We start from the raw sequence: 72,089 nt of genomic DNA, 5'->3' as shown, positions 1-72,089 counted from the left end.
TAGTAGTTATATTCCTGTACATAGGGGGCAGTAGTATAGTAGTTATATTCCTGTACATAGGGGGCAGTATTATAGTAGTTATATTCTTGTACATAGGGGGCAGTATTATAGCAGTTATATTCTTGTACATGGGGGGCAGTATTATAGTAGTTATATTCTTGTACATAGGGGGCAGTATTATAGTAGTTATATTCCTATACATGGGGGGCAGTATTATAGTAGTTATATTCTTGTACATAGGGGGCAGTATTATAGTAGTTATATTCTTGTACATAGGGGCAGTATTATAGTAGTTATATTCTTGTACATAGGGGGCAGTATTATAGTAGTTATATTTTTGTACATAGGGAGCAGTATTATAGTAGTTATATTCCTGTACATTGGGGGCAGTATTATAGTAGTTATATTCCTGTACATAGAGGGCAGTATTATAGTAGTTATATCTTGTACATAGGGGCAGTATTATAGTAGTTATATTCTTGTACATAGGGGGCAGTATTATAGTAGTTATATTCCTGTACATAGGGGGCAGTATTATAGTAGTTATATTCTTGTACACAGGGGGCAGTATTATAGTAGTTATATTCTTGTACATAGTGGGCAGTATTATAGTAGTTATATTCTTGTACAGAGGGGGCAGTATTATAGTAGTTATATTCCTGTACATAGGAGGCAGTATTATAGTAGTTATATTCCTGTACATAGGGGACAGTATTATAGTAGTTATATTCCTGTACATAGGGGGCAGTATTATAGTAGTTATATTCCTGTACATAGGGGGCAGTATTATAGTAGTTATATTCTTGTACATAGGGGGCAGTATTATAGCAGTTATATTCTTGTACATAGGGGGCAGTATTATAGTAGTTATATTCCTGTACATAGAGGGCAGTATTATAGTAGTTATATCTTGTACATAGGGGCAGTATTATAGTAGTTATATTCCTGTACATTGGGGGCAGTATTATAGTAGTTATATTTTTGTACATAGGGAGCAGTATTATAGTAGTTATATTCCTGTACATTGGGGGCAGTATTATAGTAGTTATATTCCTGTACATAGAGGGCAGTATTATAGTAGTTATATCTTGTACATAGGGGCAGTATTATAGTAGTTATATTCTTGTACATAGGGGGCAGTATTATAGTAGTTATATCTTGTACATAGGGGCAGTATTATAGTAGTTATATTGTGTACATAGGGGGCAGTATTATAGTAGTTATATTCCTGTACATAGGGGGCAGTATTATAGTAGTTATATTCCTGTACATAGGGGGCAGTATTATAGTAGTTATATTCCTGTACATAGGGGGCAGTATTATAGTAGTTATATTCCTGTACATAGGGGGCAGTATTATAGTAGTTATTTTGTGTACATAGGGGGCAGTATTATAGTAGTTATATTCCTGTACATAGGGGGCAGTATTATAGTAGTTATATTGTGTACGTAGGGGGCAGTATTATAGTAGTTATATTCCTGTACATAGGGGGCAGTATTATAGTAGTTATATTCCTGTACATAGGGGGCAGTATTATAGTAGTTATATTCTTGTACATAGGGGGCAGTATTATAGTAGTTATATTCCTGTACATAGGGGGCAGTATTATAGTAGTTATATTCTTGTACATAGGCGGCAGTATTATAGTAGTTATATTCTTGTACATAGGGGGCAGTATTATAGTAGTTATATTCCTGTACATAGGGGGCAGTATTATAGTAGTTATATTCTTGTACATAGGGGGCAGTATTATAGTAGTTATATTCCTGTACATAGGGGGCAGTATTATAGTAGTTATATTCCTGTACATAGGGGGCAGTATTATAGTAGTTATATTCCTGTACATAGGGGGCAGTATTATAGTAGTTATATTCTTGTACATAGGGGGCAGTATTACAGTAGTTATATTCCTGTACATAGGGGGCAGTATTATAGTAGTTATATTCCTGTACATAGGGGGCAGTATTATAGTAGTTATATTCCTGTACATAGGGGGCAATTTTTATTAGTAGAAAACAAACAAATACAGAAATACTTTTCCATCAAAATAAATCATAGATCATTCAGTATAAAACATACATGTTCATAAAAAATAAAATGTATATTAAATGTAACTTAAGAGTCCATTTTAGCTGAAAGGGAAACAAAAAAGACAGAAAAAAAACAAATGCATCCACATTATATAATCGGACATATTTCACTCCAGATGAATGTTCCTCCAAAGTCTTATATTCTCCCCCTTTTTCCTGACCTCTAATGACCGGATCCACCTGAGCTCGGACATGATGAGGCTTATGGCCTTATGATGGTGGAATGGCTCGCTATGGATGGACACTCTGGTTCTCATGTGCCAGTGGTAGTACTTGATGACCTGGATCACTATATACATGGTCTCCTGGTTGGTGTTACTTACAGTAAACACCTGAGACCATACTCCAGATAATGGGGGAGGAAGCCAGGAGTCCTTCGGCCCCTCTTGAGACTGCCGCCTCGCACCCAAGACTCTGCAAAAGGCAATATCCAGTCCCTGACACTACTTACCCACAGGAGACCATTATTTGAGTCCAGGCAACCGAAATTAACTTTCAGAAACATGGAGTCAAAGAAGACCCTTGGATTTAACATATCCAGCCCACCCTCTCTCCTCTGCAGGTAGGTGATCCCTCTTTTTACTGGGTTCAACCTGTTCCCCCATAAAAGTTGGAAGAACAGGCTAAAGAGCCTAGCGGAGAAAGATTCTGGCAAAGGAAAGACAACAGAGACGTAGAGGAAGACAGGGACCAGGTAAGTCTTCAGCAGAGTAACCCTTTCTCTATAGGTCAGCCTCCAGTTCTTCCATCGCTGAACCTTTACATTTCCGGCTTCCAACTTCTCCTCCCAATTTAGTGCAGAATTATCTTCCCTCCCGAATTTAACCCCAAGGATTTTAATATGGGTGGAGGCCTTTACAAACTGTGGCAGATCAAAGCCAGGAGCAGTATCCAATGTCCAGAAAGCTTGACTCTTCTCAAGATTGACCAGAGACCCGGAGGCCTCTGAGTAACTTTTGATGGCTGCAGACAACATCTCCACCTCACGAGGTTCAGATATCACCACAGTCACATCATCCGCGTAGGCAACAACATCCAGGGGCAAGCAATGGGGGACCGGCACCCCCTGAAAATCACACCGCTGCAGTGATCGCAGAAACAAGTCTATGGCAAACACATACAGCAGTGGACTCAGGGGGCAGCCCTGTCGCACCCCTGCCTCTACCCTGAAAGTGTCACCCTGCCAACCATTGATCAGAGGAAAGCTCTCAGCCTCTCTATACAAAGTCCTGAGCCAATCCACAAATTCTCCCGGAATACCGTACTTTGATAAAGTGGCCCATAGATAGTCGTGATCAACCCTGTCAAAGGCTTTAGCCTGGTCCAGACCTACAACATATCTCCCACACCTCAGAGCTTTACATCTCTCAAACATCTCCCTTATCGAGATGACTGCTCCAGAGATGTTCCGCCCTTTTACCGTGCCGTACTGTGAGCCTGACAACAGTGCCGGGGACAAACAGACTAATCTAGAAAAGAGGATTTTTGCCAGAATTTTCCTATCAACATTCAAGAGGGCGATCGGCCTCCAGTTCTTGATGTCACTTGGCTCTTTCCCTTTGGACAGCAGAATTAGCGATGAGACCCTCATGGATGGAGGCATCAGGTGATTTTCTAGACAATTTCTGTAAACATCCATGAGGATTGGAGCTAAGAGGTCTCTGAACTTCTTATAAAATTCTGCTGTAATACCATCTGGACCTGGTGCCTTCTTCAGATGTAACTTATCAATGGCCTCTTTTATCTCCTCCACTGTTATTTCTGCTGTCAAAGGAGAAAAGTCCAATTCCCTAGTATCAGGGCCTGGAGTTGCCTCCAAGAATTGGGCCACTTTTTCCTTATCCAAAGCTTTCTTCTGAAACAAGTCAGTATAGTACGATCTCACCACTCCCAGGATACCCTCCCGAGACTCTTGTAAAACACCCTGGGAGTCAGTGAGACCTGCGATCAGTTTTTTCTCTACACGCTCCCGGCAATTCTCAAATGGATCCGGTGCCCCTCGGGTTCCATAGTCCCTTTCCACTACCAGGGAGGTGTACCTACTGTACTGATACTGCCTTATCTCAGATTTCAGCCGGTCAATCCTTTGTTGGTCATCCCCACCCGCCGAATAGAGTGACTCCAATTCTTTACGCAGTCTCAGATACTGGCTGTACTTACTTCTCCCCTTCTTAATTGACAGTCTCTGCAAGAGGGACCGGATCTCCTCCTTGACGTCCTCCCACCAGTCAGCCATGTTGTTATAGAAATCCACTCTGTCCAGTTGATGCAGCAAAAAAGATGAAATGTATTCCTGGACAGAAATATCATCTAACAGACTAGAATTTAGTCTCCATAGTCCTCTTCCAACATCAGGATACTTAGAGGAACCCAAACAAAAATATAAGGCAAAGTGATCCGAATATGGGACATTCCTTTCCATTCTCTCACTGATGGCTTCAGTAGGACTCACCAGAGCAAGATCTATCCTGCTGCTGCGTCCTGCACAGGTGTAGGTGAACTTTGGACTCCTACCACCCTGTACAAAAACATCAGACAGGCCAGCCTGCTGAATAATACTGTTTAGGACCTTACAGTCCCTGGTAAGGGGCCTACTGTTCCTGTCCCTGGTGGTAGTGGTGGCATTAAAGTCCCCGGCCATGATGACAGGAATTGATGTGAACAGATAAGGCTTTACATCGTTAAAAAGCTGAGTCCTTTCGGTCACTGTCTGTGGGCCATAGATGTTAATGAGCCGGAGTCTTCTACCTCTGATGGTGACCTCTAGCAGCAGGCACCGTCCCATCGATATCTCAGTGAGTCTGTGGACGGTGACATTGTGGGTGTTAAACAAGATGGAGACTCCGGCATAAGGCTCCACAGCCAGTGACCAAAAGGAAGGACCAGACTGCCAATCTCTCTCCGCCTCTCGCATGAGACCCAAGGTGTTTAAACGGGTCTCCTGTAAGAAAAACACATCGGCATTGAGATATCTTAGATGATCATACACAACATGTCTGGTCCTTCTAGCCCTAATACTGTTTACATTACTGGTGATCACAGTAAGATGGAAGTCTGCCATTAGAAAAAGAAGAAGAAAGACCATCCCCATCATCATAAGTCAGAGTCAGAGTTGTCTTCCTGACTACCGGTTTCCATATCCCAAACTGACTGAGACTCGGCATGAAGGGGTTTCCTTTTTGTGGGAGGATCCCCCCCTGGATCATCATCATACTCCTCCATCATGCGCTTCAGTTCTCTCTCTATTTCCTCCTCTCCATCTGACTCAGACAGTACACTGTACCTATTTGTGGTCTCAGTAACATCAACCTGACTCTGCATTTTCATTTTAGAGGGTTTTTGGACGGTGGTCCACGCACTCTCGGGTTTTCTGGTGCTCTTATCCTTCTTCCTCTTTTTAACACTATGATTTCCCCCAGTGGTCGGTGTCAGTTCGGGGGAAGGGACAGGCACTGGCTGCTCTATAGGCTGCTCCACTACCTCCATGTCTCCCTCTGTGTTACCTGTCCCCGGATGGTCCGGGGCAGCACCACTAATATCCGGGGTCTCTGGCACAGTACACACTGACCCTGACAATAGGGCCTCCTCCTCCTGCTCCTCATCTGGTACATCTGCCCCTTCCATCAGGTCTTCATCGGGGAGGTCCCTACAGATGTTGTGCCAGGCTTCAGGACAGTCTCTGTGGGGGTGACCGATTTGACCACAAAGGTTGCATCTGATGGTCTGGCAGTTGGCGCTCACATGGCCCAGGTCCCCGCACAGGGTGCACTTCATTGTGGTGCAGTTACTTGCCACGTGACCTGATCTCCCACACCTAAAGCATAGCCTGGGCTGACCGACATAGAAACACACACCCTTCTCTCTGCCGATAAAGAAGGAGTTAGGGAGGTGATGGGTGATGTTCTGGTTCTGATGTAATTTAACCAGGACCCTCCACCCCCCGGTCCAGATCCCATCCTCATCCCTGGTCTTAGTCATGTCTGACATGAGGGTGCAATGCCTCTTGAGCCATATGATGATATCTTGAGGGGGGACAGACTCGTTCCAGAACATTATGGTGACAATCGCTGTATCTAGTTTGGAGATGGGAATGAAACTAAACTTGTTCCACCCCTCAGTATCTCTATAACGGGGTTGTTGAGCCCAGAACCGGTCCAGATTAGACATCAGCTTGAAGCTGATATCATACCCCTGTCTGTCAGGCAGATTTATCACTGCCAGGATGTCGACTGGCTGGAAACCCATCTGGGTGCATAACATGTCCCTCACCACATGCCTCCTGTCAGGCAGATCCTCCTTAGCCCCTCTATGCCTAAACCTGACAACGTTCCTCCTCTTGAAGGCCTGGCCGGTATAGCTGGTATTAGAGGAAAAGAATGGGGAACCCTGACTCCAAGCATTCCCTGATGACTGACCCCTGTCCTGCTGTGGGGGATGTGTGGGCCGGGGACCATCAGTAGTAGGGGGCTGCTGACCACCCGGACCATGGGGCTCTGCTGTCTGTGGTGTAACTAAGGGGGGGAACTCCTCAGCCGTAGATTGACCCGCTCCCTCCACAACAACATCAGGGCCCTCTGTGTCTCCAGTTTCCATAGACTACACCTGAGATGCCTGCTCAGCTAGGACATTATCCACAGAGACATCAGCAATTTCAGACACTTCAGTAACAGAAATATCAGCAATTTCAGACATTTCGGTAACAGAGATATCAGCAATTCCAGACATATCAGTAACACTATTAAGAGCATTAAGCTCCTGCAGATCACAGTCCTGAATGTCCTGCTCACATACACCCCTCACCACACAGTTCTGTGTAGATACACCCTGAGGTGCTACAGAGTTACCTTCTGGCGGGAGTCCAGAGTCCTCCTGAAGTGCACTGCCACCTGGGACTTGTGGTGCCTCCTCCACTTCACTGCTGTTATCAGGTAATAGTCCACAGACAGCTGGAACTTGCAGTGCCTCTCCAGAGGTTGCTGGGACTTGTGGTACCTCACCAGTGGTTGCTGGGACATGTGGTGCATCACCAGCGGTTGCTGGGACGTGTGGTGCATCACCAGCGGTTGCTGGGACGTGTGGTGCATCACCAGCGGTTGCTGGGACGTGTGGTGCCTCTCCAGCGGTTGCTGGGACGTGTGGTGCATCGCCAGCGGTTGCTGGGACGTGTGGTGCATCACCAGTGGTTGCTGGGACTTGTGGTGCATCACCAGCGGTTGCTGGGACGTGTGGTGCATCACTGGGAGCTGTTGCAGGACTTGGCTGTTGCTGTCTTTTCTTATACACGTCTCCCTCCTCAGAAGGCAGTGTTGCTGGTTGCAGTATGGGTCTCACATGGGGCTGTGGGGTCTCACACCTGGATGATGAGGCCTGGTCTCCCTCAAACCTCTGCTGGTTCCTGTAAGTCTCTCCCACTGGTCCCATCTGCTCTATGGTGGCCTCCATCTCCTGCACAACGTCAGCCAGTTGTTTGGCCAGTGAGTCCAGCTTCTTGTCTAGCAGGACCTGCTTCCCTGGGTTTGCTGCCCTCAGTTTGTAAGTGCAGTCTATCTGTTTCTGCAGGTGAAGTTTCTGAATTTTGAATGTCTCCATCTTCCTCACCAGTGTTGGTATCTGTCTGGCCAGCTGGAGCTCAGGTGATGGGGGCTGCAGTTTGCTGCTGAGATGTTTGCTTGCAGGCCTGGATCCTGTAGCCACACTACCACCGCTCTTTCCTGGCCCCTGAGATTTTGGCACAGAGTCCTGGGACTTCTGGTGTTTTGCGGTCGCTGTAACTGCACTGGGGTCACAAACTACTGATGGGCGATTGAGCCCCGGATGTTTTGCAGACACAACATTGGTGGTACCTCTAGATGTTCCTTCCTGGCCGCCTTTGGTCTCCTTTCCAGCTTGCAGGCCCCCAGACCTGGTGCGCTCCGCTGGTAACATAACTCGCTGCTGCAGGTTCTCCTGGATGGTCTGCCTCTCCAGTGATGTCCTCCTCTGCCTGCCCGGGGTGGAGGTGGATTGTCCACCTGAAGCCTGGGATGGAGGCTGCTGCTCACTCTGCATGTTTCTTGCTCTTGGACTTTCCAACAGCTTACTTTTACTTTCAGTCATACTGACAGGTTGCTTCACCAGGTTCTTACATGTTCTTACTTCCACACCGACTGTCCTTCCATTACTGGAACTTGCACTGCTGCCACTGCTGCTTCCTTCCATAAAGACTTTAGGATTTACATCCCTTTCTTTAGCTGGCTGGTTGCTGTTTGCCAGATTAGGCCTTGGAGCCTGGGCCTTGCTTGGGGAGCTTCCCCACCCAGGGTGGCCCCGCCCTGGGCTATCTCCAGACATGCAGAGGTCTCAGGAGCTCAAACCACTCACAACCTCACCTCTAGGAGGCAGTATTATAGTAGTTATATTCTTGTACATAGGGGGCAGTATTATAGTAGTTATATTCCTGTACATAGGGGGCAGTATTATAGTAGTTATATTCCTGTACATAGGCTGCAGTATTATAGTAGTTATATTCTTGTACATAGGGGCAGTGTTATAGTAGTTATATTCTTGTACATAGGGGGCAGTATTATAGTAGTTATATTCTTGTACATAGGGGCAGTATTATAGTAGTTATATTCCTGTACATAGGGGGCAGTATTATAGTAGTTATATTCCTGTACATAGGGGGCAGTATTATAGTAGTTATATTCCTGTACATAGAGGGCAGTATTATAGTAGTTATATTCCTGTACATAGAGGGCAGTATTATAGTAGTTATATTCCTGTACATAGGGGACAGTATTATAGTAGTTATATTCCTGTACATAGGGGCAGTATTATAGTAGTTATATTCTTGTACATAAGGCCCAGTATTATAGCAGTTAGATTCGATGATAGGGCAGAATTTTAGTATATTCAATATTAAATTTTGTTCTTGTAATAGTGGTACAGTAGCTAGGAGTACATAGTAGACATTATCCATCTCTGTTTTCTCTGTGTTATGCATATATGAAACTTATGAAAGATAATTAAAACTTTCTTGTTATGTGGCTCTGAGTAACATTCTGCGAACTCCACCCATATCACATGACCCTACCTACTACATTTGACTCCACCCACAAAAAAGGGCCACTTTTAGAATTTTTTCCAGGGCCCCTGTCCAGAGGATCCACTCATCCCGAATCCTGACACCTACATTAGTATTAGTAGATTATTAGATTCTACAAGAGGTTGTGACTCGGGTGATGAATTCATCGGATAAGATCACTGACTGCTGCGTTATGAGGAGCCGCCCGGACAAGAAGGGGTCAATGTAGCAAAGTGCTAAAGTTTAGAAATTGGAGCCAATAAGTCTATGAAATGAATAAGAAATAAAGTCACAAGAAATTCGACCTGAGATTCAGGGTTTGCAGCGTTATGAGGAGGTTCCAGAAGATGACGATAAAATACTGGGATCAGCAAATCTGCCATAAATTGTTGTACATGGACGTAGAGTCACAAGAAATTCTTGTACTTTGAAAAATAAGACATCGCCTGAAAATAAGATCTGGAGTTTCTGTAGGAGTAAACATTAAGGACATCTACCACCAGGATGAAGGACTGTAAACCCAGCACTGACAGACTGCTGACCTTCTCAAGCTCCTAATGTATAGATCGGCCAATCAATTACATGAGACCTATGGACATTTATGGACATTTTTGGACAACGAAAAGAAAGACCTTCCATATCCACCTGTTCCTCAGACGCCCTACTAATAATATCCAATATTTCCCCCCCCCCCCCTTTTTTCACCCATCACGTTTTTTCACTGAGCACGGTTTTTTCACAATGCATGTCACGACTCACTCCCCCCCTTGAAATTTCCCCTCAATTTTGCATTTACATGTACTTGGTTTACATATTTCCTATTTGCACTTTAATAATTATATTGACTGTGTATGGTGTTTTATGTTTCACTTTTTGCATCAATTTGATATTATTGAGTCTCATTTAATATGAGCTTGTTCTCTATTTGCGTTTGTACACTACAGCATATGCACTTTATTATCAGGTATCTATGGTAATCAGGAAATACTACCTGTGGTTTGATATCGCTAGTGTAAGCACGAGCGAGATCTCCCGTGTGTGACGTCACGCTCGATCTATAACCATATTGATTGTTTATATTGTCTTAATGTTTGACCTATTGCATCAATTCTATGTATTTATATATCTCATTTAAAATGAGTTTGGTTTTTCACATTTTAGCACATGCACTTTATTATTGGGTATCCATGGCAATCAGGAAACATTACCTATAGTTTGACTCTGCTGATGTGTTCACCAGCGAGATCTCGCGAGAGTGACGTCATGCACCTCCGGGATCTCGCGTGAGTAACCATCTAGGATACCAGCTGTTAGCAGTCTGGTCCCGCCTCAGTATTTTACCATACAGGTACACGCTGATAGCGCTCACAGGATAAGGTAATCTATGATTAATTACGTCCAGATAGACATTGGCTGGTCTATGTATAAATTAGTGGGATTCTTTGTATGTGGCACTCCCCCAGAAGAAGCCTTGGAGGCGAAACACGTGTCGGGGTCTTTGCACATTACTGCGGTCTGTATATACTTCACATTAGTGGTTCATCCCATGATCCCCATACCTTTCTGTTGCTTGTTGGTTCCCTAGACCAAGTATATTTATAAGATTGTATTTTTATCATAAGATTGTGTATTGTTGGACACTCTGTAGGACGGATAGGGTCCTTGTTCACAACAGCGTTGCATCATGAGGGATAACACTACTCCTTAACGAACTATTATCCGGGTTTGTGCATTGTAAATTAGTCTGTGTGTTGTTCTTGTGGTTCTATTTTATCCCTACGGGAAGCTTTCTTCGATATCTCAATAAAGTTTTGTTAATTTTGATAAACCATTTGTGGTACTTCTATTATTTACTCGCATTGGTTAGGTGTATTTGGTTTAGGAGTGGAGGTGGTGTCTTTTGCCCGGCTGCCACCCCCATACAGTGTTTGGTGTATTACTGATTTTGTAGTTGGTAAACGTTACATTTGAGTTTATGGGGATAACAAAATTCGGATCTATACATAAAAACATGGGATGTGAAATTCCGATCTATCCAGGAGGGCAGAACATTGGCTGCTGACGTCCATCAAAGCTCCAGAGCGAGGGATAATGTAACGTAAACTAAAAAAACTTCTAATGGGTCATGGTCCCCTCCCTCTACAGGCTTCTATGGGTGCATGTAATCTGATCCCTCTAGTACAGTGATGGCAAACCTTTTGGAGACAGAGTGCCCAAGCTACAACCAAAACCCACTTGTATGTCGCAAAGTGCCAACATGACAATGTAAGCAGTAACTGATAGATCCCGGCTCTATCACAGGTTTTAATCGTATTGGCGTCCTGAGTTCACCAATACAATAGAAAGATGGAGAAATTTGGATTCTAGCTTCCCTCCGGGGTCCCCTGAAGAGGAAGGATGAGGGGACCCAGAGCAGGAGCTCCAATGACAATTTATCTCTATCCACACCTTCTTGCTCCTCCTGTAGTCCTGGCAGCCAAATAGCGCTGAGCATGGCACATCCTGGGCTGTATTGTATCACAGGAGAAAGCCTTAAGGCCTAGGTGGCAAACTCTGTGTTGGGGTGAAGGCCTGGGTGCCCAGAGAAAGGGCTCCGAGTGCCACCTCTGGCACCAGTGCCATAGGTTCGCCACCACTGCTCTAGTAGCGGACACTTTGGGGCAGATTTACTTACCTGGTCCTGTCGCGATCCTGCGACGCGTTGTCCGACGAGGATTCGGGTCCGGCGCGATTCATGAAGCTCGTGCGCCCGAGTTCCTGCATGTGTTGCTTCTATGCTCAGGTCCGCCAGAGTTCACCTGCTTCTTCCTGGTGCATGTGAGTGATTGATCTTGCGACACAATTGCGTATTTAAATTCCCCCGTTTCTCCGAATCCGTTGGGTTGTCCGATGGCCCGCTCCTCATTTTCTGTCGATGCGCCAAAATCCAATCGCGCGCGCCAAAATCCCGGGGCAATTCAGCGCAAAATGGAAATAATTGCGAAACCCAACGAATGTGCGTCCGACAGACCCTTAGTAAATGAGCCCCTTTGTCTTGGGAGACCAAGATGGATTCAGTAGTAAAAGTGTGAGAATTGCAGCTGGAGGCTCTGACAAGAGGACGCGACACGTAGTTTCTTACATCCTATTGCACTACTGATTTCTGCCCAGTTAATAAATTAGTGAACATTGTTTAACCCTTTATATGATGCAATAACCAAATAAAATTCATACATTTTATTTCATGAATTTCGATTAATATCAATTGACAGATGTCACCACCAAACTACAGCAAATCTGTGAGATTATTTCAGGTGACTGACATGACAGACATTTTTGTGCAGTTTCCATTTAATAACGTAAATTAACCATTGACCTTCTGTACAAGCATAAAACGGTTTTATATAAAGTGCAACTAGTTTCCAAAAAAAGTGCTACATGTGACATGTGAAAATACATCTATGTGTTACTTTCAGGAAATTTCTCCCCCAAAATATTGTTGAATAGTTTCCACATTCTGTGCGGAAAAATTCCTGATTGATGGTTTTGCTTTTTTTACATCATCATTGACCCTTTTCTAAAATCCGGGCCAGTACGGGGCAGGTCTAATGAAATAAACATTTAACATGCAGTCTAGACCCACCACTAGAGGGAGCTGAGGAGCTTCCTGTATACTGCTATTCAGTTCAATTCTGTGAAAAGACTGTATACGGCCCACGCACAGGCTCCCTCTAGTGGTGACTGCAAAATTACTGAATAATTGATACAAAAATGTATCAAGTGGTTAATCAGCAAAGATAAAGGATTACAGACAAATAGCAAAATGAAGAAAAGGGGACATTATATCCCAGTACAGAGATAAACATGTAACGTCCGTGCCAAAACGTCCCACTAGCTGCAGTTGGCAGAATAGGTGGCATTAATTTGTTTGTGTTTCTTGTGTGTGAACTGTGGTTTAGGGTTCTGTGTTTGGATTCCTTACACCACACCCTGGACTCTACACTGCAGTCCTGTCCTGCAAGGGTTACTAGCCTGATGGACCGCTGCTGCTGGAGGTGTCCAGGATCTGCCTTATGTACCTGCCCCGTCCCGTCAGACCTTGCTGGTTATTCAGTCTCCTGTGTTCTCTTGTGCTCCTGCTCTTGTGTGTATTTATCTTCTGCTTTGCCTATTGGCCATTCTATTGCTATACAATTCGGTACCTGCCGCCATCTTAGTTTTGAACCTGGTTTGTCTGACTCCGCTTGTGTGTCTGCACCTGTTGCTTGTGTATTGTGTGTCGTGTATCTCCCAGTGTTCTCCCGCTTTCCCTGTCTCAGACTTGTGTTGGTTTTCTGTGCACCCATGTGAACACTGGTCTATATCCGAATTCTTGTTACCTGTCCGCTCCACCATTACAACAGCTGCCAGATAAACCAAGTCTTCTCTGGCACCTTGTAGGGTCACTCAGGAACTGTTAGGTTCTTGATAGGGGGTTTGCCCTTGTCAGAGCGACATATCTGCTGCAGGCGGGGCCATAGCCCGCAGGGACATCGTAGGGTGAGTTTGTCACCACTTACCTAGTCTGGCTGTGAGCGCCAACTCTGGTTGTGGTTGCGCTGTTGCTGGACGGGTTCATTACAATACAGAGTATAAAGGTACAGTATACAGAGCATAAACACTAAAAGAACACCCTGCACACCTTATGAAACCTACTGACTAATCTTGAGGAGTACTGTACCGGTCTCCTATGGGGCAATTGATGCTGGTACAACATTCCTGACCTAAGTTGTAAAATAGTTGTCAGTAAATGTGCCCCAATATGTACTTACCGGGACCTACCTATCAGTAATGCACTGAGCAGCATAATACATTTTAGTAATAAATAAAACAGAAACATGATTGATCTCTTCGCAGGTTAATTCTTAACCTTAGGTGAGACCACAGTGAGCGTGCGCTTAGTGATTCTTCATGTGATGTTGGAAGCAGTAGCCAGTCAGTGAGAATGGAGAGGTCCATGATCCTAGGACACTGATGATGAGGAGCTCGATCCCTCGGCCTCTTGCTGTTTGGTTTTCTCTGATGTGTCCACAGCTGGAAGAATATAGACAGAAATGAGGAAGTGATTGCCCCAAAACACATTGGGGGAGATTCACTATGTCTTCTACACCTCGACATGTACTGCCCTCTACCTGTACTACATGTCCTGTACTGCCCTCTACCTGTACTACATGTCCTGTACTGCCCTCTACCTTTACTACATGTCCTGTACTGCCCTCTACCTGTACTACATGTCCTGTACTGCCCCCTACCTGTACTACATGTCCTGTACTGCCCTCTACCTGTACTACATGTCCTGTACTGCCCTCTACCTGTACTACATGTCCTGTACTGCCCTCTACCTGTACTACATGTCCTGTACTGCTCTCTACCTGTACTACATGTACTGTACTGCCCTCTACCTGTACTACATGTACTGTACTGCCCCCTACCTGTACTACATGTCCTGTACTGCCCTCTACCTGTACTACATGTCCTGTACTGCCCTCTACCTGTACTACATGTCCTGTACTGCTCTCTACCTGTACTACATGTACTGTACTGCCCTCTACCTGTACTACATGTACTGTACTGCCCTCTACCTGTACTACATGTCCTGTACTGCCCTCTACCTGTACTACATGTCCTGTACTGCTCTCTACCTGTACTACATGTCCTGTACTGCCCGTTACCTGTACTACATGTACTGTACTGGCCTCTACCTGTACTACATGTACTGTACTGCCCTCTACCTGTACTACATGTCCTGTACTGCCCTCTATCTGTACTACATGTCCTGTACTGCCCGTTACCTGTACTACATGTCCTGTACTGCCCGTTACCTGTACTACATGTACTGTACTGCCCTCTACCTGTACTACATGTCCTGTACTGCCCTCTACCTGTACTATATGTCCTGTACTGCCCCCTACCTGTACTACATGTACTGTACTGCCCTCTACCTGTACTACATGTCCTGTACTGCCCCCTACCTGTACTACATGGCCTGTACTGCCCTCTACCTGTACTACATGTACTGTACTGCCCTCTACCTGTACTACATGTCCTGTATTGCCCTCTACCTGTACTACATGTACTGTGCTGCCCCCTACCTGTACTACATGTCCCGTACTGCCCTCTACCTGTACTACATGTCCTGTACTGCTCTCTACCTGTACTACATGTCCTGTACTGTCCCCTACCTGTACTACATGTACTGTACTGCCCTCTACCTGTACTACATGTCCTGTACTGCCCCCTACCTGTACTACATGTACTGTACTGCCCTCTACCTGTACTACATGTCCTGTACTGCCCCTACCTGTATTACATGTCCTGTACTGCCCTCTACCTGTATTACATGTCCTGTACTGCCCCTACCTGTATTACATGTCCTGTACTGCCCTCTACCTGTATTACATGTCCTGTACTGCCCTCTACCTGTACTATATGTACTGTACTGCATGTGCTGCACTGCCCACTACCTGTATTACATGTCCTGTACTGCCCCCTACCTGTACTACATGTCCTGTACTGCCCTCTACCCATACTACATGTACTGTCCTCTACCTGTACTACATGTCCTGTACTGCCCTCTACCCATACTACATGTACTGTCCTCTACCTGTACTACATGTCCTGTACTGCCCCATTCCTGTGCTACATGTACTGTACTGCCTTCTACCTGTACTACATGTACTGTACTGCCCTCTACCTGTACTACATGTACTGTACTGCCCTCTTCCTGTACTACGTGTACTGTACTGCCCTCTACCTGTACTACATGTACTGTACTACTCTCTACCTGTACTACATGTCCTGTACTGCCCCCTACCTGTACTACATGTACTGTACTGCCCCCTACCTGTACTACATGTCCTGTACTGCCCCTACCTGTATTACATGTCCTGTACTGCCCTCTACCTGTATTACATGTCCTGTACTGCCCTCTACCTGTACTACATGTACTGTACTGCATGTGCTGCACTGCCCCCTACCTGTATTACATGTCCTGTACTGCCCCCTACCTGTACTTACTGTATCTGCTACTCAGCACACTGCTGTATACTCACTGTTGGCTCTTGTGTACTTTTCCTTATTTTCTGGAAAAGGAGAGGAAATAGAATTAGTGACAAATAAACGGTGTACACATTGTAAAGGGATAAATGCAGATATATATGAAGCGAGTGACATCATGATACTGACATGGATTATATGGATCAGTATTGTGTACATCAGAAGAACCATGGAATCAGGGGGTGCGGGGGATTTGAGGTAGCGGAGATTTGTGATGCAGCTCAGGACAGCGACACCAAAGTTCAGTCTCATCTGCGTTTATTCCAGCAGCAGGAACAAAATAAAACGGCCTTCACATTCAGGCATCAAACAGAAACAAAATCCTCCCCGTCTGGGTCGAGGTTATGCAGAGAGTTCCCCTACCTCACCAAGACATAAAGGACATTGCTGCTCCAGGCTGGGAGGTCAGGGCGGTGCGCTCTCCAGCCTCCTCTCTCAGCCCTGCTCAGCAGCTTTATGAAGCCTGATTAGGCTGCTGCCACCACCTGTGTCCAAGGTGCTGGACAACACAACCTCAGTACTAAGGCCTTGCATAGTAGGAAAACCCAGGCGAAACATACCGCCCATCCACAGTTAACCCCTTCAGGGTCTCACAGGTGTTAGTGTAGATTAGTGCACAGGGACGGGTTATCAGACTTAGTCCCAAAATTCATGGCTATGGGGTACAATATGGGGACACAACTGGGAGGTGTCGTCTACAGGAGCTGTAAGAGCTGTGATAGTATAGAGATACATGGTACAGCGTCAGGAGGGGCCAGGATGTCTGCATAATAATATCAAATGTTATGGATGTGCAACATCCCCCCCCCCCCAGGGCCTTTTTTCTTGGGGCTTGGAGGCAGCCGGGGCCCAGAATACTGGAGTGTCTGGCGGTTACGGCCTAGGGCACGCTGTGGTCACGGTGCTTGGTATGGGGCCCGGAGGGCTGTCCTACAGCCTGGCAGCTCTCCAGCAGGTGGTGTGTGCAAGAAATATGGAGGGAGAGGCTGATGTACTGGATCTCCCTGGAGCAACCCCTGAGTGTCTGTAAGATATGTCCCTGAGTGATGGATGGGGAGCCCATGGTGGTAACAGCCGTATCCAGGGATCAGACGGAGGCAAACGTTGTGCAAAATAACTCAGGGTTCTTTATTCAACTTCAAAAGGCAACGGCCAAACATTAGCTGCAGATTCAGCAGAGCTGGAAAGCTGGAAGGAGGTAGCTCGTCTGCAGGAAGTGTTGCTCATAGCCTGGTAGTACTTCAGGCTGGCCAGGTAAAGATGGAGCCGAGTCCATATGGTGGACTTCTGCTCCAGTCTAGTCTCCTGCGGCCTGAGACAACTCTGCTTCCTGGTAGTGTGACACTAGTGTTTGCAGCACAGACCAGTGGTACACTCTCCTCTGCTTCTGCTTAAACTGAAGAACATAAATATGACAAACAAGTGCTCCCACCCACCAGGGGTTTTTATACTCCCCTAGTGAAGTGGCAGCACTCTCCAATCAGCTTCCAGTTTGCTTTACAATAATAACACGGCATGTGATTGGAGTAGAGCAATCAACAGGCTCTTGCCTGGCAGCAGTTTACAGCAGCAATTACAAGGGCAGCAGCTTCTGATTGAGTTGTGCAGGTTCACCTGACAAGGAGAGGGCGCTATTCACAGCAACTACCCAACCTATGCATGGGAAGGGTTTTGAAGATAATACATGGTACAGGGTCAGGAGGGGCCGGGATGTCTGCAGTGTAATAATATCACATGTTATGGATGATACATGGTACAGGGTCAGGAGGGGCCGGGATGTCTGCAGTGTAATAATATCACATGTTATGGATGATACATGGTACAGGGTCAGGAGGGGCCGGGATGTCTGCAGTGTAATAATATCACATGTTATGGATGATACATGGTACAGGGTCAGGAGGGACCGGGATGTCTGCAGTGTAATAATATCACATGCTATGGATGATACATGCTACAGGGTCAGGAGGGGCTGGGATGTCTGCAGTGTAATAATATCACATGTTATGGATGATACATGGTACAGGGTCAGGAGGGGCTGGGATGTCTGCAGTGTAATAATATCACATGCTATGGATGATACATGGTACAGGGTCAGGAGGGGCTGGGATGTCTGCAGTGTAATATTATCACACGTTATGGATGATACATGGTACAGGGTCAGGAGGGGCCGGGATGTGTGCAGTGTAATAACATCACACGTTATGGATGATACATGGTACAGGGTCAGGAGGGGCCGGGATGTCTGCAGTGTAATAATATCACATGTTATGGATGATACATGGTACAGGGTCAGGAGGGGCCGGGATGTCTGCAGTGTAATAATATCACATGTTATGGATGATACATGGCACAGGGTCAGGAGGGGCCGGGATGCCTGCAGTGTAATAATATCACATGTTATGGATGATACATGGTACAGGGTCAGTAGGGGCCGGGATGTCTGCAGTGTAATAATATCACATGTTATGGATGATACATGGTACAGGGTCAAGAGGGGCCGGGATGTCTGCAGTGTAATAATATCACATGTTATGTATGATACATGGTACAGGGTCAGGAGGGGTCAGGATGTCTGCAGTGTAATAATATCACATGTTATGGATGATACATGGTACAGGGTCAGGAGGGGCCGGGATGTCTGCAGTGTAATAATATCACATGTTATGGATGATACATGGTACAGGGTCAGGAGGGGCCGGGATGTCTGCAGTGTAATAATATCACATGTTATGGATGATACATGGTACAGGGTCAGGAGGGGCCGGGATGTCTGCAGTGTAATAATATCACATGTTATGGATGATACATGGTACAGGGTCAGGAGGGGCCGGGATGTCTGCAGTGTAATAATATCACATGTTATGGATGATACATGGTACAGGGTCAGGAGGGGCCAGGATGTCTGCAGTGTAATAATATCACATGTTATGGATGATACATGGTACAGGGTCAGGAGGGGCTGGGATGTATGCAGTGTAATAATATCACATGTTATGGATGATACATGGTACAGGGTCAGGAGGGGCCGGGATGTATGCAGTGTAATAATATCACATGTTATGGATGATACATGGTACAGGGTCAGGAGGGGCCAGGATGTATGCAGTGTAATAATATCACATGTTATGGATGATACATGGTACAGGGTCAGGAGGGGCCAGGATGTCTGCAGTGTAATAATATCACATGTTATGGATGATACATGGTACAGGGTCAGGAAGGGCCGGGATGTCTGCAGTGTAATATTACCACATGTTATGGATGATACATGGTACAGGGTCAGGAGGGACCGGGATGTCTGCAGTGTAATAATATCACATGCTATGGATGATACATGCTACAGGGTCAGGAGGGGCTGGGATGTCTGCAGTGTAATAATATCACATGTTATGGATGATACATGGTACAGGGTCAGGAGGGGCTGGGATGTCTGCAGTGTAATAATATCACATGCTATGGATGATACATGGTACAGGGTCAGGAGGGGCTGGGATGTCTGCAGTGTAATATTATCACACGTTATGGATGATACATGGTACAGGGTCAGGAGGGGCCGGGATGTGTGCAGTGTAATAACATCACACGTTATGGATGATACATGGTACAGGATCAGGAGGGGCAGGGATGTCTGCAGTGTTATAATATCACATGTTATGGATGATACATGGTACAGGGTCAGGAGGGGCCGGGATGTCTGCAGTGTAATAATATCACATGTTATGGATGATACATGGTACAGGGTCAGGAGGGACTGTGATGTCTGCAGTGTAATAATATCACATGTTATGGATGATACATGGTACAGGGTCAGGAGGGGCCGGGATGTCTGCAGTGTAATAATATCACATGTTGTGGATGATACATGCTACAGGGTCAGGAGGGGCTGGGATGTCTGCAGTGTAATAATATCACATGTTATGGATGATACATGGTACAGGGTCAGGAGGGGCTGGGATGTATGCAGTGTATAAATATCACATGTTATGGATGATACATGGTATAGGGTCAGGAGGGGCCGGGATGTCTGCAGTGTAATAATATCACATGTTATGGATGATACATGGTACAGGGTCAGGAGGGGCCGGGATGTCTGCAGTGTAATAATATCACATGTCATGGATGATACATGGTACAGGATCAGGAGGGGCAGGGAAGTCTGCAGTGTAATAATATCACATGTTATGGATGATACATGGTACAGGGTCAGGAGGGGCCGGGATGTCTGCAGTGTAATAATATCACATGTTATGGATAAGACATGGTACAGGGTCAGGAGGGGCCGGGATGTCTGCAGTGTAATAATATCACATGTTATGGATGATACATGGTACAGGGTCAGGAGGGGCCGGGATGTCTGCAGTGTAATAATATCACATGTTATGGATGATACATGGTACAGGGTCAGGAGGGGCCGGGATGTCTGCAGTGTAATAATATCACATGTTATGGATGATACATGGTACAGGGTCAGGAGGGGCCGGGATGTCTGCAGTGTAATAATATCACATGTTATGGATGATACATGGTACAGGGTCAGGAGGAGCCGGAATGTCTGCAGTGTAATAATATCACATGTTATGGATGATACATGGTACAGGGTCAGGAGGGGATGGGATGTCTGCAGTGTAATAATATCACATGTTATGGATGATACATGGTACAGGGTCAGGAGGGGCCGGGATGTCTGCAGTGTAATAATATCACATGTTATGGATGATACATGGTACAGGGTCAGGAGGGGCTGGGATGTCTGCAGTGTAATATTATCACACGTTATGGATGATACATGGTACAGGGTCAGGAGGGGCCGGGATGTGTGCAGTGTAATAACATCACACGTTATGGATGATACATGGTACAGGATCAGGAGGGGCAGGGATGTCTGCAGTGTTATAATATCACATGTTATGGATGATACATGGTACAGGGTCAGGAGGGGCCGGGATGTCTGCAGTGTAATAATATCACATGTTATGGATGATACATGGTACAGGGTCAGGAGGGACTGTGATGTCTGCAGTGTAATAATATCACATGTTATGGATGATACATGGTACAGGGTCAGGAGGGGCCGGGATGTCTGCAGTGTAATAATATCACATGTTGTGGATGATACATGGTACAGGGTCAGGAGGGGCTGGGATGTCTGCAGTGTAATAATATCACATGTTGTGGATGATACATGGTACAGGGTCAGGAGGGGCTGGGATGTATGCAGTGTAATAATATCACATGTTATGGATGATACATGGTATAGGGTCAGGAGGGGCCGGGATGTCTGCAGTGTAATAATATCACATGTTATGGATGATACATGGTACAGGGTCAGGAGGGGCCGGGATGTCTGCAGTGTAATAATATCACATGTCATGGATGATACATGGTACAGGATCAGGAGGGGCAGGGATGTCTGCAGTGTAATAATATCACATGTTATGGATGATACATGGTACAGGGTCAGGAGGGGCCGGGATGTCTGCAGTGTAATAATATCACATGTTATGGATAAGACATGGTACAGGGTCAGGAGGGGCCGGGATGTCTGCAGTGTAATAATATCACATGTTATGGATGATACATGGTACAGGGTCAGGAGGGGCCGGGATGTCTGCAGTGTAATAATATCACATGTTATGGATGATACATGGTACAGGGTCAGGAGGGGCCGGGATGTCTGCAGTGTAATAATATCACATGTTATGGATGATACATGGTACAGGGTGAGGAGGGGCCGGGATGTCTGCAGTGTAATAATATCACATGTTATGGATGATACATGGTACAGGGTCAGGAGGAGCCGGAATGTCTGCAGTGTAATAATATCACATGTTATGGATGATACATGGTACAGGGTCAGGAGGGGATGGGATGTCTGCAGTGTAATAATATCACATGTTATGGATGATACATGGTACAGGGTCAGGAGGGGCCGGGATGTCTGCAGTGTAATAATATCACATGTTATGGATGATACATGGTACAGGGTCAGGAGGGGCCGGGATGTCTGCAGTGTAATAATATCACATGTTATGGATGATACATGGTACAGGGTCAGGAGGGGCCGGGATGTCTGCAGTGTAATAATATCACATGTTATGGATGATACATGGTACAGGGTCAGGAGGGGCCGGGATGTCTGCAGTGTAATAATATCACATGTTATGGATGATACATGGTACAGGGTCAGGAGGGGCCGGGATGTCTGCAGTGTAATAATATCACATGTTGTGGATGATACATGGTACAGGGTCAGGAGGGGCTGGGATGTCTGCAGTGTAATAATATCACATGTTATGGATGATACATGGTACAGGGTCAGGAGGGGCTGGGATGTATGAAGTGTAATAATATCGCATGTTATGGATGATACATGGTACAGGGTCAGGAGGGGCCGGGATGTCTGCAGTGTAATGATATCACATGTTATGGATGATACATGGTACAGGGTCAGGAGGGGCCGGGATGTCTGCAGTGTAATAATATCACATGTTATGGATGATACATGGTACAGGGTCAGGAGGGGCCGGGATTTCTGCAGTGTAATAATATCACATGTTATGGATGATACATGGTACAGGGTCAGGAGGGGCTGGGATTTCTGCAGTGTAATAATATCACATGTTATGGATGATACATGGTACAGGGTCAGGAGGGGCTGGGATTTCTGCAGTGTAATAATATCACATTTTATGGATGATACATGGTACAGGGTCAGGAGGGGCCGGGATGTCTGCAGTGTAATAATATCACATGTTATGGATGATACATGGTACAGGATCAGGAGGGGCAGGATGTCTGCAGTGTAATAATATCATATGTTATGGATGATACATGGTACAGGGTCAGGAGGGGCCGGGATGTCTGCAGTGTAATATTACACATGTTATGGATGATACATGGTACAGGGTCAGGAGGGGCCGGGATGTCTGCAGTGTAATAATATCACATGTTATGGATGATACATGGTACAGGGTCAGGAGGGGCCAGGATTTCTGCAGTATAATAATATCACATGTTATGGATGATACATGGTACAGGGTCAGGAGGGGCCGGGATGTCTGCAGTGTAATAATATCACATGTTATGGATGATACATGGTACAGGGTCAGGAGGGGCCGGGATGTCTGCAGTGTAATAATACCACATGTTATGGATGATACATGGTACAGGGTCAGGAGGGGCCGGGATGTCTGCAGTGTAATAATGTCACATGTTATGGATGATACATGGTGCAGGGTCAGGAGGGGCCGGGATGTCTGCAGTGTAATAATATCACATGTTATGGATTATACATGGTACAGGGTCAGGAGGGGCCGGGATGTCTGCAGTGTAATAATATCACATGTTATGGATGATACATGGTACAGGGTCAGGAGGGGCCGGGATGTCTGCAGTGTAATAATATCACATGTTATGGATGATACATGGTACAGGGTCAGGAGGGGCCGGGATGTCTGCAGTGTAATAATATCACTTGTTATGGATGATACATGGTACAGGGTCAGGAGGGGCCGGGATGTCTGCAGTGTAATAATATCACTTGTTATGGATGATACATGGTGCAGGGTGAGGAGGGGAAGGGATGTCTGCAGTGTAATAATATCACTTGTTATGGATGATACATGGTACAGGGTCAGGAGGGGCCTGGATGTCTGCAGTGTGATAATATCATATGTTATGGATGATACATGGTACAGGGTCAGGAGGGGTGGAGATGTCTGCAGTGTAATAATATCACTTGTTATGGATGATACATGGTGCAGGGTCAGGAGGGGCGGGATGTCTGCAGTGTAATAATATCACTTGTTATAGATGATACATGGTACAGGGTAAGGAGGGGCCGGGATGTCTGCAGTGTAATAATATCACATGTTATGGATGATACATGGTACAGGGTCAGGAGGGGCCGCGATGTCTGCAGTGTAATAATATTACATGTTATGGATGATACATGGTACAGGGTCAGGAGGGGCCGGGATGTCTGCGGTGTAATAATATCACATGTTATGGATGATACATTGTACAGGTTCAGGAGGGGCCGGGATGTCTGCAGTGTAATAATATCACATGTTATGGATGATACATGGTACAGGGTCAGGAGGGGCCGGGATGTCTGCAGTGTAATAATATCACATGTTATGGATGATACATGGTACACGGTCAGGAGGTGCCGGGATGTCTGCAGTGTAATAATATCACATGTTATGGATGATACATGGTACAGGGTCAGGAGGGGCCGGGATGTCTGCAGTGTAATAATATCACATGTTATGGATGATACATGGTACAGGGTCAGGAGGGGCCGGAATGTCTCCCGTGTAATAATATCAAAAGCAAATACAATACTTGAATACCTGGGCTGATCCCGGTTCTGTATTCCCATTACTTACTTTTGTATACAAAGAATCCACCAGTGACAAGAAGAAGGATGATGATGATGATGATGATGGTGACTGCTGGACTGATGATCGCAGCCAAATCAGAGGCTTTTTTTGGTTCTTAAAGATAAAAATAGCAAATACTGAAATGATTGTTGATTCCTTCCATTGGTTCATGTAATTATCTCCACATTACGCTAGGTCTCTGCTCTTACACTTAGATTGTGTCACCTTTTGCTTTTCATAACAGATCATGATGGAGGATGAAGCTACCGGCTAGCAGGGACAGCGGAGAGCTCGGAGACAGAGCACAGCAGGGACAGCGGAGAGCTCAGGCGCTGGTCACAGCAGGGACAGCAGAGAGCTCGGAGACAGAGCACAGCAGGGACAGCAGAGAGCTCAGGCGCTGGTCACAGCAGGGACAGCAGAGAGCTCAGGAGCAGAGCACAGCAGGGACAGCAGAGAGCTCAGGCGCTGGTCACAGCAGGGACAGCAGAGAGCTCAGGCGCTGGTCACAGCAGGGACAGCAGAGAGCTCAGGAGCAGAGCACAGCAGGGACAGCAGAGAGCTCAGGCGCTGGTCACAGCAGGGACAGCAGAGAGCTCAGGTGCTGGTCACAGCAGGGACAGCAGAGAGCTCAGGCGCTGGTCACAGCAGGGACAGCAGAGAGCTCAGGCACTGGTCACAGCAGGGACAGCAGAGAGCTCAGGCGCTGGTCACAGCAGGGACAGCGGAAAGCTCGGAGACAGAGCACAGCAGGGACAGCAGAGAGCTCAGGCGCTGGTCACAGCAGGGACAGCGGAGAGCTCAGGCGCTGGTCACAGCAGGGACAGCAGAGAGCTTAGGCACTGGTCACAGCAGAGATAGCAGAGAGCTCAGGAGCAGAGCACAGCAGGGACAGCAGAGAGCTCAGGTGCAGAGCACAGCAGGGACAGCAAAGAGCTCAAGTGCAGGTCACAGCAGGGACAGCAGAGAGCTCAGGTGCAGGTCACAGCAGGGACAGCGGAGGGCTCAGGCGCTGGTCACAGCAGGGACAGCAGAGAGCTGAGACGCTGGTCACAGCAGGGACAGCAGAGAGCTCAGGCACTGGTCACAGCAGGGACAGCAGAGAGCTCAGGTGCTGGTCACAGCAGGGACAGCAGAGAGCTCAGGAGCAGAGCACAGCAGGGACAGCAGAAAGCTCAGGCGCTGGTCACAGCAGGGACAGCAGAGAGCTCAGGCGCTGGGGACAGCAGAGAGCACAGGAGCAGAGCAGAGCTGGGACAGCAGAGAGCTCAGGAGCAGAGCACAGCAGGGACAGCAGAGAGCTCAGGAGCAGAGCACAGCAGGGACAGCAGAGAGCACAGGCGCTGGTCACAGCAGGGACAGCAGAGCGCTCAGGAGCAGAGCACAGCAGGGACAGCAGAGAGCTTCAAGAAGGGTCTAGATGCCTTTTTACACCTAAATAACATTGATGGTTATGTTATGTAGAAATGTTTCCCCTAAATCCCTTCCTCATCCAATCCCTTCCCTTCCTTGGTTGAACTTGATGGACAAGTGTCTTTTTTCAACCGTATAAACTATGAAACTAGTAGTAGTGCGCACGGGGACGTAGCTCCAGTTTTACCTTCTGTCGGCCACAGACATTTTTGTATAGAAAAGCAAAGATTTCTCTACAATTACTTGGAGTCAATAAGACCTAATATATTTTAAGTCATATTTTACCTACAGTTGTTTGTCAAAGGGTTTTTCATACCCAAAGTGTAGCTCAGACTCACCCCATGGCACAAGGAGCGACTCCTCCAGGCTGCTGTGATCCACGTAACAGAGGTAAGTGTCCACCTCATTGGAGATCACGTCCACGCTGACCCTGATCTGATAGGTGCCGTCAGGATTGGGGAGGACGTGTGTGGTCTCATATGTGGGGACATCATCCACCCCGTTCTTCATCCACCTCACATCCACAGCGCGGGGGTGAAACCCGTACACCACACAGTGGAGCTTCGTGGTGTCACCAGATTCCCGACCCGAGACCTTCACTCTTGGGTGAACTAAAAGAGAAAAGGAACAGCAAAGATTTCCGTGTTTTCATATAGTGAAAATGTTTGGGATGTTTCCCTTCTGGTCATTTCCATATTTGGAAAAAAATTATTGGGTTACATGGAAGCCCACGCTGGATGTCCTGATACGGGACCCTTGGTTAAATAGAACTTGTAAGGGGATAGTTGTTATGTAGCTTACATTTACATTTGGCAAAGTCAGCAGGACTGTGGAACCATAACGGAGCAGTTAGAACTAGACAATGATCTTCATGTGTGTCACAGGGGTCACGGGTGCTCCCATGATCCATATTGCGGGTCGCAGGCGTGGTGCTTGCGCTGCTCACCTCTCCCCGCTCCTGATTCCCATCCGCGGTCTCTGCATGCTCGTCCACGTCTCCTAGGGCGTGCACCCGCTGGTTTCAAGAAATTTAAAGGGCCAGTGCACCATTAATTGGCACTGTCCATTTCCCAGAAACCTATTTAAATCTGCCTCTCCCTGCCGGATCTTTGTGCTCAATGCCTCACCGTTCCCTGTGAGTTATTTCCGCAAACCTGTTCCTGATTACTCTCCTCTGCTACAAGCCCTGACCTCTTCCTTCGTCTCTGACCTTGAACCTCTGCCGCCTGCATCGACTTACTGCATGTCCCCGACCACGAGATTGTCTGCCAGTTGGGTACCTCGCCCCTTGGCTGCCACCACGGATAAGTCGCATCTGTGGTATGACCTGGTGTTACCAGGGCGCAGCAAGACCAACCTGCTTTGCGTTGGGCCCTGGTGAAGACCGGGTGCCACTTAGATTCCGGTCCCAGGTGTCATTGTCCACGGTGGTCCAGGGGGTTCACTGACCCCGAGCATTGACAATGAGCTTAAACCTCCAAATTCCTTTAGTGTCCTCTGCAAGGGAAAGGCCTCTGAGGGTAACTAAGCCTTATGATTAGTTCCGGGCAACTCCTGAGTCGCACTGTTGGAAGGAAAACATTCCTGTTGTGAGGACCGAGATATTGAAACTCTAAGAGGAAGTTCCACAGGTTAAGGGGAGACATGGAAATGCTCCCGATATTTCAGGAAAATCGGTGGAGCACCGGGCTCTAGAGCAGGAGGCCACATAAAGGATTTTTCACTAGGCTCAGAACAAAGAAAGTCCCCAGATGCAGCAGATGGGGATCACAGTGTCCTAGAGGACTACAAGAATATAAATATGTGTTGACGGGAGGGACATGGGGGTGTTATAAGGAATTTCTGCCCTATCGGTACTTGGTGGAAGAGCTGCATGTAGTGTGTGGAGCCGGTTCATGTATCACCTCTGCGCTCCAGATCTTCTCTCCCGTACTCCACGTATCTCTTCAGTCGCTCGATACAATCTTTCCCCAGATAATTCCGGATTCGCTCTCCTGCTCTTACATCCGGACTGTTCCATCTGGTTGTGGTGATCTCAGCTTCATCCTTATGAGGTACAAATGTTCCCGTCCTCGTGTCCAGGTACATGTACTCCTCTCCGTCATACCTGACCTGCTCCAGGTGCACGGCACTGCCATCGTCCCGCAGCTCACAGCTGTGCATCACCTGCCCGTAATGGAAGCCTGAAAACAAGACCGCAAATTACAATGTGTACAATTGCCCCTTAGATTTCTTAATGTGTAAACAATGAAAGCTGTTACATTTATAACAATCCATAATAGTTTAAATTTTCCACAAACGGTCATCTAAGGGCTTGTCATTTGCAGGGAAACTTGTAGTTTATTAGTAGCATTTAGTAGCTTTTATTCCTTTGTCTGGAGGCCAAATGCTTGTGGTCATGCGGTCCAGGTTATAATTAATGTTATTCATTAATTTGTTCATTAAATTTTTTTTCCATTTGTTAAAATTTTGTTTCTGTTTCAGATTTTATTTTGGGGCTTAAATTTCTTTTAATTTTTTAAACTATTTGTAACACATTTTATCTGTTCTGCGGGTAACATCAGCATGATTGATGGCTGGTATGATACACATAGGATTATACCTGTCAGTAGTAACTGTCCACCACCTGCCCGGGTCCTATAAACATGTTTCTGCAGACTAGACCCCTGTCTATCCCACTGTGCAGTCACAAATCATAGCGATTGCCAAAGTCAGGAAAGCATCTGCCACCACACACTATTATACACGTGATGATCTAAGGCAGTGATGGCGAACATTTTAGCGGCCGAGTGCCCAAAAATCAACCCAAACCCCCCTTATTTATCATGAGGTGCCAACCAAAAGTTAAAGCAGTAACTTATTGCTCCCTGTTCTTCAACAACTTTCAATCAGATTGGCCTCCTGAGGACAGCAACACAGTAGAAATATAGAAAATTTGCATCATTTTAGCGTCTTTCCAGTGTCCCTCTGTACACAGAGAATCACGGGGCCAGCAGGAGGTCCGCCAAAGATAATTTGTCCCTGTCTACTCATTCTCCCTCTTCCTACAGTCCCGAGTAATAAAGTAAGTATCAAATATGACTGAAAGCAGCATCTTTTAAGTTGAGTTGAACTGCAGGAAGATTCTTTGAGTCCTGTCTGATGTGCTGGGGCAATGGCCTGGGTGCCCACAGAAAGGGCTCTGAGTGCCACCTCTGGCACCCGTGCCATAGGTTCGCCACCACTGATCTAAGGGGTTATCTGGTATATAAGGGGTTATCTGGTATATAAAGGATTATCTGGTTCCCTTCTGTCTGCTATACTAGCACTAGAATGAGGTCAGGTGCAAGTTAGTAAAGGATTCAATATGGAGTCACAATCCTGGAATAAATCCACCACTAATCTTTGATGTTGTTTGGGAATATTACAGACTTGTTACACAATAAGGGTCGTAGCGTTGAGTCTGTAGGGAGCCCGGACCACAGGTTTTTATGTCACTGTCCAGGAATACGTTGTGTCTCACCTTCCATGTGGTGGAATCGGGTCATCACCACTTTCAGTTCATGCCTGAATATCGCCTCGTTGGCTTTGCTGGTCATTGTCCTCCTCAGCCATTCCTCAGGTCTCTCCTTCTTCACCCACGGAGCCACAGGAACCACTTTCCCAATATCACTAGTGTATAACTCAGTCTGCTGATCGTCCAAATATCCCACTGCAGAGAACTCCGGCAGCCCATATCCCGGGCCGGAGACCCCCGTGTAATAATAGCGCAGAGAGTGACCTGTGAGAGACATGAAGATATGAACATCAGGAAGGATGACAATGAGACAACCTTGGACTGTAGGTTCTCTAGGTTTGCGACCCTATAACATTAGAAGGTGCATGAAGCCATCAGAGTAGGAGAAGTTTGTCATTGGACCCACCATTTCTGGCTACAAAATACAAGTTTGTCATCAGAAGTAGAATTCTTAGTAAGTATTTTCACCGCAAGTCATCAGCCACGGCATATAGGTAAGTTCTCCTGTTCTGCCGGCCACCAGACCACATCCGCAGTCACCGGGTCTGACCTAGGATGGTCCAAGACCCAGGAGAAGTCAGCCGCTACTATGACACGGAGTGTTCCATTTATGTGGCGATTAACGGTTTATTGGGGGGAGTGGGGGGTCCTGGGTCTTGGTTTCTGGAAGATTTTTTTTAATAAAAGTAAGGCGGAGTAATAGTTGTGAGATCAGAGTCAGACAACAGAATCACCAGCCTGAAACTACAGAAAAATGTTTTGTGCAGGGGCGTAACTACAGGGCTAGTAGCCAAAGCAGCTGATATGGGGCCCGCAGTGTCAGGGGGCCCCGGCATCTGACCTGCCCATGAATAACCACATGACCTGCCACATACCACGTGAATAATATGTATATAACATTGCACATCATCCACAGTACACAGCAGTAGCTAAGATATGTAGGGGGAGAGGGAGTGGACAGCAGAACGGCAGGACCAGGAGTCTCTACATCTGCTCTCTACTTTCCTACTGTATGAATGCATAAATTTATATACCAGTGCAGGGTCGGCTCCAGTTTTCAGTAGGGCCCTGGGCGACAGAGCCTCAGTGGGCCCCTCTGCAGTGAACTTACATGGCGGCATTAAAAAGTCAAAAACTAATACAGTCTCCTGTTCTCTAAAATATTCCTAGTTTATCATCCCTAACAGCCCCCTCATTGTTATATTATATTCAGCCCCCTCACCACTATGGTGCAAAATAACCCCCTAAACTAAATATATTTTCATAAACTGCCATTAGAGAGCATTGCCTCTATCCCTTCATTGTCCCTCTACATGCCTGTAATCCTAAGCAATGAGGTCCTAAAGCTGTATGCAAATGACCTGTGAAATGTCCAATGAAGCATTAGCATATTCAAGCTGTCCACTCTATTCATGAGTGGGAGGCACAGCCACACCCCCAGTGCTTGACTGACAGCCTGTATAATGGTGTGAGGCTGTATAATGATGTGCTTAATGGTGCTGGCGCCCCCTGCAGCATGTGTGTGTGTATAGGAGAGATACAGCAGCTCCAGGCAGCCATGTTACAGCAGAACATGTCAGGTACTTGTGTAGCTGATGTCTGTGTCTCTGTGTATTAGGAGGATGCAGCATGTCAGCAGATGCAGCACACACACTAGCAATGCTTTACTATACATTACACACAGACATGAGCAGGGGGAGGAGAGGGGAGGGGTAACAGGAGTGACATCACTGCCTCTGACCATGTGACCAGCCTCATTTACATAATAAAGAATAGATGATTTTACAATGAATAATGTATGAAATAACTAGATAAAGGCTGGGATCGGATCCTTGTGAGCTGCTCCAACAGGTAGAGGTGACAGGACTAGTGGCAGAGACCTGATGACAGGTGTCCTTTAAGTACAGCTTTATGTGGGCCCCCCCAGCAGCTCTGGGCCCAGGCACTTGGCCAGTGCTGGTGCCGGGCCTGTACCAGTGCAAAAATATGTGCATAAACAAATATATATATTTGTGTGGGGGAAGGGAGGCGCCATTCAGAAGTCTGCGATGGGGCCCTTCCTCCCCTAGTTACACCCCTGATTTCATGACAGTCTTTACCTGAAAAAATGGAAGCACTTTAAATGATGGAGCCTCCAGTGCAGATGTGAGCGCAGCCTCAGTTTGTCTTTATAAGGAATCATATGTATTTAGGGGGGCGGCTATAGGGGGTTCAGATGTAACAATCACCCAAATGTACTGAAACATGAAATATCCATATTATATTTGTTATACTGTTGGGTCTTTGTTACAGACTTTACATGGGGGCCCCCGGAGCCTGACGTTACGTGTCTGCTCCGAGGACAATGCCCAGAATTCTGCACGGAAATTGAGGGCGAGAAAAGTAACAATAATATAAAACGAAGCAACATAAAGTAATGAGACCCCAGAATACTCACCAGAATACACCCCGGCCAGGCTCACCAGGACCAGGGAGAAGCCGCACACCAGCTCCATTGTGACTGATGAAGGAAGAAGCAGAAAAAGAAACACTTGTATCACATACAAGAGATTGCTTGGGCTCTGATTGGACGGTTTTTAAATTTACTCCAATTGTAAACTTGATCTGCAGGAGATCAGCTGTTACCGGGCAGATTGGGGACGGGAAGGTCAGAAAGTGAAAGTAGACGGAGATGATTCAGAAACAAGGAAAGTGCAGGACTCCGTTACACAGAGTTTCCCATCGCGGGGGCTGAGTGTTAGAGGCAACAACACAGAATGGGAATAAAAAAACATGTCCCCCAGAGTTTATAGAAACCATTGTTACAAATTTACGATGTTTCACCAGGAAGTAGATTTTCAGCCAATGACAGGTTCCAGTAGCCTCTGCTGATTATAAAAATGCCTTTGTCAGCATTCTGAATCATTTCAGTACTTTATATAAGTTTATATCACATTACCTGGTTTGCAGCCAGCAGCGTGTGGTGAGTCCTGGGGAGGGGAAGCTGCAGCCTGTGTCATTCTACTCTCCTCCACACTCATCCAGCTCCCTCCCCACTTCCCGTCCTGTGCATTGAGCACTCAGGGAATGGGGATGTTGAGGAATAGAGGATGAATGTATGATGAGACACCGGGTGCAGCTTCCCCTCCCCAGGACTCACCACATGCTGCTGGCAGGGAACCAGTAATGTGATATAAACTTATATAAAGTGCTGAAATTATTCAGAATGCTGACAAAGGCACTTTTAGAATCAGCACAGCAGAGGCTGGGATGAATGGGGTTTCCATTATTCTTAACTTCTGAAATATGATAGGGCATTAATATCTGATGGTAGATGCTACAGCTGTAGGTGACTCTATCACCTGAACAACCAGGAGGCACGGGCTCAATCACATTGGTGCCGACCCTGATCCGGAAACACTGGGAATGTGTTACAATGGCGCAGGGTGCCATTAGGATTTTTGAAGGACGGGTCTATGGAAGGTTCTTGTCTGTCATGGACACCACTCCCTGCACCGAGTGATGACCAAGGGGTCAGCAACCTGCCCTTAGGTCCTGCAGTCACGTCCAGAATTTACTGGAATGACCGTCACAATTGGAGTCAACCAGACCCAGGGACAGTGACTGTGGTATCTTCTTATAACTGTTATCCATGGCCTCCTCCCTTCTAATATCAACTTTTATAATAATGCTAATGAGCCAGAAAGACTCCTTGGGGTGTTTACCAGAGCCCATCAGTACTGTAGATTCACAGGCTGTTACACTGCACAGTAACATTTCTCCAACCCCTCACGGTTTGCAAAAATTGAATGGGCTGTGAGAAAACAGTAGACAAAAGGAGGAGGAAGTGTCACCTCCAGACATTTAACGGACTACGTCCCTAGAGACGCCTGTGGACAATCTCTGGATATGTGGACACGGAAACTCAGCGTAGCACTAGAGGCTGTGATTGTTGGCGACGGTGACAGCGGCCGGGTGCAAAAGTCTTCTCCAAACCTTTCTCAGCCCCACCGCGCCCCCCCCCCCTGCAAAATGTTTAGGGACCAACTTACTATCATAATGCGAATGGCCGGGATAGAGGCCTCCCTGAGCCGAGAAAGTTTCATCACTGTCACCAGAGACAAGGAGAGACATTAGAAAGTGATTGGTCAGCACATTCTGGTACCAGGAGCGGCAGGAGATCCACCATAGAACCCGATAGAACCTGGGTCAGACGAGAGAACACACAGCAAAGCTCTGGATTGTAGATATAGGGGCAGGTTTACATACCCGGTCCATTCGCGATCCAGCGGCGCGTTCTCTGCGGTGGATTCGGGTCCGGCCGGGATTCATTAAGGCAGTTCCTCCGCCGTCCACCAGGTGTCGCTGCTGCGCTGAAGAGCATCGGAATGCACTGGAGTTCATCGAGCCGGGCTGAGTGAAGGTAAGTGCAAGCTCCGCGACACATTTTTTTTTTTAAATGCGGCGTTTTTTCCAAATCCGTCGGGTTTTCGTTCGGCCACGCCCCCCGATTTCAGTCGCGTGCATGCCGACGCCGATGCGCCACAATCCGATCTTGTGCGCCAAAATCCTGGGGCAATTCAGGGAGAATCAGCGCAAATCGGAAATATTCGGGTAACACATCAGGAAAACGTGAATCGGGCCCTTAGTAAATGACCCCCATAGTGTGACTATACACCGGGCACCGGCTGGGATGGGGAGGGTGGACCCCCGGGGATGAGAGTGTCACGTTTCATTTTTGGGTTTTGTTTTTTACTTTTTCAATTTTTTCTGTGTTCTTTACTAGAACCAGGGCAGGAAGCCCCATCAGGATACAAGAGTCACACAAACTCTGGTAAATGATCCATCCTCCCCTATACCCCCCCCCCATCCTTTTTTTAGGGTCTGTGCCCTATCTTACATGTTGTGGGCCCCACGTTGGGGTCGGTTTACTTAATGCTGAAAAATCAATAAAGCACAGTTTAAAAAATTATTTTTACACAAAAAATTGTGACAGCTGCGTTGTCAACCCATAAAAACTTTATTAAACAACCGTATTAACAACCAATGTCCGTTATATCAAATCACGTTCCATGAGCTGTAAGAAAAACTTCTGTAATAAATACGCATCACACTGGAGCGTCTGGAGGACATAAGAGCGCAGCAGCATTGTACAATGTCCGCAGCAGACATCCAGCAGCCATTTTGTACCAGGTTCTGGTGCAGCTTTCAAGCGACAATTTGCGTGTGACAAGGGGGTGGAGTTTCACTTCTGAATTGCACCTACTATTCGATGCTGGGGACATTGTTTTACGCTACAAATTCTTCACCGTATTTATAATTTCCACCAACTTTTTCACTCCTGCAGGGCCGGCGTCAGCACTGGGCATACCTGGGCAAGTGCTGGGGCCCAGAGCTGCTGGGGGGGCCCACATACGTAAGGAATCCATGAGGATGTGAAATTACCATGAGGGGGCTGTTTGGGATGATAAATTAGGGAATATTTTAGGGAACAGGAGGCTGTTTCAGTTTCCGAATTTTTAATGCCGCCATGTGAGCTCATCGCAATGGGGCCCCCTGAGGCTCTGTCACTCGGGGGGCCTACTGAATCCTGGTGCCGACCCTGCACTCCTGCTACTTCGCAACGATACCCTCTAACATTAAACACTGAGTACACGTACAGGTCGCCTTCAGATTCCCAGTTCTCGGGGCATTGATCCTGTAGATCTTATTCTCACGTTTGTGTCATGAGATAATGATTTTCATTGGACGTCCATCTTCATATTATATCCAGTATTTATAATGTTATACAATAACATTTACATTACATTTTATTTATTTATTTTTTTATTTATTACATTTGTTTTATATCTGAAATTCTTACAAAACGTAAAATGACTTAATGGAAGAACCAGCGGCTCAGAGAGAATAATCTGCCGAGACATAAGAAACAAAAGGACGTAAAATAATAGAATAACAGAAAGAAAAGCTACAAATACCGAGCACACTGTACAAAAATATTGTAACAACTTTATTGAACACAACGTTCCACACAACAAGGTGAAAAACGCTTCATGGCCAGATTTTTCGAGCCTGACAAAGCGGTTAGAGGTGGTTTTTTGGCTCCCTGGACATGTCTCTTGGCGAGTACTAGCGGTTATATCCATCTGCATATCCTGCGGAAGGTTCCTCCGGTGATGTAATATGTAATTCAGGATACAGAGACTCACCTTTTACATTAACTTTATACTGGTGCGACTACAAAGTCCATACTACGGTAATTATAGGGCTGGATATCGGAGGGGTCATGTATATTGTATATCCTGTTTCCATCCTGGGGTTTCTTGTCCCCGAATATAAACTGTCCCACCATTATTATTATTATTATGAATGACCTTTGATGTAGAGTGATACTTAAGTCCCTTACTTAAGGACACCCAACTTACAGACGACCCCTAGTTACAGACGGACCCCTCTGCCCCCTGTGACCTCTGGTGACCCCGCTGCCCACTGTGACCTCTGGTGACCTCTCTGGATGTTACTATAGTCCCAGGCTGCACTGATCAGCTGTAAGGTGTCTGTAATGAAGCTTTATTCATAATCCTTGGTCCCAGTACAGCAAAAATCTTTGAAACTCCAATTGTCACTGGGGCAAAAAAAAAAAAATTGCCTGGAACTACAATTATAAAATATACAGTTTCGACTTACATACAAATTCAACTTTAGAACAAACCTCCGGACCCTATCTTGTACGTTACCCGGGAACTGTCTGGTATTGAATAAAATTGATTATTATTTTTTAGACTCCTATTGTTTTTTTGCTTTGCTGCTTTTGGCTTATTGTCTTTATGTTTAGTTGTTTTTTCTGTGTTATTGCTGATAATAAGTGTCCAGATCTTTACTTACCTTCAGGCAGTGACCGCTCTGTCAGAGTCTGAGGTCGTGTCAGAAGCTGCAGAAAAATAATCAGGTCAAATTTGTTTATTATTTATTAATTTTCATTGTTTAATATTTTAATTAATTAATATTTTAAGTTTTAAAATTGTTTTTCAAATATATTTTTTGGCACCACCTCGGATTTCCCCTCTTCCCACCTCTGTGGTGACCACTGTGATCATTTCCTCGCATTGCTCCCTCCCTGTTATGTGGGTTTTTATACTAAGTACCATATATACTCGAGTATAAGCCTAGTTTTTCAGCACAAAAAAATGTGCTGAAAACCCAAACTCGGCTTATACTCGACTAAAAAAAGATATGTTTTACCCGGTTTTTGTGGCAAAATTTGGGGCCTCGGCTTATACTTGGGTCGGCTTATACTCGAGTATATACGTATATACCGTATACTTGGGTTTTATGGGTAAGATCAATCATTTAATTAAAGAATCTCAGAGACTCCACCCCCTTGGACATTGTGATGACGGACGTGATATCAGTTCTCCTCCAACATAATCAACGAGTTATTATCACAGATATAAGTCCTAGTAATACTCACTGCTGGTCGCCGTGTAGTCGTCCTTCCTTCCTGAAACAAGCAAAGTGTAGGAAATTATTGTGCGTTCTGATTCCCTATAAATATATAAGTAAGATCTTGTATCGTACTGGATTCTACGAGATATCATGATTAGAGATGAACATTAAGTTTGGGTCCTGGATTTGGCTACATCCTACGTGACACAGACATATTGCCAGATCCGGCACATTGATGCCCCTAGCTATGGCTGTGATTGGCCAGGGGTGTCCTTCTGACCAATCACAGCCATTGGCATCTAGGAGCGACAATTTGCACCTGAATCCCGGACCCAAACTTATCTAAGCTTATCTGTCATCATGATACATATGGATGACTGTTATCACATCCCCCACTAATTCCCCTGCAGCGGATATTCCTGAGGTTCCCAAACAGAACTCCATCATAATTACTTTGCATCCATCTTTATCCATACTATTACAATCCAATTTGTCTCCTCCAGAAAGTTGGATAATTCCAGAGAAGCCATCGCCCATGGTCCTCTATATTCCACCAAGTACCTTGTATGGCATCACAACGTGTCTTCCTTCTCTGCTTTTAAGGAGATTTCTACACCGGAGCTTCTATACTATAAGTTTATGGAACTTTCTGTAGAAGGTGACATTGAGTATTTACCAAAAAATGTCCAGATGGATCTGGATGACTTATTATGGTCAATGCAAAATGTCTGGACCCCAAGATCTATTCTGAGGGTCATCTTTGGACTCAAGAAGTAATACTGCCCCAAGATGAGGATGTTTGACCTCCGCCTCATAGGGTTGGACATTAATCTCCTACTTGTAAGTCTGTTAGGAATCTGATTGTAAGATGGAGAAACCCTTTTGTCCTGTAGTAGTTTGTAGGATCATAAAACCCTATTTGCTGCACCAGGTCCAAAACATCTAGAACTTACTTTTGTATATAGTGACTCCAGCAATGACGGATGTGACAATGAGGATAACGGTGACCACTAGACTGATGATCACAACCAGCACGGAGGTCGGTGATTGTTCTAGAAGATAAAACAAGGATAATCAGGTAACAATAGATAAGTAACAGCGACTCATTATAATCTTTGTCTGAGAAGTTCATTGCTGGGAGTAAACCAATAAGGATAAACCACCCTGCACATATTGGGGCAGATTTACTTACCCGGTCCATTCGCGATCCAGCGGCGCGTTCTCTGCGGTGGATTCGGGTCCGGCCGGGATTTATTAAGGCAGTTCCTCCGACTTTCACCGGGTGGCGCTGCTGCACTGAAGAGCATCGGAACGCACTCAAGTTTACCGGCCTATTCCTAGTGCAGGTAAGCGCGAGCCCCGCGACACTTTTTTTTTTTTAAATGCGGCGGTTTTTCCGGATCCGTCAGGTTTTCGTTCGGCCACGCCCCTGATTTCCGTCGCATGCGCCACAATCCTATCGCGTGCGCCAAAATCCTGGGGCACTTCAGGGAAAATCGGCACAAAATGGAAATATTCGGGTAACACGTCGGGAAAACGCGAATCTGGCCCTTAGTAAATGACCCCCATTATGTAGTTTATTATGTAGATCAGACTCACCCCATGGCACAAGGAGCGGCTCCTCCAGGCTGCTGTGATCCACATAACAGGAGTAAGTGTCGCCCTCATTGGGGCGGATGTCCACGCTGACCCTGATCTGGTAGGTGCCGTCAGGATTGGGGAGGACGTGTGTGGTCTCATATGAAGGAATGTCGTCCATCCCGTTCTTCATCCACCGCACATGCACAGTCCGGGGGTGAAACCCGTAAACGTGACAGTGAAGTTTTGTGATGTCACCTAATTTCTGACCAGTGACCTTTACCCCTGGTCGTACTAAGAGAGTAAAATAAGAAAAACTTTACAACCAATTATAGGGTGCATACATACCCAATCCATATATTGATCAAAAATGATGAGAAATTTGATGTTGGGAGAGGGGTCCTTTGTATTGTTTGCATATTCACATTGTTCCTCATGTGTCATCTTCAGATCATCTTGCCAGTCTCACCTTAGATACTCAATGACTTCTCTTTGTAGACCTTCACTCGGCTTCCTAACTTTTGGAACATTCTTCACTATAGACACTATAGGACCTCTAGAACCTCATGCACTCTTCCAAATATCGGCCAAACAAATCCTTCTTAAAGTTCTCATTATCTACCAGCTAGTGGTCTGGAGTGCTACAATACTCACCATCACCCCAGAATCCAATTTTACTTTGCCCAACCAGATGTCCGGCCAAACATCCCATGGCACCGGCAGAAGATGGTAACTCACTAGTCCCTTACTGATTGGCAAGGGCAGACAAGCATGTGTGGCACATACACGTACAAACATAGCCAGAAAGCACATCACATATACACATGTAAACCTAAGGGGTGGAATACAAGGGTCACTCCCAGTAATCTCCCCCATTGGGTACTATTACCTCTCCGCTCCAGGTTTCCTCTTCCATACTTTAGGAATCTCTTCAGATTCTCGATACATATATTCTCCAGGTAATTCTTGGCTCTTTCCCCTCCTCTTACTTCCGGACTGTTCCATCTCTGAGTGGTGATCTGAGCCTCGGCCATGGTTGGGATAAATGTGGCCGTCGGTAAGTCAAAGTACATGTACTCTTCCCCGTCGTATCGGTACTGCTGATGTGCTATGGTGCTGCCGTCATCTCTGAGCTCACAGCTGCGTAATACCTGCACAAAGTGGAAACCTGAGGACAATACGGGGACTTATTAAATGGGACACGTGTCTACTATCGGCAATAGAAACATTTTTGGAAGGGGTGCATCACCACCATCCATCGCTAAAGTCATTGGGATAGTCACAGGACTTCAGTTCTGTCCTGCTGTTTTGGGCCGTGGGAGGTATCACTTTCCACTAATGAAGCTTTCCAAGTCTTTCACTCTGAAAACATATGGACATTATACATGTCTAATTTCTACAATGAAACCAAAGAGACCTTCAAAAGGGATGAATTCGGCCTACAGTCCCAGATCTCTGGTTTTGTCCTGCTGTCTCCCAGCGTTCTCGCTATTCCACTTCCCAAATATCAATTGTGGAATTCAGAAATACCCATGTCCATAGAAGTAAGACCAACCAGTAAGTAATTTCACTAGTAATTTGCATATTTGACCTTCCTGGTTGTTGGCCTTGTCTCCGACCTCTTGGCACGGCATTACATGTCTTATCTCTACAACTACCCTGCACCTATTTCTCCTGCTCCTTCTGTTCCACATGTTCTCCAGAGAATTAACCCCTCACTAACCAACCAAATGGGGGGGGGGGGGGTTTGCTGAAAAGCTCATATCTCACCTCCAGTGTGGTTGAACCTCTCCATCCCTATCTTGACCTCGTGCCTGTAGAGCGCCTCATGCTGTTTCCCGATCTGCGTACTTCTCTCCCAGTATTCCGGCTTCTCCTTCATCCATGGAGCCACAGGAACGCTAACCCCGATGTCACTTCTGTATAGATCAATCTGCTGGTCATCCACATATCCAATCATGGAGAAGTCGGGCATTCCGTGTCCTGGCGCTGAGACGCCCATGTAATAGTAGCGCAGAGAGTGACTGTCTGGGAGACGGATCGGAGGCGACACAAAACACTGGTTATAGTCAAAGAATAATTATTATATTATTCCACAGATTTCAGCGAACAAAATGACTGCTTCTTCTTCGCTGAGGTCATGAATTCATTCTAAAGGGGTCGTCCATCACTTGATTTAAGCAGCTATGGTCAGATGAAGTTCCATATGGGTCACCATCAACCTCAGCAGAGACGTGTCATGTGTGTAGAGGTCACCACTGAGGCCAGTGATTGGCTACATCGGCAATTTGCCTAAAGATCACCTGACAACAAGCCAAAAAGCTGACAACAAATCCAATGTATCCTTAAGATACCAGATGTCCTCCTACAAAAGCAGAGCGTCTGGGACCTTCACACTCATGTTCTAGATCTGTGGCAGCCATTTTGTATCATATTCAACATGTGAGAGTCCTGTCCACACCTTCCCTATGGAATGGAAACCCCGATTTAAACAAAGGGATTGACTGATCACATCGCCCCTGAGAAGATGGATTCTCTACACCTAATGGTAGATTCACTTTGTGTCTTGTAACAGGTAGACTGGACTCCTCCACCATGGGAGGACATTGGTCACGGGCCACGGCTTAAGCTGGTGCCCATGAGCCTCTCCGTGGCCTTAATCATAGAGATTGTCTACAAACAATTAGTTCTATCCTCAAGATATCTAATCAGGGAGGTCAACACCCAACCCTGCACCAAACCACTGTCCACCTCAGGATGACAACAGAACACAAAGATGGAAGCTCCATGTTCTCTGTGGTGGCTGAAATCTGAAGTAAATAGGATCCGTGGCTGCGGTTATGACTTTAGTCTCCTGCACAGGACACGTGGCGGCCGGGTCTCAAACCCTCAGCAGATATTGACTGATGATCCTGAGAATAGGAATCAGTGTCATAGAGGTTTTCTATAATCGGGGTGGTCTCGTGGCCTTCGGGATAGACGACTCGACTGGAAGTGGTGGACGTCACGTAGGATGAAGGAGAGGTCAACCGAGGCCACGGAACGTCCAAAGCAGGTCCAAAGCTCGAAAGAACATCAGGATGCAAAGCCAAGAGCAAGAGCAGGGTATGGTCTCTGATGTGGTCACATCGGCCTCCAGTAAAATCCCCATTAATTTCTGGAAAACTCCTTTAATTTTAAGCATTTATTCTCCTGACTACTACAATCCCAGCACAGAATTTATTCTGTAAACTGATCATCATAAATTAACCTTAAAAATTGATAGACCACATATACAGCAGATCATTTAACTCCTCGTTTATATTTCAGGAGTTTTATTGACGGTTTAGTTTTTTTTTATTTCCTTTTTTTGTCTTTTTTTCTATATCTTTATCTTCCTGTACGTATCACAATGTATAGATCCCGCATATCTCAGGAATATATACGTCTCGTGAGGAACATAACCGTCACTTCCAGCAGCTAAAGATAGGACACTCCTGTAGTGATCGGGGACATCGGTTGGGGGGGGGATACTACTAATTATGGGACAGTCAGTTTATCATTGTACATGATGGAAAGAGAGCGCACAAAACCTGCAAAGTACTGACATAACGAGCCCTAGAATCCAAGGATACAGTAGATGCCTCCTTCATACTCACCCAGATGCCCCCCGGGGGCACACAGAAGGACCAGGGTGAAGGCGCAGAACATCTTCCACCTCCCAGAGAACCAGGAAACAAGCACAAAACCAAACGGAGGCGAAGAAACCAAAGGAGGAGGAGGAGGAGGATCTCAGCAGTCACCGGGCAGATCCCACAGCGACGTATCAAAGGGAAAGTGAAAATTTAAGATGATTGAGAAATGGGGGAAATTCAGGACTCGTTCATAGAAATTTTTACCTGCACTGATACGAGACAAACAGGAGAAAACACGAAGAAACCGTGATACATTTTACAGGCAACTGCCAGCAGGTGAAGCCATGCAGATGGCGGTTAATGTTATGTATTGTCCCTAGAGAGATGTGTAATCAGACCTCACACTGCTGTGCTCTGTGCTCTCTGCAGCCAGTGTTATGTATTTTCCCTGGAGAGATGTGTAATCAGACCTCACACTGCTGTGCTCTGTGCTCTCTGCAACCAGTGTTATGTATTGTCCCTGGAGAGATGTGTAATCAGACCTCACACTGCTGTGCTCTGTGCTCTCTGCAGCCAGTGTTATGTATTCCCCCTGGAGAGATGTGTAATCAGACCTCACACTGCTGTGTACTGTGCTCTCTGCAGCCAGTGTTTTGTATTGTCCCTGGAGAGATGTGTAATCAGACCTCACACTGCTGTGTTATTTGCTCTCTGCAGCCAGTGTTATGTATTGTCCCTGGTGAGAAGTGTAATCAGACCTCACACTGCTGTGCTCTGTGCTCTCTGCAGCCAGTGTTATGTATTTTCCCTGGAGAGATGTGTAATCAGACCTCACACTGCTGTGCTCTGTGCTCTCTGCAACCAGTGTTATGTATTGTCCCTGGAGAGATGTGTAATCAGACCTCACACTGCTGTGCTCTGTGCTCTCTGCAGCCAGTGTTATGTATTCCCCCTGGAGAGATGTGTAATCAGACCTCACACTGCTGTGTACTGTGCTCTCTGCAGCCAGTGTTTTGTATTGTCCCTGGAGAGATGTGTAATCAGACCTCACACTGCTGTGTTATTTGCTCTCTGCAGCCAGTGTTATGTATTGTCCCTGGTGAGAAGTGTAATCAGACCTCACACTGCTGTGCTCTGTGCTCTCTGCAGCCAGTGTTATGTATTGTCCCTGGAGAGATGTGTAATCAGACCTCACACTGCTGTACTCTGTGCTCTCTGTAGCCAGTGTTATGTATTGTCCCTGGAGAGATGTGTAATCAGACCTCACACTGCTGTGCTCTGTTCTCTCTGAAGCCAGTGTTATGTATTGTCCCTGGAGAGATGTGTAATCAGACCTCACACTGCTGTGCTCTGTGCTCTCTGCAGCCAGTGTTATGTACTGTCCCTGGAGAGATGTGTAATCAGACCTCACACTGCTGTGCTCTGTGCTCTCTGCAGCCAATGTTATGTATTGTCCCTGGTGAGAAGTGTAATCAGACCTCACACTGCTGTGTACTGTGCTCTCTGCAGCCAGGGTTATGTATTGTCCCTGGAGAGATGTGTTATCAGACCTCACACTGCTGTGCTCTGTGCTCTCTGCATCCAGTGTTATGTACTGTCCCGGGAGAGATGTGTAATCAGACCTCACACTGCTGTGCTCTGTGTTCTCTCTGCAGCCAGTGTTATGCCTTGTACTTGTAGAGATGTGTAATCAAACCTCACACTGCTGTGCTCTGTGTTCTCTGCAGCCAGGGTTATGTATTGTCCCTGGAGAGATGTGTAATCAGACCTCACACTGCTGTGCTCTGTGCTCTCTACAGCCAGTGTTATGTACTGTCCCGGGAGAGATGTGTAATCAGACCTCACATTGCTGTGCTCTGTTCTCTCTGCAGCCAGTGTTATGTACTGTCCCTGGAGAGATGTGTAATCAGATCTCACACTGCTGTGCTCTGTGCTCTCTGCAGCCAGTGTTATGTATTGTCCCTGGAGAGATGTGTAATCAGACCTCACACTGCTGTGCTCTCTGCAGCCAGTGTTATGTATTGTCCCTGGAGAGATGTGTAATCACACCTCACACTGCTGTGCTCTGTGCTCTCTGAAGCCAGTGTTATGTACTGTCCCTGGAGAGATGTGTAATCAGACCTCACACTGCTGTGCTCTGTGCTCTCTGCAGCCAGTGTTATGTACTGTCCCTGGAGAGATGTGTAATCAGACCTGACACTGCTGCTCTCTGTGCTCTCTGCAGCCAGTGTTATGTATTGTCCCTGGAGAGATGTGTAATCAGACCTCACACTGCTGTGCTCTGTGCTCTCTGAAGCCAGTGTTATGTACTGTCCCTGGAGAGATGTGTAATCAGACCTCACACTGCTGTGCTCTGTGCTCTCTGCAGCCAGTGTTATGTACTGTCCCTGGAGAGATGTGTAATTAGACCTTACACTGCTGAGCTCTGTGCTCTCTGCAGCCAGTGTTATGTATTGTCCATGGAGGAATGTGTAATCAGACCTCACACTGCTGTGCTCTCTGCAGCCAGTGTTATGTACTGTCCCTGGAGAGATATGTAATCAGACCTCACACCGCTGTGCTCTGTGCTCTCTGCAGCCAGTGTTAGGTATTGTCCCTGGAGAGATGTGTAATCAGACCTTACACTGCTGTGCTCTGAGCTCTCTGCAGCCAGTGTTATGTATTGTCCCTGGAGAGATGTGTAATCAGACCTCACACTGCTGTGCTCTGTGCTCTCTGCAGCCAGTGTTATGCATTGTCCCTGGAGAGATGTGTAATCAGACCTCACACTGCTGTGCTCTCTGCAGCCAGTGTTATGTACTGTCCCTGGAGAGATGTGTAATCAGACCTCACACCGCTGTGCTCTGAGCTCTCTGCAGCCAGTGTTATGTATTGTCCCTGGAGAGATGTGTAATCAGACCTCACACTGCTGTGCTCTGTGCTCTCTGCAGCCAGTGTTATGTATTGTCCCTGGAGAGATGTGTAATCAGACCTCACACTGCTGTGCTCTGTGCTCTCTGCAGCCAGTGTTATGTATTGTCCCTGGAGAGATGTGTAATCAGACCTCACACTGCTGTGTTCTGTGCTCTCTGCAGCCAGTGTTATGTATTGTCCCTGGAGAGATGTATAATCAGACCTCACACTGCTGTGCTCTGTGCTCTCTGCAGCCAGTGTTATGTATTGTCCCTGGAGAGATGTGTAATCAGACCTCACACTGCTGTGTTCTGTGCTCTCTGCAGCCAGTGTTATGTATTGTCCCTGGAGAGATGTATAATCAGACCTCACACTGCTGTGCTCTGTGCTCTCTGCAGCCAGTGTTATGTATTGTCCCTGGAGAGATGTGTAATCAGACCTCACACTGCTGTGTTCTGTGCTCTCTGCAGCCAGTGTTATGTATTGTCCCTGGAGAGATGTATAATCAGACCTCACACTGCTGTGCTCTGTGCTCTCTGCAGCCAGTGTTATGTATTATCCCTGGAGAGATGTGTAATCAGACCTCACACTGCTGTGCTCTGTGCTCTTTGCAGCCAGTGTTATGTATTGTCCCTGGAGAGATGTGTAATCAGACCTCACACTGCTGTGCTCTGTGCTCTCTGCAGCCAGTGTTATGTATTGTCACTGGAGAGATGTGTGATCAGACCTCACACTGCTGTGCTCTGTGCTCTCTGCAGCCAGTGTTATGTATTGTCCCTGGAGAGATGTGTAATCAGACCTCACACTGCTGTGCTCTCTGCAGCCAGTGTTATGTATTGTCCCTGGAGAGATGTGTAATCACACCTCACACTGCTGTGCTCTGTGCTCTCTGAAGCCAGTGTTATGTACTGTCCCTGGAGAGATGTGTAATCAGACCTCACACTGCTGTGCTCTGTGCTCTCTGCAGCCAGTGTTATGTACTGTCCCTGGAGAGATGTGTAATCAGACCTGACACTGCTGCTCTCTGTGCTCTCTGCAGCCAGTGTTATGTATTGTCCCTGGAGAGATGTGTAATCAGACCTCACACTGCTGTGCTCTGTGCTCTCTGAAGCCAGTGTTATGTACTGTCCCTGGAGAGATGTGTAATCAGACCTCACACTGCTGTGCTCTGTGCTCTCTGCAGCCAGTGTTATGTACTGTCCCTGGAGAGATGTGTAATTAGACCTTACACTGCTGAGCTCTGTGCTCTCTGCAGCCAGTGTTATGTATTGTCCATGGAGGAATGTGTAATCAGACCTCACACTGCTGTGCTCTCTGCAGCCAGTGTTATGTACTGTCCCTGGAGAGATATGTAATCAGACCTCACACCGCTGTGCTCTGTGCTCTCTGCAGCCAGTGTTAGGTATTGTCCCTGGAGAGATGTGTAATCAGACCTTACACTGCTGTGCTCTGAGCTCTCTGCAGCCAGTGTTATGTATTGTCCCTGGAGAGATGTGTAATCAGACCTCACACTGCTGTGCTCTGTGCTCTCTGCAGCCAGTGTTATGCATTGTCCCTGGAGAGATGTGTAATCAGACCTCACACTGCTGTGCTCTCTGCAGCCAGTGTTATGTACTGTCCCTGGAGAGATGTGTAATCAGACCTCACACCGCTGTGCTCTGAGCTCTCTGCAGCCAGTGTTATGTATTGTCCCTGGAGAGATGTGTAATCAGACCTCACACTGCTGTGCTCTGTGCTCTCTGCAGCCAGTGTTATGTATTGTCCCTGGAGAGATGTGTAATCAGACCTCACACTGCTGTGCTCTGTGCTCTCTGCAGCCAGTGTTATGTATTGTCCCTGGAGAGATGTGTAATCAGACCTCACACTGCTGTGTTCTGTGCTCTCTGCAGCCAGTGTTATGTATTGTCCCTGGAGAGATGTATAATCAGACCTCACACTGCTGTGCTCTGTGCTCTCTGCAGCCAGTGTTATGTATTGTCCCTGGAGAGATGTGTAATCAGACCTCACACTGCTGTGTTCTGTGCTCTCTGCAGCCAGTGTTATGTATTGTCCCTGGAGAGATGTATAATCAGACCTCACACTGCTGTGCTCTGTGCTCTCTGCAGCCAGTGTTATGTATTGTCCCTGGAGAGATGTGTAATCAGACCTCACACTGCTGTGTTCTGTGCTCTCTGCAGCCAGTGTTATGTATTGTCCCTGGAGAGATGTATAATCAGACCTCACACTGCTGTGCTCTGTGCTCTCTGCAGCCAGTGTTATGTATTATCCCTGGAGAGATGTGTAATCAGACCTCACACTGCTGTGCTCTGTGCTCTTTGCAGCCAGTGTTATGTATTGTCCCTGGAGAGATGTGTAATCAGACCTCACACTGCTGTGCTCTGTGCTCTCTGCAGCCAGTGTTATGTATTGTCACTGGAGAGATGTGTGATCAGACCTCACACTGCTGTGCTCTGTGCTCTCTGCAGCCAGTGTTATGTATTGTCCCTGGAGAGATGTGTAATCAGACGTCACACTGCTGTGCTCTGTGCTTTCTGCAGCCAGTGTTATGTATTGTCCCTGGAGAGATGTGTAATCAGACCTCACACTGCTGTGCTCTCTGCAGCCAGTGTTATGTATTGTCCCTGGAGAGATGTGTAATCAGACCTCACACTGCTGTGCTCTGTGCTCTTTGCAGCCAGTGTTATGTATTGTCCCTGGAGAGATGTGTAATCAGACCTCACACTGCTGTGCTCTGTGCTCTCTGTAACCAGTGTTATGTATTGTCCCTGGAGAGATGTGTAATCAGACCTCACACTGCTGTGCTCTGTGCTCTCTGTAGCCAGTGTTATGTATTGTCCCTGGAGAGATGTGTAATCAGACCTCACACTGCTGTGCTCTGTGCTCTCTGCAGCCAGTGTTATGTATTATCCCTGGAGAGATGTGTAATCAGACCTCACACTGCTGTGCTCTGTGCTCTCTGCAGCCAGTGTTATGTATTGTCCCTGGAGAGATGTGTAATCAGACCTCACACTGCTGTGCTCTGTGCTCTCTGCAGCCAGTGTTATGTATTGTCACTGGAGAGATGTGTGATCAGACCTCACACTGCTGTGCTCTGTGCTCTCTGCAGCCAGTGTTATGTATTGTCCCTGGAGAGATGTGTAATCAGACGTCACACTGCTGTGCTCTGTGCTTTCTGCAGCCAGTGTTATGTATTGTCCCTGGAGAGATGTGTAATCAGACCTCACACTGCTGTGCTCTGTGCTCTCTGCAGCCAGTGCTATGTATTGTCCCTGGAGAGATGTGTAATCAGACCTCACACTGCTGTGCTCTCTGCAGCCAGTGTTATGTATTGTCCCTGGAGAGATGTGTAATCAGACCTCACACTGCTGTGCTCTGTGCTCTTTGCAGCCAGTGTTATGTATTGTCCCTGGAGAGATGTGTAATCAGACCTCACACTGCTGTGCTCTGTGCTCTCTGTAACCAGTGTTATGTATTGTCCCTGGAGAGATGTGTAATCAGACCTCACACTGCTGTGCTCTGTGCTCTCTGTAGCCAGTGTTATGTATTGTCCCTGGAGAGATGTGTAATCAGACCTCACACTGCTGTGCTCTGTGCTCTCTGCAGCCAGTGTTATGTATTATCCCTGGAGAGATGTGTAATCAGACCTCACACTGCTGTGCTCTGTGCTCTCTGCAGCCAGTGTTAACTATTGTCACTGGAGAGATGTGTAATCAGACCTCACACTGCTGTGCTCTGTGCTCTCTGTAATTGACCACATGCACAGGAATGTACCGGATATCATCTCATAGAGGGTATTTTATGAGGATCCAGACTGAAGCAATTGGTCTGTGATAAAAAACGGAACAAAACAATATTTGGCTGGGCTCCGCCCCTTATCCAATAACAAGTATCGGAATATTTGGCCGGGCTCCGCCCCTTATCCAATAACAAGTATCGGAATATTTGGCCGGATTCCTCGGGTTCTCATGGGACAATCAGTCACATTTGTGATATTAGTGACAATGGTTTCACTTCCGCGTTCCCTGGAGAGATCTCTGCGATTCTGAGAACAGCGACAAATAATTTATTCCACGAAAAACATGGAACGATCCCGGAAGTCCAGTAACAAAAAATAACTGTTATATAGAGGAAAACTCCAGTCACAGCTGATTCATTGTATAATACAAGGTGCAGGGTCAGGAGGGAGGAGCGCGACTCTGCTTCATCGTATTCCTGGAGCTTTCCCTTAAAGGGGATGTGTCGGCAGATGTGCCCGTGTAGTACTGCATCCAGTGCTCTGTAATGTCACCAGAGAGATGTGGATTCAGAGGTTTTTGTAAGTTGTTTGTAGCAGCAGGACTGTGAAATGTGGATGTATATATCAGGATTGTAGCTTGTCCTCACACTGCTGTGCTCTCGGCTTTCTGTGCTGAGCTCCTTCACAGCTCCTGTTCTCTAGTTTGCATCCACTTCTATCATTGGGGAAGGACTTTGAAGAGGTCTTACCTTACACTGGTTGCAGGGAGCACAGAGCACAGCAGTGTAAGGATACACCCCCAGTGCATTTGGAGACGCTAAAATCCAGGGATATAAATCCATATAGCACAGTCCTGGTTCCACTAACAACATTCACAGCAGTATAACTACACATCTCTCCAGGGACAATACCTCTCACTGGCTGCAGGGAGCACAGAGCACAGCAGTGTGAGGACACAACCCCAGTGCATTTGGAGAAGCTACAATCCAGGGATTTAAAGCCATATATCACAGTCCTGGTGCTACTAACAACATACATAAAGGTCTGATTACACATCTCTCCAGGGACCATACCTATCACTGGCTGCAGAGAGCACAGAGCACAGCAGTGTGAGGATACGTCCCAATTGACATACAATCTTGGAATATAAATCCATATATAAATAATTCCATATATAAAACAGTCCTGCTGCTACTAACAACATACATAAAGGTCTGATTGCACATCTCTCCAGGGACAATACATGGCACTGGCTGCAGAGAGCACAGAGCACAGCAGTGTGAGGTGTGATTATACATCTCTCCAGGGACAATACATAACACTGGCTGCTGACAGGTTCTATCCTTGTGATTCAGTGCATCCTCTACCAGAAAGCTGAGTGCTATATCAAAGACCTTGTGTTCAGGAGACTTTCCTTCTCGTCTTGTGGTTAGTCCTGGACACCTGCAGGAAGTCCCATCGCTCGGTGACAACCACTAACCTCCATCTACACGTCGCAGCTGCTGCATTACCCCATTCTCATGGCTGAGAGCCGGGGGGGACCCAACAGAAAATGTGCAATATAATATTCTTATTCAATCTCATCCGGTTTTCAGGGGGGTTTTTTAACATTTTTCCCCAAACTTTAGTGGTTTTTCAGAAATAACCAGAAAACCCCTTTAAAGGAACCTATCACCACATTTTTCACAAATACAGCTACTGGCAGGTTTCCTTAGAGTCCTATTAACTAAACCCTTCTTTTAGTTAAAAAGTGTTCCCCACAAATTCCAATAAAATCAACTTTGTTATCTTAGCACGGAGATGGAGGGGGCGGGTCCGGCTCAGCATAGTCCAGCAGCTCCTCCTCATGGCTCATGCCTACTTGTTACCTATCAGCACATGTCATGTGACCAGGCTGATGTCATCTAAAATTTAACCACTAAAATTTGCAAAATCTACCCCATGCATGTATCTGATCACATGAAATCACAACATTCAGGCTGTTGTGGCTCATGTGATCAGATATATACATGGAGTATATTTTGCAAATGTTAGCGGGTAAAGGACCTTAGATGACATCATCCTGGTCACATGACATGTGCTGAAAGGTGAGAAGGAGGCATAGGCCATGCAGGACACTACTCTGAGGGAAAACATTTAGCTAAAAGAAGAGGGTCAGTTAGTTAATCAGGCGCCATGGGAACCTGTCACTAGCTGTAAATGTGGTGACAGGTTCCCTTTAACAAGTCATCAGATCTAACACCGAACACGCTAAGGCGTTAGACACAAATAAATGACTGTAGATAACGGGGTGAATAGTGACACCCCATCATTATAGAATATACTATGATACACACATATACATGTTATTAGACATGGTGTATATACAGTACAATGTATCACTATGACAACAGGCGGTTTTCAGCCCATAAAGCTTTATTGAAAATGTAACAAACAAAAAGACTTTTCCTTCAGGGGAGAATGAGTGATTATTATGGTGACACTTCACGTCTCGTCTCCAGTAACGGAATTAGTAGAAAAGAATATATAATATATAACTAGACTTTCTATTACACTGAAATGTATACATTGAACCTATGGATGAAACACACTGGGGCTCATTTACTAAGGGTCCGAATTGCGCATTTTCGTCGGGTTTCCTGAATATTTCTGATTTGCGCCATTTGCCCCGGGATTTTGGCGCCCGTGATCGGATTGTGGCTTTCACGCGTCAGAAATCAGGGGGCATGGCCGTCGGAAAACCTGACGGATTCGAAAAAGCTGCGGAATTTAAAAAAAAAAATTTGTGTCGCAAGAATAGCACTCACATACACCGGGACGAAGAAGGTGAACTCCGGCAGCGACACCCAGTGGACATCGGGCGCACGACCTTAGTGAATTCCGGCAGAACCCGAATCAGCATCAGAGAACGCGCCGCTGGACCGGGTAAGTAAATGAGCCGCATTGTGAAAAGTCCTTTGGTCCTATTAAAGAGGACCTTTCACCACCTCACACATATGTAGATTAGCATATCAATCTGTAGGGGGTGCTACACTGATTCAGGGGCACTTTGAATACCCCTCCCCGGTTGTGGAGATATCAGTCCCAATATCTGACCATTATAATCCTTTCTACAGCCAGAGAGGGGGAGCTGGAGCAGAGGAGGGGGCGTGTGTTATGGTAATCTTCTACTTGTCAGAGAAGATTAGCATAATATACGCCCCCTTCCACCTCCTCCTCTCTGACAGTGGAGAGGATTATAATGGACTGATATCTCCTGGGGGAGCCAAGACCCTTATAGATTAGCAGTATATTACATAACGTTGCCTGGACCTTGAACCTCCTTCAATAGCTTGGGCTCTTCTCACATTTATAGTAGTGAACCAACTATCCACAGGACAAGGGATAATAATCTGACCAGTGGGGGTCCACCTGCTGGGACCCCCTCATCACAAGAATGGACCCCAAGCAATCTAGGGAGACAACGTCTTCTCATTACTAGAGGTCGGCACTCCATGCAAGACTGCGGAAGCCTCGGAAATTGGGCGCAGCGCATTGTTCTAATGAATTGGCGGCGTCCGTTCCATGAATGATGGGAGGATCAGCAGTTAGATCCCAACCAATCAGATTGTTATCCCCCATCATGTGGATAATCAAAATACGACCCCTATAACTGGTGCTGGGATAGTTGGAAATGTTTCTCTAGCCGCCACCTTTCCCAAAAGATTGGTGTCCATAGCCTGCAATGTGCCAATTGACTGTCAAGTGGGCGGTCCTGTGCGCAAACACACAGACTAGCACCACCCACCTGACCAATTAGCAAATTGGATGTCAAAAATAAATGACACTGATTGCTTAGTGACGCAGGAGCTAGAGAAGACATTCCGGCTGCGCCAGAATCTGTGGAACATCTATGGAAGGAAGGAAAGAGTTGGAGGAGGAGGAGTAGGAAGTCCTCAAATCTATAAAGTAGTTCAAAAATAATAAAAATAGTAACATGGGTACAACGATACATTATATAGATATTTGGTAAATATCAGGTGACCTCTTACTGAACTGTGTAATAAAAGCTGAACGGCATCACAACAAGACCCAAAAATACAAGGTCAGGACGGCTGCTTTATTGTTTAATTGCCCCAAAAATTAATAAAAGTTACATTATGTGTAACATTATATAAAGATATTATATGACCTACTGTGCAGAGGAAGAAATCTACAGATCACTGGGCTCTAAGATTCATCATTATTGGTTCATATACAGTTTGTGCTATATTATTATACAGGCGGTCCCCTACTTAAGGACACCCGACTTACAGACGACCTCTAATTACAGACGGTCCCCTTTGCCCCCTGTGACCTCTGGTGACCTCTCTGGATGTTACTATAGTCCCAGGCTGCAATGATCAGCTGTACGGTGTCTGTAATGAAGCTTTATGGATAATCCTCGGTCCCGTTACAGCAAAAAAATTTTAAACTCCAATTGTCACTGGGGCAAAAAAAAATTTTTTTCTGGATCTACAATTATAAAATATACAGTTCCGACTTACATACAAATTCAACTTAAGTACAAACCCAAGGAACCTATCTTGTACGTAACCCGGGGACTGCCTGTATTATATTTTTCACCAAACTTTGTATGATTTAAAACAAGAACCTGAGTATTTCCTCTTATCGGAGCGGACGCTTCCTTCTCCACTTACTTTTGCTCATCTCCTTTCTCCCCTCCTTTCCTTTTTCCACTCTTTTGGATTATTCTGGATTCTGTCTTGCTAGCAACAAGACAAAAGGTCACTGAAGTGTAACATTACATGGAGCCTCACATCTATAAAGTAGTTCAAAAATAATAAAAATGCTTCTATTGTGAAAAAACAAAACTTATAAATAATGTAAATTCCTTCAATTATATTCTATTCACTTACTGACCTGTGTAATAAATGCTGAGCGGCATCATACACATCATATACACACATCATACAGTATTATACACATATACATTGTATATACATATTATATACACACATACATTATATACTCATCGAAGACACAAACATCATATACACACATACAGCTTATACACACCATATATACAGTATATATACACCATATAGACACAAAGTATATACACACATACATTATACACACACCCTCCATATACTCGCTGCTCACAGTCTTCTTATACCCAGCTGGGGGGGAGGGGGGGGTGTCACTAGCTGCTATGGGGGAGGGGGTGTCACTAGCTGCTATGGGGGGAGGGGGTGTCATTAGCTGCTATGGGGGGGAGGGGGTGTCACTAGCTGCTATGGGGGGAGGGGGTGTCACTAGCTGCTATGGGGGAGGGGGTGTCACTAGCTGCTATGGGGGGAGGGGGTGTCATTAGCTGCTATGGGGGGGAGGGGGTGTCACTAGCTGCTATGGGGGGAGGGGGTGTCACTAGCTGCTATGGGGGGAGGGGGTGTCATTAGCTGCTATGGGGGGGAGGGGTGCCACTAGCAGTTAGCCACATGGTAGAAATATACAGAAAAACATTAAGGATTCCTATTCCTGGCGTCCTGCAGTTTCCTCCAAAAAAATGTCTTATCTGAGCTGCCGGCTCCACTCCATACTGTGGATAATGTGCTGTATACACTGATGCACATCCTCCAATCTTTAGGCTGTGTGGTCGCCGGGCCCCCTGACACTGTGGGCCCCGTAGAGGCACCTATGGCTACTATGGTGGTTGTTACACTGGATTGAGTTCTCTCTTCTCACTTATAGCTATGATGCTCATCAGAAGGTCACTTTGGCTTCATATCATCCAGTTTCGTTAGTGGATTGTAGTGTACGATTTCTTTTATATCCCAGGATTCATAACGGAGAATCAGCAGCTTCATAGAAGGATCTAGAAAGACAGAAAAATTATATAAAAATACAATTTATAAGAGGTTTTTATACTGCTCTAATAACAGACTATAACTAGTAGCCCTTGTGAGGGCAGAGGGGCTACAGAGGGCAGGGGGGCTACAGAGGGCAGGGGGGCTACAGAGGACAGAGGGGCTACAGAGAGTGGGTGGGCTACAGAGAGCGGGTGGGCTACAGAGAGCAGGGGGGCTACAGAGAGCAGTGGGGCTACAGAGAGCAGGGGGGCTACAGGGAGCAGGGGGGCTACAGGGAGCAGGAGGGGTTACAGAGGGCAGGGGGGCTACAGAGGGCAGGGGGGCTACAGAGGGCTGGGGGGCTACAGAGGGCAGGGGGCTACAGAGGGCAGGGGGGCTACAGAACATCTGAACATATATTATATGATTATTAAAGGGGATTTCCAGGAAACACTATTGATGGCTGCACAGCGGGAAGCTGTAACTGCAGCTGTGGCTTCTGAGCCGTGGCCATTACTAGTAATTTCTGGTAAATCCCTTTAAAGGAAGTAACTAAATAAAGTACATTTCATTTTCGGACATTTTAGCTTTTGGTAAAAATTATTGAATAATTATTTTTTCTCTACCACTATTCGCCACCAGATGGAGCTTCATCTGTGTACAGCATTAACATAAGTCACAGAACACAAAGGTGAAGGACCCCTGATGATGTCATGATTAGGGAGTGGTAAGTATTCTGCATCTGATCTCCGAGTATTGAGGACAGACGAGACTGGACTTGGTTCTGTACTGATCGGGCTGCTACAGATCTCTGTCACTGCACTATTATCTCACAATGATTTGAAAAAAATCATGGGACATTTCTTTTTAAATGTTTCCTAAAAATATTGATGGGGGGGGGATTGGTTGTGACCCTCCCATTTGTCTCATATCTGTGATGCTCAAATATCAATGTAGACAGGACAGTCAACTCTTAAAGGGATTGTTCTAACATTACAAGGTGAGGGGATCATTGAGGGTTTGAATGCAGGACCCCAGCGATCCAGAAAACGGGGGGCTACCTCCAGCAGTCCCATATCATTGAATGGAATCCTCTTTCACCGGATTGCTGGGGGTCCGCTCTTGTGATTGGTAGAGTTGGACCCTCATCGATCACCTTCATATCCTCTATCCCGTGGATCGGGGATAACTTTTAATGTTAGGACAACCCCTTTATATGTGAAATAGATGCAGGAAACTAGTAGGGGGGCAGATAAATGTTTTTTTTTTTTTCATAATGATTGACACCATAGACGTCACATGTGTCTCTAATAACCGTATTTATTCTTCAACCCCCCCCCAATTATCAATTTATATTAAATCAAGCCCCTCCCGTTTCAGTCCCCCCTCAACATGGACCCTATTAATCTCTGGTCTTTACTTACACTCAGGCAGTGACTGTTCTTATTATGTTAGAGGATGATTCGCAGCTGTAAAAATCATAAAAAGATACAATTACACTAGAAATGTGCACAATTCCGCCTTTGTTCTGTCTATGGAGAAAGTATTTACAGGGTTAATTAACTCAACGTTTACTGACAGTAAAGATGTCACGTTCCTCAGGTCACAAGTTACTTTCCGTTACTAAGGATTCCGTATGGTAAATCTAAAGTTTTTTTTGTTGTTTTTTGTTGTTGCGTGAATAATTGCGCAGCGATGCGAAGATGTCAGGAATCGGACGCCATAATAACGTCCTGGTATGTGGATTTATTGGTGTCATCTATCATCTGCCAGAAAATGGATTTAAACGCTTTTCATCTCATTAATTAAGGGTTTAAGACACTTTTGCATCTGGTAGGGGGTGTGGCCTGTGTAAAAGGGGTGTGGCCGCATTTAGTTAATTAGATATTTTTCTAGTGTAAACTAATAGGAGGTGCAATGATTCAGGAATTATCATGTGACGTGCAAAGTTCTGGCCTATTTGTAGGGTCACATTTCTGGAACGTTTCTTTCAATCCTCTATTTTGGGCGGCCAAGTGTTTTCCAAGATCATAGTAAAACTCCTTGACATCTCAAAGTGCATCTGGTATCTCCTGCCTTCCCAGCAAGGTTCTTCAAAGTCCTCTAAAGTTGTGTGATGCTACAGCCCTACAGTCATGTCCAGAACTATGTGACTATTCTACACAGAAACCAATGATGTGACCTCGTGACCTCTGTGGATACAATTATTCTAATTTATAAGGAACCATCACAGACAGTAAGACTCGGAGCTGATAAGAGAATACTTACTGTTAGCTGCTTTGTAACCCCCAATGTTTTCTGAAATAAGCAGAGAAATGGATGATACAATGTTTATAATAAGAATTTCATACAAATGGTGATTGGGTCGGACTATACAAGTGGTCCTAGGAGCTGATGTAGACTCATGTGTTATCTTACACTCCTGGAAGGGTTACATGTCATGTGCTGCAGCGCCCGGGGCTGAGCCATTGGTTACGATCATGGACAATTGGGTGGATCAGTGACAGTGCCTGGAGCTGGACTCTCAATGATCTGATGTTGATGTCCTATCCTTGTCCTAACCGCGATCCCTACACATCCGCGAGCACTTACTTCTGCACAGGAAGACTCCAGCAGCGATACCGGCCCCAACCAGGAGGATAACAACCACTAGACTGATGATCACCACCAGCAGGGAGCCGCGCTTTGGCACTGCAGGAAAAAAGATACATAAAACCATAAAGATACAGGAAGAGAAGGTTCATGGGTGGAAACGTAGTCAATATCTTCATAGTGAATAAAACATAACGAGACACCGTCATGTCCCAGATGTGCCCTTGTATTAGCCTACAGTCACAGTGCCCCAAACAGTAGCAAATATTCACAGTGTTAACAAGTAGCCAATAGTCATAGTGCTTCCACAGTAGCCAATAGTCATAGTGCTTCCACAGTAGCCAATAGTCATAGTGCTTCCACAGTAGCCAATAGTCATAGTGCTTCCACAGTAGCCAATAGTCATAGTGCTTCCACAGTAGCCAATAGTCATAGTGCTTCCACAGTAGCCAATAGTCATAGTGCTCCCACAGTAGCCAATAGTCATAGTGCTCCCACAACAGCCAATAGTCATAGTGCTCCCACAACAGCCAATAGTAATAGTGCTTCCACAGTAGCCAATAGTCATAGTGCTCCCACAGTAGCCTATAGTCATAGTGCTTCCATAGTAGCCAATAGTCATAGTGCTCCCACAGTAGCCAATAGTCATAGTGCTTCCACAGTAGCCAATAGTCATAGTGCTCCCACAATAGCCAATAGTCATAGTGCTTCCACAGTAGCCAATAGTCATAATGCTTCCACAGTAGCCAATATTCATAGTGCTTCCACAGTAGCCAATATTCATAGTGCTTCCACAGTAGCCAATAGTCATAGTGCTTCCATAGTAGCCAATAGTCATAGTGCTTCAACAGTAGCCAATAGTCATAGTGCTTCCATGGTAGCCAATAGTCATAGTGCTCCCACAGTAGCCAATAGTCATAGTGCTCCCATAGCAGCCAATAGTCATAGTGCTTCCACAGTAGCCAATAGTCATAGTGCTCCCACAGTAGCCAATAGTCATAGTGCTCCCATAGCAGCCAATAGTCATAGTGCTTCCACAGTAGCCAATAGTCATAGTGCTCCCACAGTAGCCAATAGTCATAGTGCTCCCATAGCAGCCAATAGTCATAGTGCTCCCACAGTAGCCAATAGTCATAGTTCTCCCACAGTAGCCAATAGTCATAGTGCTTCCACAGTAGCCAATAGTCATAGTGCTCCCACAGTAGCCAATAGTCATAGTGCTTCCACAGTAGCCAATAGTCATAGTGCTTCCACAGTAGCCAATAGTCATAGTGCTTCCACAGTAGCCAATAGTCATAGTGCTTCCACAGTAGCCAATAGTCATAGTGCTCCCACAGTAGCCAATAGTCATAGTGCTTCCACAGTAGCCAAATGTCATAGTGCTTCCACAGTAGCCAATAGTCATAGTGCTTCCACAGTAGCCAATAGTCATAGTGCTCCCACAGTAGCCAATAGTCATAGTGCTCCCATAGCAGCCAATAGTCATAGTGCTTCCACAGTAGCCAATAGTCATAGTGCTCCCACAGTAGCCAATAGTCACAGCCACAGGAAAGGTGGCATTATAATAGCCCTTATCTCTAGCCCTCTCACATATTATGGCTCTGTCTGTAAAATACCCCAAAGTGTGTTTCGCTGTGAAAAAATTACTCACCTTTCGCCACTTCCCCAAAGCTGCAGCAGTCATCTGCTTTTCTCCTCTGTGCAGCGGCTATGCTTGGGTCTTTAGTAAAGCCAACACATTGCGCCTGCCAGCTTCAGAGCATTGTACAGAGGACAAGAGGGGAAACCGGCTGCTTCTCTGGGGGAGCAGAGTAAGGTGAGTTTGGGAGTCGTGGTCTAGTGCAGCATAGGAGCAGGGCTACTGGGGCGTGGAGTACCTGTGCCGTGTAGCTTCAGCCCTGATTCTCCAGTAGTTAACCTTCGTTGATTGACAGTATATTACACTCCAGGACTGGTTATAAACTCTTCCGGGTCAGTTCTCTTTGCCTGCTACAGAACCAACTTGTAGTTAGCTCCTGGTATCCTGTTTTTTCTGTATTCTGGTATTATGACTTTCTTCCTATATTCAGACAATGCTTCTGCCCTGTGATTTTGTACCATGTTTGCCCTCTTTGTTGTGACCCCGGTCTGGAGACCATTCATCCGTGTTTGCATTGTCTTGTCTTCGTCTCTGTGTTTTGTACTTTGTCACAGGAAGGAAACATTGACTAGTTGTCCCTTACCACCTAGGGTAAATGAGGCAAGTAGGCAGGGACAGCTGGGAAGGAGGCTATGTCTCAGGGCCCACTGTCCATTCCCAGAGCCTGCATTACATTATGTGTCTTATATACTAACCTTTGTTACTAATCCTCTTATTACAGGCTGTCATTGAATAAGGTTTGTTGCCAGAAACATCCAGTAACCACATACGTCCCGTTATCTCTCATCATCAGACGGGATTGGGCGTGTTCGGGGTGGTGTGGTCGTAGGCTAGCCTTTTTATCTCATATGATGATGAACACATTTGAGGCTCTTCTTAACCATTACATATTAAGGTAAAATGAACTATGGAAAAAAGTAAAAAGCTGAGTGCTGCTAATTTCTTTATTGTTGCCTATTTTATTGGCCCCGCCCATTTGGAGTTTCCTTAATATTATCTTTGTATCTATGTCGAGTAAATAAATCCAGCAGCAACAAAAAACAGAAAGTCTTCTGACTTACAGGCCATGTACAGTAGATCAGACTCACCCCATGGCACAAGGAGCGGCTCCTCCAGGCTGCTGTGATCCACGTAACAGAGGTAAGTGTCCACCTCATTGGAGATCACGTCCACGCTGACCCTGATCTGATAGGTGCCGTCAGGATTGGGGAGGACGTGTGTGGTCTCATATGTGGGAACATCGTCCACCCCGTTCTTCATCCACCGCACATCCACAGCGCGGGGGTGAAACCCGTACACCAGACAGTGGAGCTTCGTAACGTCACCAGATTCCCGACCCGAGACCTTCACCTTTGGTTGAACTGAAAGGAAAAACAATATGATGTATACATTTAGAACTAACAAAAATACATTCATGTAATGGGGAAAAAAATGTTGTTAATCTTATAGGTTGAACTTGATGGACCTGCGTCTCTTTCCAACCTTATCTACTATGATACTGAAGACGGTAGTGACCAATGTACAAACCAGTCGGCCCAAACACCAAACACCTCTCCGGGCTCGTAGGACACTTCTTCACTCATTACCTGGATAAAAGACGTCTGTCCACACTCAATCATCCAACCTCTCCACCATGGCCACAACCAAAGACTCAACACACAAGCCTGGGAGGTGCTACAGTTGTCCAGCAACTTTTTGAGGAAGGCAGTTATTAGATAATGATAGAATCACAAGATGACCATCAGTCTCCCTCTATAGAATATGGAGAAAGGCACACACCGAATTGCTTCAATATTTAACCTTTGGCCTTCACTGAAACAACTTGATGGTACAATATTTTTAACCGATCAAAAATTACGACGTTGGACGTCCCAAACTTTTACAAGTAAGATCTGTATAGTACATGGTCAAGTGTATTAAATCCGGGGAAGCAGAGGAGCTTGTAGTGATTACTATTGGTAACTGCACTGCACCAGGTCCTCCTACTAACTCCAGCACATATGAAGGTCCATTGGGAGTTCACCAGTGACCATCTATATTATCCGTTTAAGGTATGGGTAAAGTGATGTGGTCAATGGAGACCAAAATCAAACTTTTTGGTGCCAACTCCACTCGATGTCCATGGAGACCGAAGAAGGATAATACTCTGTTCTGACCATGAGGCGCGGGAGTGGAAATATCATCCTTTGGGGGGCTTACCCCAAAGGGGACAGGATGCCTGCACTGTATTGAAGTCATTGGGGGGTCATGCTTTGTGAGATTTTTGCCAACAACCTTCTTCCCGTGGTAAGATGGGCCATGACTAGGTCTTCCAACATGTCCCAAACCAAACACAGCCAGGACAACTCTGAAGGAGCTGGAGAAGCCTCTACAGTCTCTAGATCTGCACCAAATCCAAAATCTATGGAGGACCTGAAAGTTGAAAGATCTGGGGAATATCTGAAAATCCCGGCTGCAGTGTCTACAAACTTGGCCAAGAACTGGAAACATCTGAACTGTGGAAGTGCTAACAAAGTAATGTCAGAAATAATGAGCGTTGACCTCACCTCTTCTCTCCAGATCTTCTCTCCCGTACTCAACGAATCTCTTCAGCTTCTCAATACATTCATTTTCCAGATAATTCTTGACTAACTCCCCAAACCTGAGATCGGGACTGTTCCACCTCTGTGTAATGATCTGAGCCTGGGCCATGGTGGGAATGAAGGTCACGGACTGGGGGTCGTAGAACATTAACTCTTTGTCATCAAACGTGTAGAGCTCACGTCCCGTGGTGCTTCCATCATCTCGTAGCTCGCAGCACTGTATCGCCTGAATGTAATGGAAACCTGTGGCCGAGGAAGGAACACGTGGAAACGTATGGCTAGTGGAGATTTCACTGATGGACGTGTCCAACGTCTCCTAATACTAATAATATTACATTATGGGCTATTTTCTCTCTTACCTTGGGTAAAGTTGAAGCGAGTCAGCATTTTATTCATCTCATATCTGAATAGCGCATCGTTTTTTTTCTTTCTCCGGGTGTCTCTCTCCCAGTACTCAGGAGTCTCGTTTTCCTTCATCCACGGAGCCACGGGGACAGTCCTGCCCACATCAGTAACATAGAGATCAATCTGCTTATCATCCACGTATTCAACTATGGAGACCACCGGCAGCCCCGACCCTGGGCCTGAGACCCCGATGAAATAGTAACACAGAGAGTGACTGTCTGAGAGGGACAAAGAGACTGTTACATATCATAGAGACTGTCATATATCATAGAGACTGTTACTTATCATAGAGACTGTTACTTATCATAGAGACTGTTACTTATCATAGAGACTGTTACATATCATAGAGACTGTTACATATCATAGAGACTGTTACTTATCATAGAGACTGTTACTTATCATAGAGACTGTTACTTATCATAGAGACTGTTACATATCATAGAGACTGTTATATATCATAGAGACTGTTACATATCACACAGAACACCTGACATGTGTCATGATATAATTATATATATATATAACGGGGGGGGGGGGGGTTAGGTTCTGAGTGCGGCAGAGACTATGAGGAGGGAATCACCGTCTATTCTGGGCAGCATTAGGGGGTTTCCAGGAATCTGCAGGAGGCGGCTGATCAGGGGGGGGGGGGGGTGATGCCTCCCCCTATACACATCAGCTGGGTGGCCACATTTAACCCCATAGTCACCAGGCTCATTGAGAAGTGTCATGTGACACTTTTTGGTTGATGCGTTTTGCATTTATTAATGAAAAAAGATGGAAACATTCGAATGGAATTCGCCATTTTTCTACTTCTAAATATTCTGCATCTTTGTTCTGGTTTTTGAATGTCCTTTATTCAGATTCTGAAAAGATCACAAACCAAACTGCGCACAAATGATCGAGAACATTTCACAATCAATGACTTTAACCCCTTCCCGACGAGACCCTTTTCAGTTTTTTACGTTTTCATTTTTCACTCCCCATCTTCAAGCATCTATAACTTTTTTATATTTCCTTGTACAGAGCTGTGCGAGGGCTTGTTTTCTGCATAACAAATTGCACTTCATAGTGACGGTATCTAATATTCCATGCCATGTACTGGGAAGCGGGAAAAAATTCCAAATGCAGTGAAATTGGTGAAAAAACTTGTTTGCGCCATTTTCTTGTGGTCTTGGATTTTACAAATTTCACTGCGCGCCCCAAATAACGCGGCCGGGATTCATTAAAGTAGTTCCTCCGACGTCCACCAGGTGGCGCTGCTGCGCTGAGGAGCATCGGAACACGCTGGAGTTCACCGGCCTATTCCTAGTGAAGGTAAGTGCAAGCTCCGCAACACTTTTTTTGTTTTAAATGCGGCGGTTTTTCCGAATCTGTCGGATTTTCGTTCGGCCACGCCTCCCCGATTTCCGTCGCGTGCATGCCAGCGCTGATGCGGCACAATCCAATCGCGTGCGCCAAAATCCCGGGGCAATTCAGGGGAAATCAGCGCAAATCGGAAATATTCGGGTAACACGTCGGGAAAACGCGAATCGACCCTTAGTAAATGACCCCCAATGTGCTAATCACACATTGCGGCACATTTGCTTACCTGTCCGTGGAGTTCACCAAAAGTTAATCGTCCGACAATAGTGCACTGCGCTGCGATTCACTAAGATCGTGCATCCGACGGAGTTCACCTTCTTCTTCCCGATGCATGTAAGTACTTGGCTTGCGACACAATTTAAAAGTTAAATCCCGGCTCAGTCTGAATCTGTCGGATCGTCCAAAGGCCACCCCCCAATCTGTGTCGCATGGAAGCAGCGCAACTGCACAAAAAAACGATCACGTACGATACAATCCCAGCGCAGACACCTGTTAATTACCCGTCCAAGCCGTGCAATCCCCGAAAAAGATGAAAGTGAGTAGCGAGACCCTTAGTAAATAAGCCCCATTGTAATGAATGGGTTAAAACGAGATAGCCTCGGGTCTTCTGAAGACCCGAGACTGTCATGGCGACCGATTGCCGCCCCCCAATGACGTCACGTTATTCAGCCTTATGCCGCATCTGCACTTCCCTGAGATACCAGCACAGGGGAGCCACCCCTTCCCCCCCAGAGAATGACCCTAGTTTTGTAAATTTAACCCCTTAAGGTTTCCGTTAGGGGGTTCTGTGGGCATTTTAGTCCAGAAATGTAGCAATATGCGCTGCAGTACTGGGCGCACGGAGAGGTCACAGCAGGATGTGGAGTCACCACAGAGCGAAGGGGGGGGGGTCATTCTGGGGCCTATTTCTTGTTAATGCTTAACTTGTGGTGTCGCTTGTTGTAGCCTCGCGGCTTCTACGTTACTTCTACATCCCTCATCCGGCCACAGGAACTTCTCTCTGGAAACATGCCGTGAATTTGGGGTTTTTCATTTGCACAAAGCTTTACGTTTTTTTTTTATTTTTCTGATATTTATCCATTGGGGGGCTTGTTTTTTGCCGGATATGATACTTTTTTAGGGAGAACATTTTGGGGAGACGATTCCTTATTGTTACAATTTTATTATCACTTTCTCACGGCCAAACAAATTTACAGTTTAGTCATTTATTATTTTAGTTTTTTCCTCCCCTGTGTAATACAAGTAGCAGGTTATCCATGATGAGGGTCCGGGGTTCTGCCCCCTGTTATCCTGTACAGACAGTCCCCGGGTTATATATATATACAGGCAGTCCCCGGGTTATATATATATACAGGCAGTTCCCGGGTTACGTACAAGATAGGGTCCAGAGATTTGTTCTCAAATTGAATTTGTATGTAAGTCGAAACTGTATATTTTATAATTGTAGATCCAGACAAAAAAAAATTTGTCCCCAGTGACAATTGGAGTTTAAACAATTTTTGCTGTAATTGGACCAAGGATTATCCATAAAGCTTCATTACAGACGCCTTACAGCTGATCATTGCAGCCGGGGACTATAGTAACATCCAGAGAGGTCACCAGAGGTCACAGGGGGCAGAGGGGTCCGTCTGTAACTAGGGGTTGTCTGTAAGTCGGGTGTCCTTAAGTAGGGGACCATCTGTATATGCCATGGGCAAAACTCTGTGTTATGCTATGCCCTTGGGATATAAAGGCAGGGCCGGCGCTATGGGTAGGCAAAGGTGGCAATTGCCCAGGGCCCCCTGCCCCCTGGAAGAGGAGAATCTCTTCTTTCAAATGAATCTTGAATTGTGTTTCTAGGTGCCATGGATCCAGAGATATTCAGGTTTAAAGTGAGAATATCAGGTGCCATTTTTATATATAAAAATCACTCCCGATGGCAGTTTAACAGTTATTATCTCAGTTTTCGTAAAACATAGAAACACAAATTTAAATTCATACAAAAGAGGAGACTCTCTTCTTTCATAGGAAAAAAAGAAGTGAGGTTCTATGTCTCACAGAGCCAGAGATACAGCCCCCTGAAATGTAATCCCCCCTCCAGATTCTTAGCCATCAGGCTACAGGGAGCATTTGCTGCACACAGGAGCTGCTGCACCTCACAGATAATGGAAATATTCACTCTATGGGGCAGATTTATCAAGCTGTCTGAAAGTCAGAATATTTCTAGTTGCCGATGGCAACCAATCACAGCTCAGCTTTAGTTTTACCAATGCTCATGAATATTTTTAAGGGGAGCTGTGATTGGTTGCCATGGGCAATTAGAAATATTCTGACTTTCAGACTGCTTGATAAATCTGCCCCTATATGTTACTACATTTTGAGAATGGATAATATCAACTAATATTCATGTTTTTAACCCTTCTCTATGCAGAACTATCGAACAACACACTTTGGGCCACATGTATCAATCGTTTTTTTTCTGTTGTTTTTGGGCCTTTTCATTCAGGCGCACCGTTTTTGCGCCATTTTTGCCAAACTAGCTGCGCAGCAAAAATAACCAGCTTTCCCTCATTTATCCTAGCAATCCAGATGTTTTGCTGCGCCTTATGATATTCATCACTTCCGACTTTTCATTTAGGCGCAAAAATGGGCGCAAAAACACTCCAGCCCGAGGTGGTGTTAACTGAGAAGAAAGCACTGAGCCCCTTTGCAGAACAGCTCATTTCTAGCAGCAAAGCTCATCCAGACACTAGAACAGATCATACAGACATTAGATACTCTGCAGACACTAGAACAGATCATACAGACATTAGATGCTCTGCAGACAGGAGCTGCAGACTCTATTTACAGTTCATCACCTTCTATTTACAAAACATTCTGCAGAATCCTGAGCTCAAAGCAAGAGAGCTGAGAACGTTGCAGAATGTTGCAGATACTACAGACAAGTGTCCCCCATGTAATTCTGCACAGTATCACCAGTGTGTCTGAGGGGGATACTGTACAGAATTACAGGGGTGCAGCAGGAGATCAGCACTGGGGGATCCCCTCCAGGAGAAGCCACTGCTGAGGAGGTCACTGGGTGCTGGGTGTCACACACCTGGGTGCTGCTGTGAGTGTTATCTTCATTCTGGGATGTGGGAGAAGAAGAGAGGAGCTTGTAGCAGGATCACATGTAAGTGCCCGAATCTAACATTACGCCGAAACTGCACCAAAACTGTGTTAAAGTAAAGTGATTAATAAGAGGCAGTAAATTAACTTATCACAGATGGTTGTAGCTTGTGATAATTCTGGAAAACAGTGCGCCAGAATTTAGGCGCAACTACTTCACTTAGGCGCACAAAAGTGATAAATGTGGCCCTTTCTCTCTTATTCCCTTTTATTTTGTGATAGTTTTTTCTTGTTGGGAAAATTGACTGATACGATGAACATTCGATCCTCTTCGCCTAATGTGACTACACCGTGACCAGAACATGTCCATAAAGTTATATGTAACACCAAACACACACACATGTTCTGGAATAAAGTTTTTATTTCACACCATCCTCCATTATTTACACCTGACGTTCTCACTCTCATTCTTATGAAGCACGGAGGGTTCTGTTATTGTGCAGCTAATACAATGGCGACATCTAAAAGTGACTTTTATTATCTCATTAGAGAGGTTTAGACTGTCTAAAAATGTCTAGCTGAAAAGCAGATATCTAGTTATTACAGTTTTAGTGATATTATGTGGATTTATTCATGTGAACATATCAATAGGGCACATTTGTGAACTATACACATGTCCATGCATTACATTTAGGAGATGTGAAGGTAAACATTTTCTGTTTGGATCAAATTTTTTGCCATCAAAGTCAAATTTTAAGTATTTTTTTTTAATAAAATGCTTCAATTTGAATCAAAATTGCATGAAGGCGCCTATGTCTATAAACTCTTTGATGCAATTTTGAAAATGGGGCAAGTGTCTGCTTTCAGAAAATATCGGTCCCTCTCCCCAATGGGCCTCACAGTCTAATCAACCTACCAGTAATTTTTTGGAGTGTGGGAGGAAACCGGAGGACCCGGAGGAAACCCACACAGACACAGAGAGAACATACAAAATCTTTGCAGATGTTGACCAGCGCTGCAAGGCTGTAGTGCTAATCACGGAGCCACCATGCTGCCCATAAATCTCCCTATCATCTATCTCCTATAAAATTCTCCCATATTACAGTTTGTTTTACCATACTAAAGGGAGCCTCTTGCTGACTGTGACTGGTCATAAAATAGTTTTATTTTGGGGCCCCACTTTTAATTTTGCCCAGGGCCCCACTTTGTCTAGAACCGGCCCTGTATAAAGGAGAACACCCGCAATCAGTGGCAGCTACACGGAGTGGACCCATTTAAAGGGTTACGAGCGCCGATCATGGTTGTTCAACTTTTGGTCCCGGTTTGGCTGAACCCACAAATGTTTTAGGATTTTTTTCAGTATAAAAGGTAATTTGAAAAAAAATCAATAGTTTTTGCATCTGGGAGACATAACCATTTATTTTTTTTTTTCATTTATGGAGCTCTGGGAAGGCTTGTTTTTTGCAGGACCAGTGTTACATTTTATTGCTGCCATTTTTGTTTAGATTGGATTTTTTTGTGACTTTTGGCTTTTTTTACCTGTCTCAATAATGATTTACTTTGTTGTTTGAGTTGTTTTATGGACACATTAATTATTTTTTTTTACCGATTTTTCCCTTTTTTGTCATACGTTGTTCTATAAGTGGGGGGGGGGGGAGGGATTTACTTAATTTTATTCTTTTTTTTTTAAACTTCTTTGGAAATGGAATAAATAATATTCACCTTTTCACACTAATCCACTGCAGTAATCATGTACAGGCGGTCCCCTACTTAAGAACACCCGACTTACAGACGGTCCTCTGGATGTTGGTAATTTCCTGTACTTTAGTCCTAGGCTACAATAATCAGCTGTAACAGAGTATCACAGGTGTCTGTAATGAACGTTTATTGTTACTCCTGGTTCTTATGACAATCCAACATTTTTAAAATCCAATTGTCACAGAGACCCAAAAAATTCTGCCTGGAGCTACAATTATAAAATATACAGTTCCGACTTACATACAAATTCAACTTAAAGGAAACCTACCACTGCTGATGGTAGGTATTAGATGTAAACACCGGGCACCTGCTCAGGGTGAGCTCAGGGTGAGCTGGTGCCGGAGCTTACCTTTGCTAGTGTTTTAAACCGCTGTATCACGGTTTAAACACATTTTGATGAACAGACCCGAAGCAGCGTCAGCGCGTGACGCCTCCATAGAAAGTGGCGGAGGCGTCACGCCAGTCTATTAGTATAGTTTGCACTGACTTACAGACTGGAGACAGGATCTAGCAGTCTAATGCTGAGGACAGACCCAGGAGCTCTCGCCTGCTCCCCTGTGAAGAGGGGACCCCACAATAGAGCAGGGTGCTGGCAGAGGTGAGTGCAAGGCTTATTCCTGCAGAAAAACTCTGACTGATGACTGAAGCCTGTAAATAGTTAACCTCCAGGCGCCGGCTCCCACCCGCTTCAGTGCCTGCTGCTAGTTGAACATTAACAGCTTGCAGGGTGCTATGTATGCAGGGGGCTATGTACGCAGGGGGCTGTGTACGCAGGGTGTGCTGAATAATCTCAGCACATGCTGTCTCTCTGGAAGTGCTACATAATAATCAGCCATGGGCTACTTTATTTATCATCCGTTTTTGCTTTCTAAATGGAAATTCTGACGGTTGTGTGAAGAAAGTGCCAAACCCCAGATCCATGAGCCAGAGGAGACATGATAACAGATAACAGAGCCCCTGAGGCTGTGCGTAGTTACAGCTCGGGGCCTCGTGTCTCGTGCTCCTGTGTGTGACGAGGCAGATGATGGGTGTAGTAGTCTCTGTCATGCTGGAAGGAGAGGAGTGTGGGGGAAGCTGCGTGCGGTATTACTGCCCATCTAGGGTCAGGCCCCCCCTGACACATGGGGCCCCATAGCAGCTTCTATGTCTGATACAGAAGCCATTACTCCCATGACTCAGCATAGACGGTAATATAAGACATAACAGAGCGATATGTAATCACTCACCACAGGACGCCCGGGACACGCTCAGGAGGATCAGGAGGAAGGCGTGAATCTTCTCCATACTGCACATGTGGTGCGACAGAGCAGCGACATGAACTGGAACTGAAAGCGCAGCGGCGGGGGCGAGGCTGCACGTCCTGTACTTTAGCATTAACTGTTACAGCTGTTTATTGTAACCTATCACAGGCGTCTGTAATGAAGCTTTAGTGTTAATCCTGGTTCTTATGACAATACAACATTTTTAAAATCCATTTGGCTGGGATTACAATGATAAAATATACAGTTCTGACTTACATACAAATTCAACTTAAGAACAAACCTCTGGACCCTATCCTGTATGTAACCCGGGGACTGCCTGTATACAGTTTATTAGTATGGTTTGCACTGACTTACAGACTGGAGACAGGATCTAATGCTGAGGACAGACCTAGGGGCTCTGCCTGCCCCCCCCTGTGAAGAGGGGACCCCACAATAGAGCAGGGTGCTGGCAGAGGTGAGTGCAAGGCTTATTCCTGCAGAAAAACTCTTTTAGATGACTGAAGCCTGTAAATAGTTAACCTCCAGGCGCCGGCTCCCACCCGGTTCAGTGCCTGCTGCTAGTTTAACATTAACAGCTTGCAGGGTGCTATAAATGCAGGGGGCTATAAATGCAGGGGGCTATGTATGCAGGGGGCTATATATGCAGGGGGCTATAAATGCAGGGGGCTATGTATGCAGGGGGCTATGTATGCTGGGCGCTATGTATGCGGGGCGCTATGCACGCAGGGCGCTATGTACGCAGGGCGCTATATATGCAGGGTGCGGGGTAGAAGAAGTTTCACCCCAGGATCCCAATGTGCTGCCTTTTCAGGATGTAAAAAGACAACGCAGAGGAGCCGAGCGGATGAATACACAGAGGCCGAGAGCTCCATGCTCATTGCGGTGGCCAGAAGCTGTAACTACAGCCGTGCTCCAAGTATCTTATCATCTGACTTCACAGGTCGTTACACTGTCCTACCCTCCCCCTTCTCCCTCAGCACTTTTGCAGGGAGCGGGTGACACTCACATTTTTGGGGTGTTGTTTTTCTTTAATTGTTAGACAGATAGTTATCACACAAGTGTCCAAAACAGATAATACCAAGAAGACGGGTGCAGCCAAAACTCCCGGGGAACAAGCTTCACATCCAATAATAAACCCGGCAGCACTTCCTGCACAGCGGAGACAAGGCAGGGAATAATCTCAGCACACGCTGTCTCTCTGGAAGTGCTACATAATAATCAGCCATGGGCTACTTTATTTATCATCCGTTTTTGCTTTCTAAATGGAAATTCTGACGGTTGTGTGAAGAAAGTGCCAAACCCCAGATCCATGAGCCAGAGGAGACATGATAACAGATAACAGAGCCCCTGAGGCTGTGTGTAGTGACGAGACAGATGATGGGTGTAGTCAGGGCAGCCATCAGGAAATTCGGGGCCCCATACAGCAAAAGTGTCTGGGCCCCAACACACCCCAAAACCGAACAAGCCTCCTGCCCCCCGCAGTGACCTTTCACAAACAGGGTTTGAGGCCTGTTGCTACGACAAGGCACACTCTTCTGGTAGATTGCCAATAGGAGTCATACTTTTGGTCAAGTATATTTATTATAGTGCAAATATGGCATCAAAAACTAAAGCGTGAACAGTAAACATATAAAAGTGTTTAACAGACAACATATAACAAATATAACATTATAAAGTGCAATTGCTAGGGCCGCCACTATCTTTTAATGTTTTAATAAAGAATTGTGTTAATTACCAGTGGGGGTGCTCCAGTGCACCTAAGGGCTCTTTACGTCACCCTGCCACCAGTCCTGAGGTAATCTGAAGTCCTGGTACCTGTGCCTGCTCAGCAACCTCTGTGAATCACTGCATAAGGGTCAGGACTTCATATTTCCTCAGAACCAATGGGAAGGAAAAGAAGGAGCGTTCATTGCATGCCCCAAGGAAACCTAAAGTCCCTGCACCTGCACACTGATTCACAGAGGCTGCTGAGCAGGCACAGGTATCGGGATTTCGGATCACCGCAGTCCGCAGGACTGGCCGCTGGGTGACATAAGGAGCCCTTAGGTGCACTGGAGCACTCCCACTGCTCCTAAGCTGGTAATTAACATAATTCTTTATAAAAGCATTAAAGGATAACCATAGAGGCCATTTTGATGGAACTTACAGTGCTGAAGTCAGGGTCATCAGGTGCATAGCATGATACCTTCAGGTACTATGCTGTGCACCTGGTGCTCGATTCCCTTTAAACAAGGGATATATATAAAGACAAAATACTCATGTACCACACTATAAAAATAACACAGTGATGTCACAGTACAGACATAATAAGCACAGTGATGTCACAGTACAGACATAATAAGCACAGAGATGTCACTGTACAGGGATAATAAACACAGTGATGTCACAGTACAGGGATCGGCGTCTCGTGGCCTAATCAGACCTCAGGTCGGCGTATCGTGCCCCCATCAGACCTCAAATAGCGTCTTGTGCCCCCATCAGACCTCAGGTCAGCTTAATGTGCCCCATCAGACCTCAGGTCAGCCATTTCTGCCCCTATCCATCAGACCTCAGGTCAGCCATTTCTGCCCCTATCCATCAGACCTCAGGTCAGCCATTTCTGCCCCTATCCATCAGACCTCAAGTCTGCCATTTCTGCCCCCATCAGACCTCAGGTCAGCCGTTTCTGCCCCTATCCATCAGACCTCAGGTCAGCCGTTTCTGCCCCCATCAGACCTATCCACAACCCCCCCCCCCCCCCCCGGGGCCCCAGCCACAAAATATATTTACAAAAAGGAAAAGGCTGCTCCGGTCTTCTTCTCGTTCT

At 46.0% G+C, this 72,089-nt stretch overlaps 3 protein-coding genes across 3 annotated transcripts; all 3 read right to left on the bottom strand.

Moving 5' to 3' along the window:
* Positions 1 to 12,693: 12,693 nt before the first annotated feature.
* On the bottom strand, positions 12,694 to 32,074 carry LOC140077334 (zinc-alpha-2-glycoprotein-like). Its single transcript, XM_072124406.1, has 7 exons — positions 31,958 to 32,074; positions 29,527 to 29,784; positions 27,929 to 28,207; positions 26,363 to 26,635; positions 24,618 to 24,725; positions 16,224 to 16,253; positions 12,694 to 14,205 (listed from the first exon to the last, which is right to left on the bottom strand). The coding sequence occupies exons 1-7, from the start codon at positions 32,013 to 32,015 to the stop codon at positions 14,135 to 14,137; spliced, it is 1,077 nt and encodes a 358-aa protein (XP_071980507.1). The 5' UTR covers positions 32,016 to 32,074; the 3' UTR covers positions 12,694 to 14,134.
* Positions 32,075 to 35,186: 3,112 nt separating this feature from the next.
* LOC140077335 (class I histocompatibility antigen, F10 alpha chain-like) lies at positions 35,187 to 42,386 on the bottom strand. Its single transcript, XM_072124407.1, has 8 exons — positions 42,162 to 42,386; positions 40,294 to 40,551; positions 39,413 to 39,691; positions 38,545 to 38,817; positions 37,899 to 37,997; positions 36,971 to 37,000; positions 36,385 to 36,430; positions 35,187 to 35,411 (listed from the first exon to the last, which is right to left on the bottom strand). Exons 1-7 carry the CDS (start codon positions 42,211 to 42,213, stop codon positions 36,387 to 36,389), a joined length of 1,035 nt encoding a protein of 344 aa, XP_071980508.1. The 5' UTR covers positions 42,214 to 42,386; the 3' UTR covers positions 35,187 to 35,411; positions 36,385 to 36,386.
* Positions 42,387 to 54,507: 12,121 nt separating this feature from the next.
* Positions 54,508 to 69,378, bottom strand: LOC140077336 (major histocompatibility complex class I-related gene protein-like). Its single transcript, XM_072124408.1, has 8 exons — positions 69,248 to 69,378; positions 61,769 to 62,032; positions 61,374 to 61,652; positions 59,916 to 60,188; positions 57,189 to 57,287; positions 56,865 to 56,894; positions 56,021 to 56,065; positions 54,508 to 54,622 (listed from the first exon to the last, which is right to left on the bottom strand). The coding sequence occupies exons 1-7, from the start codon at positions 69,312 to 69,314 to the stop codon at positions 56,043 to 56,045; spliced, it is 1,035 nt and encodes a 344-aa protein (XP_071980509.1). The 5' UTR covers positions 69,315 to 69,378; the 3' UTR covers positions 54,508 to 54,622; positions 56,021 to 56,042.
* Positions 69,379 to 72,089: the final 2,711 nt, after the last annotated feature.

Source organism: Engystomops pustulosus, chromosome 9 (genome assembly GCF_040894005.1).
Source record: "Engystomops pustulosus chromosome 9, aEngPut4.maternal, whole genome shotgun sequence".
In the NCBI taxonomy this organism is placed as follows: domain Eukaryota; kingdom Metazoa; phylum Chordata; class Amphibia; order Anura; family Leptodactylidae; genus Engystomops; species Engystomops pustulosus.
The sequence above is the reverse complement of the archived record's forward strand: the minus strand, read 5'-3'. Positions and strand labels throughout refer to the sequence as shown.

Excerpts from the sequence above, each read along its gene's own strand:
- LOC140077336 (XM_072124408.1), bottom strand. The coding sequence starts at position 69,314 with ATGTGCAGTATGGAGAAGATTCACGCCTTCCTCCTGATCCTCCTGAGC. Across the intron at positions 56,895-57,188 it reads TGGAGTCTTCCTGTGCAGAA|AAAACATTGGGGGTTACAAA; the intron begins GTAAGTGCTCGC and ends TGCTTATTTCAG. Across the intron at positions 56,066-56,864 it reads GGGTTACAAAGCAGCTAACA|CTGCGAATCATCCTCTAACA; the intron begins GTAAGTATTCTC and ends TGATTTTTACAG.
- LOC140077334 (XM_072124406.1), bottom strand. The coding sequence starts at position 32,015 with ATGGAGCTGGTGTGCGGCTTCTCCCTGGTCCTGGTGAGCCTGGCCGGG. Across the intron at positions 26,636-27,928 it reads AGAAGATCTGGAGCGCAGAG|TTCACCCAAGAGTGAAGGTC; the intron begins GTGATACATGAA and ends TTTCTCTTTTAG. Across the intron at positions 24,726-26,362 it reads GTCGCTCCTTGTGCCATGGG|AACCAAAAAAAGCCTCTGAT; the intron begins GTGAGTCTGAGC and ends TTTATCTTTAAG.
- LOC140077335 (XM_072124407.1), bottom strand. The coding sequence starts at position 42,213 with ATGTTCTGCGCCTTCACCCTGGTCCTTCTGTGTGCCCCCGGGGGGCAT. Across the intron at positions 40,552-42,161 it reads TGCCCCCGGGGGGCATCTGG|ACAGTCACTCTCTGCGCTAC; the intron begins GTGAGTATGAAG and ends TCCGTCTCCCAG. Across the intron at positions 39,692-40,293 it reads GAGGTTCAACCACACTGGAG|GTTTCCACTTTGTGCAGGTA; the intron begins GTGAGATATGAG and ends TATTGTCCTCAG.